General features: G+C 43.6%; 1 protein-coding gene across 1 annotated transcript; it reads right to left on the bottom strand.

Annotated features, from left to right (window-relative positions):
• Positions 1-25,347: 25,347 nt before the first annotated feature.
• On the bottom strand, positions 25,348-63,726 carry LOC132887196 (NLR family CARD domain-containing protein 3-like). The gene is made up of 10 exons (XM_060922668.1): positions 63,611-63,726; positions 51,760-51,876; positions 51,263-51,317; positions 50,904-51,108; positions 48,891-50,661; positions 44,172-44,345; positions 43,867-44,043; positions 32,286-32,459; positions 26,226-26,402; positions 25,348-25,829 (listed from the first exon to the last, which is right to left on the bottom strand). The coding sequence occupies exons 1-10, from the start codon at positions 63,724-63,726 to the stop codon at positions 25,823-25,825; spliced, it is 2,973 nt and encodes a 990-aa protein (XP_060778651.1). The 3' UTR covers positions 25,348-25,822.
• Between the last annotated feature and the right edge of the window lie 8,363 nt (positions 63,727-72,089).

Below are 72,089 nucleotides of genomic sequence, written 5' to 3'. Positions count from 1 at the left end.
TCGCATATACCAGTAAACATTACATTAACTTGTTCCAAAGGCAGTCCACAGTCCATCTCCAACTTTACACACAACACCATCTCCCAATTCAACATGCACTGGCCGAATCAGCCTGCATCTCAACGGAGGTGTCAAAATAAAATACATCTCCCATTCACCACAATAGCACCAAACAAAAATGCAGAACACTGTTCAAAACACATTCTGACTCACAAGCCCATTCCCACAGAAACATCACGCAAGCATGCAACCTCCACAGTGGCAACAGTAACATCCCACCAAATCTCACAGCCTTACCATGGGATTTCTCAATGCTTAATGACTGTTGCAGGTAAGCTTAAACCCTTCCAAACTTTAAACATTACCTTCGTGACCATTACACAGGATGCCACTGTAAACATGAAATGTCTTGCATAAAATGCTGAGAAAAACATTATGAACCATTTGGAATAGAATGTCAAAAACATTAAGCATCTTGATCTGCTTCAAGTAAAGTAACTAGCTTATGCACAGGTGTCTCTAGGAATACCATTTTCGTAGTGGATCTACCCTTATCAAACATGGTGTCACCAACCATCAATCTAACCTTTCTCACCCTATCATCTGACCCAGGGTATACCTCTGTTATTTGGGCCAGCTTCCATTCATTGCATGGGGCTTGGTCATGTAACAACACAATGACCTTCACTTTCAGGTTTCTTCTGTTGTTCTGCCATTTTTGTCTTGGTTGTAAAATCAATAGATATTCCTTTTTCCATCGAATCCAAAACTCATTGGCTAAATACTGCACTCGCCCCCACCTCTTCTGAAGATAAAGGTCCTCTTTGATAAACTGTCCAGGTGGAGGTAAGATTATGGTGGACTTCATTGTAAGAATATGATTCAGAGTCAAAGGTTCAGGTGCGGATGGGTCATTAAGAAGTTCAGCGGTAAGTGGTCTGCTATTGATGATCGCCATCACTTCATAAAGGAAAGTTCTCAGGGATGAGCTATCAAGTCTTTGCGCTGACTGGTCAAGAATAGCAGTGAGAACGCTCCTTATGGTTCTGATTTGTGTCTCCCAGACGCCACCCATATGACTTGCCGCTGGAGGATTCATTAGAAACTTGCATCCTAAGGCCTTCACTCTTTCTCCATTCATTCCTTGCATAAGTTCTGCGAACTCTCTCCTTGCACCAATGAAATTGGTTCCTTGGTCACTTCTAAGTTGATGCACATTCCCTCTTATGGCAATGAATGCTCTTAGGGCATTGATGAACGCATCAGATGTCATGTCATTGAGCATTTCAATGTGTACAGCTCTTGAACACAGACAGGTAAGTAAAAGTCCACATCTTTTGACATCTTTTCTTCCTTCTTTTACATAGATTGGACCAAAGCAGTCTATGCCAGTGTATATGAATGGAGGAGTCGTTTCCATTCTGTCTTCAGGTAAATTGCCCATTTTCTGGCCTTCAGTACGTCTTCTGTACCTCCGACACTTGACACATTTGAATATGTGTGACGATACTGCACTGCTGCATCCCAGAATCCACCATCCATTAGTTCGCAGTTCATTGACCGTTATTCCATGTCCCTGATGATATACTCTCTCGTGTAAGTGCTTAACAAGTAAGCTGGATCTGTGACTACCTTTTGGAAGTATTGCTGGATGTTTCACATGTGGGTGTAACAAGGCTTGACTTGGATGATGTGATCACTTGACATGTGATCCCTTCTTCATCCAAAAACAGACTTACCTTGTACAGCTTACTGTGTGACTTGGTGATGACCTTGTTTGCTTTCAGGTTCCTCATCTCATCTGGAAACGCCCTTTCCTGGACTAAATTGACAATAGCACTTTCTGCTTCTTTTCTTTCTTCCGAGCTTATACTTTCATTGGTTCTTTGCTCCTCACATTTGTGTTCTTTGATTTGTCGTTTCAATCTGGCCACTGCTTGCATGACACTTGACCAGTCAGAGAGCTTCTCAAGGCGGTCCAATAATTATCTGTCCTCTGTTGCCTTAGTGTTGAACATGTGAGCCTTGTGAAGTTCAGGGTCATCCTCCTTAACTTCTCCCACTTTACACTGTCTGTCAGGCAGTTCCTTTTCCCAGAGAAACCTCGGTCCAGTGAACCAACTGGAGGTCTTGAGTTGCTCTGCTGCTAATCCTCGAGAGGCGTAATCTGCTGGATTTTCCTCAGACGCAACATAGGCCCATTGTTCAGGCTTTGTGCTTGACTTGATTCTTTGGATTTGGTTTGCTACAAACACTTGAAAACTTCTGGCATCATTGTTTATGTAGCCGAGAATGACTGTAGAATCCGTCCAAGTATTCTTGCAAGTCTTGAATTTCTAATTCATTGCCGAGCATGTCACTGGTTCAAACTGCAACTACTGCCGCAGTGAGCTCCAGTCTTGGAATTGTTGTCACCTTTGTTGGTGTGACTCTTGATTTTCCCCATCACAAGAGAGCAATGGACTTTTGTGGACTCGCTGACAATTCGCAGGTAAGTGCGTTCACCATATCCGGAGGTGCTTGCATCAGAAAAATGGTGAAGCTCATACCTCCTTAACGTTGTGGAAACTTGAAGGTAAGTAACATCTTTTAATTTCCATTTAGGATGCCTTAGGAAGGTTTCTAATCCAAGACTCCCATTGAGGTCTTAGATTCTCTGGAAGCTCTTTGCCCCAGCCAATTCTTTCTCTACACATTTGCTGAAGAACTTGCTTTCCAAGAAGTACAAAAGGTGCCATGAATCCTAATAGATCATACACAGAGGCAGCTGTAGAGAGCACACCTCTTCTTGTTAGTGGATTGGTCTTCACTTGCACTCTGAACTTGAACGAATCGGAGGTGATGCACCACTCTCCACCAAGTGCTCTCTCCATATGAGGTAAGCTCAAGGCCATGTCTTGATCCTTAATGGTAGCACATTCTTCCTTTGGGATGGATGCCATCACATTCTCATTATTGGGACAAACTTGTGGAGCCTTAGCTTTCCGATGGAGCAAAGTTCCCTTGATTCCTTAATGAGCTGAATGGCTTCCTTCTCAGTGTGAACATTTCCTAGACCATCATCTACTTAGAAATTTCTCTGAGTGAAGCATATGGTGTCTTGCTATACTGACCTTACCCTTGTGCTGCCAGATGTTTCAGGCCAAAGTTGGCACAACCAGGAGACGAAGCTGCTCCAAACAGGTGGACTTTCATTCTGTAAGTTGAGGGTGTGGTTTCCAGATGGCCGTACTCCCACCATAAGAACCGTAAGCAATCCTGATCTTCCCTTTTCACATGAAACTGGTGAAACATCCTTTCGATGTCACAAGTCACAGCGATTAGATCTTTTCAGAACCTGCACAGGACTCCCACCAACGTGTTTGTGAGGTCAGGCCCGGTAAGCAGATGGTCATTGAGAGACATTTCTTGAAACTTGGCAGAACAGTTGAATACTACACATATTTTCCCTGGTTTCTGTGGATGATAAACTCCATGATGTGGCACATACCATGCAGGACTGTTGTCAATTTCTTGCTCAGGGACTTTCTCTGCGTCACCTTGTGAGATTATGTCATCCATGAAGTTCACATAGTCTTTGAAGTATGTTTTGTTCTTCCTTAGTCTTTTTTCAAGACAATTTACATGGCGTATTGCACAAATCTTGTTGTTTGGCAGTTTCGGTCTTTCTTCTTTGAACGGTAATGGCATTTCGTAATGACCGTCATCCTTTTGCTTGATGTTTTCTCTCATCTTTGACAGGAACTTGAGATCGTCTTGAGCCACAGGATCCTCTTCTCCAGCCTTTTCTGAGAAGTCTGATTCAAGGATCTTTAAGATGTCTGAGGGAGTAATTTCTTTGACTTTGGATCTGTTCACATAGTGCACTTCTGTTTTCAGGTTGATGGAGGGCTCAACATGTGGAGTCACTTGCCTCACCACTACACGATGACTGATCCCGAAGGCATCTCCATAGTCTAAACAGAGGTTCCCATGGCCTACTATACTCCACCCCAGGTCTGTGCGTAGGGCTCATTTTCTTTGCCAGGGACAACTTCTCGTGGGAGTAAGGCTTGTGAGCATTTGTACCCAATGAGCAGACTCACTTCACAGTCTTGTAAAGGTGCCACATCTTCTTGGAGGTGCTGTAGATGGGGCCAGGCTTTAGCAGTTTCACCGGTTGGGATGTGAGTTCTGTTGGCTGGGATAAAGTCATGTGTGTAGACCGGTGGTAAAGAGATCTTGCCAGAGTAAAAGCCACAGACGTGTAGGTCTTTTATTCTTTGAGAGCTTACTACTGTGGTTCTCGAGGTCATAGTAGAGAGCTTCAACTTGACTTGTTCTTTGTCAGCTTCTAGAGCATCAGCCACTCCTCCCACACTGTAAAAAATGGCCTTTCAAAAATAAGAAATAAAAGATTAAAACAAAGCATATTTGCTTGACTCAGGTGAAAAAAATCTGCCAATGGAACTAGTCAAATTTGACTTGGTAAGATTTCTTAAAGTAAGATGAAAAATCTAACCTGTTTTTAGATGAAATAATTCCAAAATAAGATTGGGGAACTTATTATGCGAGATCTGATTAACTCAAAATAATCAAAATAGTTCTTATAACAAGAGCATACTTCTTGCATTTAGCCATTCAAGTCATTTTTATTTATTTCATTTTAAGGGTATTACACTTAAATTCATGACAAAGTCTTAGCAGTAAAAACTGAATTTAAGATAAATATAATATTAGGATTGTTAAATTCTGCAACTAAGCATTGCTAGCTTAAAAGATTCTCCTTTTGTGACCTGTAATTAGTAAAATACTCTAGATATGAGACCAGAGACTATCTTGAATCAAGTTGATGACACGTGTAGCATTGCAACATGTTTATTTTTTTTCCCCATTTCAACATTCAAACATTAAAACATCTCTTAAGATTCCACTTCCCCAGGACCTCAGGCACCAAAAAAATAAAAAAATAAAAAGTCTACGCATTTTGACTTACAGTGCTTACACAACGCCAAAGCAACAGTGCAGTGTACGAGGGGTTTACAAGATCAGGCACAAAAAAAAAAAAGTCTACGCATTTTGACCTACAGTTCTTACACGATGCCAAAGCAACAGTGCATTTTGGGGGCACTGACTATTCATGTGTATGAGGGGTTTACAAGATCAGGCACAAAAAAAAAACCAAACAAACACTGAACTTAACTCACAGCATTCCAAAAAGACCTCACTAAAACGCCCTCCACTCACTCATAGCCTTTATGAAGGCACTTGTCTGGTCTAGAGTATGTACAGCATCTAGAAGGACCTCACTCTAAATGACTGAGAAAACAGTCGCAGTAAACTTAGGATATGTAATGTGGAGTTGAATTGTAATGAAAGATTCAAAGATTTCAGTAAAGTTCATTTATTCCCAAAACAAGCATACTTTGTTTTTTTTTTCTTGAAACAAGATGAACCTCATTTGACAAATGTCCAAAATGTACTTGTTTTTTAAAAAAAAATTGTTTTATTTTCAAAGGTGCTCCAAATAAGGCTTTTTCAAGACATTTTGTCTAAAAACTAGCCTTTCTAGCTATATGAGGTTTTGCTTGTTGGACAATTATGTCTTATAATAAGGGTGGCTAGATGTTTTGATTTGAAAATAGACAAATAAACTTCCTAAGATTTTTATTTTTTGCAGTGCAAAACAAAGGTTGTATCACTTTGAGTGTCCAACAGGGCATATACAAGTACCTCTTGTGCTGGCTGCATGACTGATGACAGCCAGACAGGAAGTATTGCAGAGGTCTGTGTGTTGGCTTCTTCAAGGATTACTCTGTTTGAAGTAGCAACTGTGGTTGTGTCTTTGGACTGCATTTCTTGATGCTTTTCTCTATTCTTTTCTTGGCTTGGATTTCATTTAGCTTGTGGTTGTCTTTGTTGTTCCTTGTCTCTGTCTTCATGCAAACAAGTAGGGTGCCACTTGTTGCAGGTGTCGCAAACACTCCTACTGTTGTAGCTCTTTAGATTAGATTAGATAAAACTTTATTGATCCCTTTGGGAGGGTTTCCTCAGGGAAATTAAGATTCCAGCAGCATCATTACAGATAAATAGAGAAAACTTCTAGATAAATTAAAATAAATTAAGTACTTACATATACAAATATAAAAGAATAAGATATGGGGAAGAGAGGGAGGGGAGAAGTGGGGTTAGGGTAAGTGTGTGTGTGGGGGGGGGAGCAGGAAAGATACTGCACTTTATATTGCACATTATATTCCACATTGTCCGGTATTGCTTATTGTTAGGCTAGGCTACTGCTCCTTCCCATCCTCTGTCCTCCTGTTACCCCTCCTCCCCCCCAGAGAGGAGTTGTACAGTCTGATGGCGTGAGGGACAAAGGAGTTTTTGAGTCTGTTCTTCCTGCACTTGGGAAGGAGCATTCTGTCACTGAACAGGCTCCTCTGGTTGCTGATGACGGTGTGCAGAGGGTGACTGGCATCATCCATGATGTTCAGTAGTTTGTCCATAGACCTCTTCTCTGCCACCGTCACCAGAGAGTCCAGCTTCATGCCGACCACAGAGCCGGCCCGCCTGATCAGTTTGTCCAGCCTGGATGTGTCCTTCTTGGATGTGCTGCCCCCCCAGCACACCACGGTGTAAAACAGGACACTGGTGACCACAGACTGATAGAACATCCACAGGAGTTTCCTGCAGATGTTAAAGGACTGCAGCCTCTAAGGAAGTACAGCCTGCTCTGCCACTTCCTGTATAAGTGATTGGTGTTGCAAGTCCAGTCCAGCTTGCTGTCCAGCCACAGCCTGAGGTACTTGTAGGAATCCACAGCCTCCACCTTGACTCCCTCGAATAGAACTGGTCGTGACCTTGGTCTGGACCTCCCAAAGTCAGTGACCAGCTCCTTGGTCTTTGAGGTGTTGAGCTGCAGATGGTTCCTGTCACACCACACAGCAAAGTCCCTCACCAGGCTCCTATATTCCTCCTCTCTGTCGTCACTGATACACCCAACGATGGCTGTGTCATTGGCAAACTTCTGAATGTGACACAGCTCCGAGTTGTAGCAGAAGTCCGCGGTGTACAGGATGAAGAGAAGAGGGGCCAGCACCGTGCCCTGGTGTGCTCTGGTGCTGCTAAATACAGTGTCAGACATGATGTCCTTCAGCCTGACGTACTGTGGCCTGTCAGTGAGGTAGCTGGAGATCCAGGTGACCAGGCAGGGGTCCACTCATATCTTGTTCAGTTTGTCCTGAAGCAGTAGGGGCTGGATGGTGTTGAAGGCACTTGAGAAGTCCAAGAAGAGGATCCTCACTGTGCCATTTCCCTTATCCAGATGGAAGTGGGCTCGGTGTAGCAGGTAAAGGATGGCATCTTCCACACCAACACCTGCCCGGTACGCAAACTGCAGACAGTCCTGGGCATGTTGTACCTGGGGTCTGAGGAGGAAGAGCTGCTCCAATGTCTTCATCAGATGTGAAGTGAGTGCCACTGGTCAGAAGTCGTTCAGCTCGCTAGGCCAATTCTTTTTGGGAACTGGAACAATACATGATGTCTTCCAGAGGGTTGGCACTCTCCCCAGCTGCAGGCTGAGGTTGAAGATGCGTTGGAGTGGTTCACCCAGTTCAGCAGCGCAGGTCTTCAGTAGTCATGGACACACCTTGTCTGGGCCTGCTGCTTTCCTGGGGTGAAGCTTCCTCAGTTCATCTCTGACCTGGTCTGCAGTAATGCGTAGAGGAGTCTGTGTGGGGGAGGAGGGGGCTGTTGCGAAGACTGGGGGGAGGTGTGTTGAGGGAAGAAGGAGAGATGGCTGCAGTGAGGGAGAGGGTGGGGGGGGACGTGGGCTGGTTGAACCGATTGAAGAAGTCATTCAACTCATTCACCCTCTCCACTGTCCCCTCAACGACTCTGGTCTTTGTATTGTGGCCTGTGATGGTTTTCACACTTTCCCAGACCTCCCTCATGCTGTTCTCCTTCAGCTTCTGCTCCACCTTTCTCCTGTAGCTGTCCTTAGCTTCCCTCATGCAGCGTTTCACTTCCTGCTGTGCTGCTTTCATCACCTCCCTATCCCTGCTCCTGAAGGCGGCCTTCTTCCTGTTGAGGACAGCTTTGACTTCCTGTGTTACTCATGGAACACAGGGTAACACCATACAGTCTTAGCGGGGGAGACCACATCTGCACAGAAGTTGAGGTAATCTGTCAGACAGTGTGTCAGCCCCTCTGTGTCCTCACAGTGTGGGCTAAGCAGCACATCCCAGTCTGTGATGTCATAGCAGTCTCTGAGGGCATCTTCCATTTCAGGGGACCACCTCCTGATGGAGCTAGTTGTTGCAGGCAGCCTTTGAACCAGGGGGGTGTACTTCTGCTGTAGAAGAACCAGGCTGTGGTCAGACTTCCCTAGTGGGGGGAGGGGTGTGACACTGTATGCATCCCTCACATTAGCATACAGCAAGTCAATTGTCCTGTTGTTCCTTGTTGGACAATCCACAGCCTGGTAAAAAGCAGCCAAAGTAGAGTCCATAGTAGCATGATTAAAGTCCCCAGAAATGATCATAAATGCCTCAGGGTGCTGTGTCTACAGCCTTGCTGTGACAGAGTGAATCCTCTCACATGCAGCGGCTGCGTCTGCCCTCGGAGGGATGTAAACCCAGATGGTGATCACGTGACCGAACTCCCTTGGCAGATAATATGGCCGCAGGCTAACGGCTAGCAGCTCCAAGTCCGGGCAACATAAAACTGTCTTTACGGAGATATGTCCCGGGTTACGCCAGCGGTTGTTAACATAAATGATGAGTCCCCCACCTTTGCTTTTCCCGCATGTATTAGTGTCTCTGTCATCTCTCACAGCAGTGAATCCCCGCAGGTCCATGTTAGCATCCGGTACAAGGTGTGTTAGCCATGTATCCGTAAAGATAAATAAGCTGCTCTCCCGATAAATCCGCTGGTTGTTCAGAGTGGAAAGCTCGTCGACTTTATTTGGCAGCGAGTTCACATTCCCCATGATAACGGAGAGAATGGATGGTTTGTAGCACCGCTGGTTGTCCGCTAGCCTAGCCTTTACCTTAGCTCCAGCCTTGCAGCCCCTGGGTTTCCTCCTCAGCTCCGCCGGGATGGGGTGTCATATCCCGGCTCGTCCCATTGTTTTCAGGGCCAGCAGCTCCTCTCTCGAATAAGTGAGAAAACTGGCTCCTGGTTGCGTGACCTGGCTTGAGGCATCCGAAGCACAGCTTTTTGGCTTGGACGAACTTTATTCTGTCAGAGATTGCCCTTTCTAGGAACTTTCTGCATTTGTGCAAAGTGTGCCCAGTCTTCTTGCAGAAAGTGCATGTCTTCATAGTCTCTACATTGGAACTTGTTGTTAGTGTTCTTACTTTGGCATTTTGATGTCTTTGTGATTTTGGCTTTTCAGTTTCACCTTGCTTTAGTGATTGCAATGATGTCACTGGGTTACAGGAGGTTTTCACTTCTCTTGTCATAAATTCAACAAACTGGCTAGGAGGGGAACTTGCCACCCTTTTCTTCAACTTCAAGGACTTTCCTATTCCATCTCGCAGTAAGCCAGTCTGGTAACTTTGACAGGATTTTTCTATTTTCATTACAGTCATTTAGAATCTCCAGTGCTTTAATGTGGACCATGGCAGCCTCACAACTGCAGAGAAAATCGACAAACCCTCTGAGCTCAAAGCTATCTTTGGCGCCGATCCTTGGCCATGTTTGGAGTTTGTCTCTGTATGCCTTTGCAACTGTGAATGGATTTCCGTATCTCTCTTCCAAGATCTTCCATGCTGAAGTATAAGCAGATTCAGATCCGAGCAGAAAGTATCCATCAACTGCAGTCTTAGCTTGACCACCCACATATCTATGGAGGTAGTATATTTTCTCTTTGTCTTGAATATTTTTCTGATTGATAAGTGTTTAAAAAGAGAGCTTCCAATCACTGTACCTCAATGGATCCCCACTGAATACTGATGGTTCAGGAACTGGGATTCTGTTGGCACTTAAAGCATCTGCCAAGACTCTGACTAGCTCAGTTGTGCTTTGATTCATGGAGGTTATCACAGCTTGAAGGGCAAGAAACACAGACGTGGTAAATGCTTTGTGGCACTCAACTCATGAGTTAGGATGTCCTTTGAGTTAGGAGGATTTTTATTTCCACCCAGTTCTTGATCATACACTTGCATTCTTGCCCGCACTGCACTTAGCTTCTTCACTGTCTCCAAATGCTGTATCCTTCTCTGTTTTTCCTCCAGAGTCCTTTGTAGAGAGTTGTGCTCTTCCTCAAATCTAACTTTCATTTCAGCTTCGTGGTCTTCTCTCTTTATTCTCCTCTTCACCTCTTCAGCTTCTTGCTCTAGATGACGCTTCATGGCAGGAGCTTCCTTTTAGCTTCTGCCTCCAGACACTGTATTTCCAGTTGTTCTCTTTCTTGTTCTTGTAACACTTTCAGAACAGCTTGGCTTGCAGCAGTGGCAGCTTCTTGACGTTTCACAGAAGACCTGCTTGAGTGCTTTGAAGCGTCCTTCAGGATAGAAGTGACCGTTCCAAATTCACTCTTACTTGAGTTCCAAAGAGAGCTGGCCAGATGCCAGTCTTGCTCTTCTCCCTCTGGAATGTTTCCGTTCAGATGACGTGATGCTCTGGATACAATGAAGCTTGAAATCTCTACACACCGATCTACTTTCTGGCGTGTGTCTTGGTCTGGAGCTGTGATTCTGCGTAGCTCTTCATAAATGTGCTGGATGTCAGCACAAAGGCCTCTGACATTGCCCATGATATCATTCAGAAGATTTTCAGATAACAGTTCTGAAGACTGTGACAATGGCTTCATGGCGAATTTAACTTGTGTTTTCCATTTTTGATGAATGTAGTTGAATCATTGCTGGAGTGCCTTAATTTTGTTGTCTTGCATTTCTTTGCCCTTCTCTGTTAGTGTGCGGATTCGTTCACAATGTCTTGGCTGTGGCACTTCCTCTTGCTGCTCTTCTTGCGGGACATCAGCATCTTCTTCAACTTGATCTTCTGGCGGGTTGTTACTTTCACTGTCCCTAACATTGTCCCTTACCTTGGGTGTAGACTCACTTGGCTCTGCCATTATCAATGAATTGCTCTGAATTAACTAAATATGAATTGTAAATAGATCTTAAGTGTGAATAAATCTCTGGATGAATTACTGTGTTTAAGTGTCTATGTTTAAACATCTCTTATACCGTAAGTCTGAATGTTCACATTGTCATTAGCTGTAATAGGTAAAACTAGTAAAATCAGTTTTACTTCAAAATATCCTTAAAATGTGTTTCTTAAATGTGTATATCAGTGTAAACAAAACTATCGTAAGCTATAATTATCAATAGCCTTAAGCTCAAAATTCACCTTGAAAATGTAAATAAACCTTGGTTCCCATGGAACACTTATTCTTAACCAAAATATCAAATGGCATGTAGCCTTCACTTAGTATTATCAAAACACACACCTTAAATTGGCACTTCAAATGCAATGTGAAAAGTCACCCTTTAACTTAAATCATTAACTTCAAAGCTTACTGTAATACCGTTAATGGCAAGATTCAGTTCACTTTGATTTAGCAAATAAGTTGCGTTCATTACACACATAACAGCTCTTAAGCATCCACATAAACCCTTTTGGCAACTCTCATAAAGCTCTCTTCTTAGCCCACTCTTATCAGTGTCCAATTTCTTACGGGCTTTGACTTGAAAATATTGCTCATACAGTTTGTGTGTGTATGTTTGTGATTTTCATTCATCTTTCCTGGACGAACGTTCGATGCACCGTTGCGAGGCACCACATGGAAAGATTAGCTCGCTAGTCTTCTACTTGCTTCATCGGCCACTGGCGTCAATGGACAGTTCGTGTTTTCACTGTGATTCCCTCCCAAAGCATGATCAGACGCAAGTGGTTTCCTTTAACAGGTTTTACTGAAGTCTTCTCTGTACATCAAACCGTGAAAACTAATAATACACAGTATTAAACATGAGGACACCATGTTAGCTGATAACATGTTAACGTACATGATAGCAAACAGTAGAAAATAGAAATAAAGCACAAACTTAAAAAAAAAAACCTTGTTGGCTGCATGCTAGGAAAGGATCTTAGAGTCTTCTTATATTTGCATATACCAGTAAACATTATGTTAACTTGTTCCAAAGGCAGTCCACAGCCCATCTCTATCTTTACACACAACACCATCTCCCGATTCAACCTGCACTGGCCGAATCAGCCTGCATCTCAACGGAGGTGTCAAAATAAAATACATCTCCCATTCACCACAACAGCACCAAACAAAAATGTAGAACACTGTTCAAAACACATTCTGACTCACAAACCCATTCCTACAGAAACATCACGCAAGCATGCAACCTCCATAAAGGCAACCGTAACAGTCAGTGATGTGTCCGAGGATGAGGGGGACCCTGTTAGCTCATTTGACAGACCTTTGTAACCAGTGTCTCCTTCATTCAACTCTTTAAAGACAAAGAAATACAAAACATATTTGCAGGTTTTGGTTATTTACAGTATATACACTTTTCATTAGAAAATAGTATGCTTTAGTTGTTTCAAAATATGATTACACTGACTGCAAAGGAATCTATGCTATATCATTGTGAATCATTCATAAAAAAAACTAACTTTTTTTTAAAACATCTTCAAACATCTCATTTTTTAGACCTTTTAATGCATCTCTTTAAAGTATTATCTTAACTCTACCACAACTTTATCTAGACAGATGCCTTGTAAAATATAATTTTACATTGCTTTACATGCCCCCCCCCCCCTTTGTTTGAACGTCTGCATGACTCTACAACACTGTATCGGTGTTAAAAGGTCCTCAAAGTCGCCCCTCTCTACATAGGCTAGGTCTTGTTTTTTTGTGACTCCAACCACTGAAGCCAGATGCTCAATAACAATCATCCACCTGTCATAGTCCAGTTCTGGTGGGGCTTTCTGGATTTCTTGAATGCATTCAACATCCATACCTTAAAAGAAGAACACACTGAGTGATGCAAGGAAACAAAGGGAGGTCCATGATGTTGTAAACTGGCAGTGGATAATAGTCCTGCAGACTATCTGCATTAATATACACATATTTATTGTCTGACTTTAACAGGTAGACTCCAAGATCTATTACAAGGACTGAGTGATGTTGCAAAACAACAAAGTGAACCTTGTTATCATCAGTGAGTATGAATGATATTTTTCCAAAGACCAATGTGTCACCAGTGTGCTCTAGAACAACAACAAGGCCTTTTGTGTACTTTGTCCCCTTGTATGTCACTGCAGAAACCTCTGAAGTTTTGTGTCCATTGAAATCTGACGTTTTTAACACTGTATATCTGTGTTGTATGACTAGTCATCAGTTGTATTTGCTTCCCCAACAACCTGGATGGGAAGTGTAAATCACAGCAAGAAGGTCCTGGGTTCGAGCCCCGTGGCCGGCGAGGGCCTTTCTGTGTGGAGTTTGCATGTTCTCCCTGTGTCCATGTGGGTTTCCTCCGGGTGCTCCGGTTTCCCACACAGTCCAAAGACATGCAGGTTAGGTTAACTGGTGATTCTAAATTGACCGTAGGTGTGAATGTGAGTGTGAATGGTTGTCTGTGTCTGTGTGCCAGCCCCGTGATGACCTGGCGACTTGTCCAGGGTGTACCCCCCCTTTCGCCCGTAGTCAGCTGGGATAGGCTCCAGCTTGCCTGCGACCCTGTAGAACAAGATAAAGCGGCTAGAAATAATAAGATGAGATGAGATAATCTATAAAACAGAAGAGCGCCTCCTGCTGTACGATGCTGTTAAAACATTGTGGATGTTGTATATTATAGTTTATACAGCAAGTCTCTATATTTTTAGCTCTTATCTGCAGTTTAAACTTTATCTTTGTGAAACTTTCACATGATTAAAATCCAAGTTATGACAAGATCAGTAGGCCCCAATGGAGTGGGGACGTTTCCAGGCTTGCCGAGGTGTTGAGCGGGAGCGCACGACAGGGGACTGAGCGCGTGTTTTTGGAGCAGCGTCTGTGAGACTGTGCAGTCATGTTTTAAGAAGAAATTTTGATGCAACTGTTGGACGGTGGAAAAGGTGGTTTTGGCATAATCTGGATTGTGACTGAATCAGAATGGCTAGTAGTAGTGGAGGACTTTCTGAGGAGGAAGATATGGACCATGAATGGACAAGAGTAGTAAAAAATAGGAAAGGAGGAGGAAGGAAGGAAAGAAAGAAAAAAAGAACACAATGACTACACAAGGCAAATGAGCACTTGAAGAGAATGAGGAGAAGCATGTAAAAAATAATGAAGGAAGAGTTTAAGATTATTCTTAAGTTTAAAGCAGGAGATGAGGTATCGTCTGTAAGTCCGATTGCCTTGACAAATGGACTGAGAAAAGCAATTGGGGATCTAGAGATGGCTGAGGTGTTAAGAGATGGCAGTTTACTGGTGATTATTAATATGAAATATATCCATTATTGCTATAAGAGTCATCATTTACTTGTGTGGATATCTGTATCTGGTTTTAGGAGATAAAACAACTAAAATGTTCAGTGTTTTCAGTGATGAAGGTTTATGATGATGCTTTTCTGATGTCTCATCTCATTATCTCTAGCTGCTTTGTCCTTGTACAGGGTCACAGGCAAGCTGGAGCCTATCCCAGCTGACTACGGGCGAAAAGCGGGGTACACCCTGGACAAGTCGCCAGGTCATCACAGGGCTGACACACAGACAACCATTCACACTCACACCTACGATCAATTTAGAGTCACCAGTTAACCTAGCCTGCATGTCTTTGGACTGTGGGGGAAACCGGAGCACCCAGGGGAAACCGGAGCACCCAGAGGAAACCTACGCGGACACAGGGAGAACATCCAAACTCCACACAGAAATGCCCATGCCGGCCACGGGGCTTGAACCTGGACTTTCTTGCTGTGAGGTGACAGCGCTAACCACTACACCACCGTGCCGCCCGCATTTCTGATGTATTTACAACCCTGATTCCAAAAAAGTTGGGACAAAGTACAAATTGTAAATAAAAACGGAATGCAATGATGTGGAAGTTTCAAAATTCCATATTTTATTCAGAATAGAACATAGATGACATATCAAATGTTTAAACTGAGAAAATGTATCATTTAAAGAGAAAAATTAGGTGATTTTATATTTCATGACAATACCACATCTCAAAAAAGTTGGGACAAGGCCATGTTTACCACTGTGAGACATCCCCTTTTCTCTTTACAACAGTCTGTAAATGTTTGGGGACTGAGGAGACAATTTGCTCAAGTTTAGGGATAGGAATGTTAACCCATTTTTGTCTAATGTAGGATTCTAGTTGCTCAACTGTCTTAGGTCTTTTTTGTCGTATCTTCCGTTTTATGATGCTCCAAATGTTTTCTATGGGTGAAAGATCTGGACTGCAGGCTGGCCAGTTCAGTACCCAGACCCTTCTTCTACGCAGCCATGATGCTGTAATTGATGCAGTATGTGGTTTGGCATTGTCATGTTGGAAAATGCAAGGTCTTCCCTGAAAGAGACATCGTCTGGATGGGAGCGTATGTTGCTCTAGAACCTGGATATACCTTTCAGCATTGATGGTGTCTTTCCAGATGTGTAAGGTGCCCATGCCACACCCACTAATGCAACCCCATACCATCAGAGATGCAGGCTTCTGAACTGAGCGCTGATAACTTGGGTTGTCCTTCTCCTCTTTAGTCCAAATGACACGGCGTCCCTGAGTTCCATAAAGAACTTCAAATTTTGATTCGTCTGACCACAGAAGAGTTTTCCACTTTGCCACAGTCCATTTTAAATGAGCCTTGGCCCAGAGAGAAGACATCTGCACTTCTGGATCATGTTTAGATACAGCTGCTTCTTTGAACTATAGAGTTTTAGCTGGCAACGGTGGATGGCACGGTGAATTGTGTTCACAGATAATGTTCTCTGGAAATATTCCTGAGCCCATTTTGTGATTTCCAAAGAGGAGTGTTCAGGAGTTATTTGTATGATGTTAGTTTTGAGTTTTCCTTTCTTTCCATTTTAATTCTTCTAACTTCAAATGTGTGTATCATAAAAATTGAATTGTCAGATGAATTTTTTGAATAAATCTGATACAATACTTGGGGTTTGTATTCATTTAAGAAATTGTACATTTGCTAACCTTGAGCCATGTCCCCAAATTTCATTAAGATAACTGTTAGGCTTGGGCGATGTAATCAGATTTTGGCCATGATGATCTGGTACCAATGTTTAACAGATAATAATTGTCTATGCTGCATCAGGGGATAATACTAATAGAGATAGAGCATGTTTTGTGTTGATATAAACACTACAAGTGCTTGTTGTAGGGGGTGTGGCCTCTTAAGTGGTGTTTAATCATTAGTAGGTCACAGGGGCATCTAGAAATGTTGGGAATAAATACCCCCCCCCCAAAAAAAAAAAAACAAAAAAAAACCCTTAGTTTATCCAGCAGAAGTGTTTAGTGTAATTTTCCTAACAAAAAACACGAATTCAAAAGTCTGAATTTGTCAAACACCAGTAATGACCTACTAGATCTGAACACCTCCACTGAATTGGTCACAGAAGACACAGCCCTTGTTTATACCCTAATATTACTTTTCACCACTAGGTGTCAGTATTTAGTTAGAGACCGACCCAGACAACAGCGAGTAGATCAGTATAAACTTAGTGTAGACTGGCCTTGCTGTCACAAACACACTTCCAAATTCATCCTTATGTCTCTTTCATGTACCAACTCATTATCTACTGTTAAATTTCTAGGTTGATGAATTACTCATTTATACAAGATTACATGGTGCACTGCAAGAAATCCACCAAGTTTTTTTTTTTAAATACAGAAGTCAAAGTGTCATTTTATATATATATATATATATATATATATATAAAAAAAAAAAAATCTCCTTCTCACCCCCGGCGGGGGGGTGGTATCCATGTCATCCTCAAGCTCGGGTCCTCTACCAGAGGCCTGGGAGTTTGAGGGTTCTGCGCAGTATCTTCGATGTTCCTAGGACTGCGCTCTTCTGGACTGAGGCTTCAGATGTTGTTCCTGGGATTTGCTGGAGCCACTCTCCCAGTTTGGGGGTTACTGCCCCAAGTGCCCCCACTACCACGGGGACCACGCAACCCTTGACCTTCCACATCCGTTCCAGCTGCTCTTTCAACCCTTGATACTTCTCAAGTTTCTCATGTTCCTTCTTCCTGATGTTGGCGTCAGCTGGGATCGCCACATCTATCACCACCACCCTCTTCTGCTCTTTGTCCACCACCACTATGTCCGGTTGGTTAGCCAGGATCTGTTTGTCAGTCTGGAAGCTGAAGTCCCACAGAATCTTGGCCCTGTTGTTCTCAGCCACCTTCTGTGGTATGGCCCATTGGGACTTGGGTATTTCTATTCCATACTGGTTGCAGATGTTCCTGTATACTATCCCAGCCACTTGGTTGTGCCTCTCCATGTACGCTGATCCAGCTAGCATCTTACACCCTGCTACTATGTGCTGGACTGTTTCAGGGGCTTCTTTGCACAGTCTGCATCTTGGGTCTGATCTACTCTGGTAGATCCTGGCCTCTATGGCTCTTGTGCTTATGGCCTGTTCTTGTGCTGCCATGATTAGTGCCTCTGTGCTGTCTGTCAGTCCTGCATTATCCAGCCACTGGTAGGATTTCTTGATATCAGCCACTTCCTCTATCTGACGGTGGTACATGCCATGTAGGGGTTTGTCTCTCCAGGTTGTCTGTTCCTCCTCCTCCTCTGCGCTCTCATCAGGGTTCTGCTGCCTGAGACATTCACTTAGCAGTTCATCCTTTGGGGCCATCTTTCTGATGTATTCTCGGATTTTCGATGTTTCATCCTGGACCGTGGTCTTGACGCTCACTAGCCCTCGGCCTCCCTCTTTCCGCTTAGTGTATAGTCTCAGGGTGCTGGACTTGGGGTGGAACCCTCCATGCATGGTGAGGAGCTTTCTAGTCTTGATATCTGTGGCTTCTATCTCCTCCTTTGGCCAGTTTATGATACCAGCGGGGTATCTGATGACTGGTAGTGCATACATGTTGATGGCTCGGACCTTGTTTTTACCATTCAGCTGACTTTTCAGGACCTGCCTTACTCTCTGGAGGTATTTGGCTGTGGTTGACTTCCTTGTGGCCTCTTCATGGTTTCCATTAGCCTGTGGGATGCCAAGGTACTTGTAGCTGTCTTGGATATCACCTATGTTGCCCTCTGGTAGGTCAATCCCTTCAGTCCGGATCATCTTGCCTCTCTTTGAGACCATCCGGCCACACTTGTCCAATCCGAATGACATCCCTATGTCATCGCTGTAGATCCGGGTGGTGTGGATCAGCGAGTCTATTTCTCGCTCGTTCCTGGCATACAGCTTGATGTCATCCATGTAGAGCAGGTGGCTGATTGTTGCCCCACTACGGAATCGGTACCCGTAGCCACTCTTCGTGATGATCTGACTGAGGGGGTTCAGGCCTATGCAGAACAGCAGTGGTGATAGCGCATCTCCTTGGTATATGCCGCACTTGATGTTGACTTGGGCAATGGGTTTTGAGTTGGCCTCTAGGGTTGTCTTCCACATTTCCATTGAGTTCTGTATGAAGGTCCTTAGGTTCCTGTTGATCTTATACAGTTCCAGACATTCCAGTATCCATGTGTGTGGCATTGAGTCGTAGGCTTTCTTGTAGTCAATCCAGGCAGTGCACAGGTTGGTCTGTCTCTTCTTACAGTCTCGGGCGACTGTTCTATCGGCCAGTAGCTGGTGCTTGGCTCCTCTGGTGTTACTGCCAATTCCTTTCTGTGCCTCGCTCATGTATTGAGCCACATGCTTACTCATTTTTGCCGCAATGATGCCTGACAGGGCCTTCCATGTTGTGCAGAGACAGGTAATTGGCCGGTAGTTGGATGGGATGGGTCCCTTCTGGGGGTCCTTCATGATTAGGACTGTCCTGCCTTGGGTTAGCCATTCTGGGTGGGTTCCATCCCTCAGCAGCTGGTTCATCTGTGCTGCTAGGCGTCCATGGAGTGCAGTTAGCTTCTTCAGCCAGTACGTATGGATCATATCGGGGCCTGGTGCTGTCCAGCTCTTCATCTTTGACACTCTTTCTTGGACGTCTGCCATTGAGATGGTTACTGGTTCTTGTTCTGGGAGGTTGCTGTGGTCAGCTCTTAGGTCCACTAACCATTGGGCATCGGTGTTGTGTGATGCCTTTCTTTCCCATATGTCTTTCCAGTATTTTTCCACCTCAGCTCTTGGTGGGTCTGACCGGTTGTTGTTCCCCTGCCATTGAGAGTACACCTTGGCTGGTTCAGTGGAGAACAGCTTATTTATTCTCCTGGCCTCTCCTTCCTTGGTGTATCTCCTCAACCGGGTGGCCAGAGCTGTTAGTCGCTGTTTGGCAGTTTCGAGTGCCTCTGGTATGGAGAGTGAGTTGTACTTCCTGGGCGCCCCTTTATTCACCATGTTCCCTTTCTGTAGTTCAGCTAGCTGGCTAACTTCTCTCCGTGCTGCCTTTATCTTGGCCTCTAATCGTCTCTTCCATGGTGGATACTGTTTATGTCCCGAGCCCACCTTGTGTCCAAGCATCTCCATGATTACTGTTGCTGTACTGTGTATCAGCTTGTTGTTGGTTCTTGTGGAGATTGTCTTCAGAGCAGCATTTACATCTACTAGTAGATCTTCTGAAGGTACTTGGCAACTCAGCTTCGGTATTTGTCGGGGGCTCCAGGTTTCCAGTTGGGTCACGATCTTCCTTCTCAGGTCAGCAGCTCTTGTGTTGAGGCTGTTAGCTGTTGGGGCTTGGTACCCAATCTCTGGTTGTGGGGATGATGACATCTCCCCGCTGACCTGTCTTCCTGGCTCCCCCTTGCCGTAGCATCGTTGTTGTATTTCATTAATCTCTAGTTGTGATAGCAGATTTCGATTATGGATGTTGGAACACTGGGCTAATAGCTGTTTCTTTGTTAGCCTTGATTGTGGGTTTCGAAGTATCCAATGGTCCCACATTCTCTGCATGTATCCCCTCTCTCTGGGATTGCTTGTATAGTTCCAGCAAATCCGTATTTTCTGTCCTCGTCTTGTTCCAGTAGCCCATTTCTCATCAGTTTGCCCTGGTTCCCTAGCAACTGACGCAGACCTTGTTGACCCGGGCGACGTCTGAGCCGGTATGACTCTATCAGTTATGTTTTCACTCATTCCTGAGGTAGGCTGATGTATCATGAGGGGTTTTGCCTAAGGACCCTTACTGGATGATGTTTTGCCCCGACCGGGATTCGAACCCCGATCTCCTGCGTCGTAGGAGCATTACCACTGTACTATCCAGCTGATTAGCTGATATATATATAGCTAGCCTTGGGCAGAAAAGCGAGCGTTGACTAAATTGGACCTTAAGCAGAAGAGCTATTACTGACTACGCCACCAGGGGACTTTCACCCCAGGAATATTAACCAGAAAACACTTCACTATGTTGACACGCAAGGTTCGTTTGACTAAAGACACCAGAGACCAAAGTTATGAAAATACAAAAAGGTTATTTTATTTTGTTACAATGTTTACAAAAATAAGTTCCTTCCTTTACTTCACAAACAAACAAAAACTTTCATTCGCACTCACAATTCAAAGATTTGACTGACATGTATGTGGGGCAAGGGAAAAATCAATATTAACAGGGCTGAGGCCTACCAGCAGGGGGCAAGATACCAGGAGACGGAGAAGGGATCCAAGGAGGCACACCATGCAAGCCCACGTGTCACACTCACTACAAACCAAATCAAAATAAATCAAAAACACGGCAAAAGGAGAATTCCACACAGGCACACGTGAACACACACACACGGACAATAGGAAAACACCACCACCTAAGGGATCAGCTGCCACCCCGCCTTGGGCACACAGTACCTGAAAAGTAAATAAGCAGAAAGGAGGTATGAAGAGAGAAAATCAAACAAAGAAAACACAGCTTGATCAAAACAAACTAACCAATTAAAATGCACAACCACACGACGTAAACTAAGGGAGGGGAACTACGTGGACCACTGATGACCCACAGCTTGCAATGGCCTCCCACCAGTACTGGCATACAGCTGGCAACCAAAGGCTGCTTGCCACGGCAGAAAAGGTTGGCAGACGTGGTTGCGAGCCACACACAAATTCACATAAAGTAAGCTCTCGCGAGCATTAAACCAAATAAACAAATAAAAAAAAATAAGACTAACATAAATCAGGCCCAATAAGATAGCCCACTGGCTATCCGCAGCTATAGAAAAAGAGCCTCCTGCCAGCAGGTGAAACCTGAGCAGGACTAAAGCAAATAAACAAAAATACCCAACTTAACAGAAAAAGAAAATATCCCTCATACCACACTCCAAGCACACAGATTATAGATGAATGATGATCAGACACACAAGCAGTCACACACACACACCCTACAAAAGGTTAAAACTAGTGTTAAAGTGCTGTGGTGGTTGGTGGTTTCGCAGCCCTCCTCATGCAGGCAGCTGCACCAATCAGAGAAAGCAGCACTCGGTAGAAACGCGCTGGCAAGAACAGCAGCAAACCCGGACCAAAACCGGCAACACCACACGATCCCAAAACTTCTTGCCTAGTCCCAGCGAGGCTCACAGAATTCCATGGGTCATCTGCACTTAATACAGACGCCAAGAGAACGTTCGGAAGTCACTGCATACAAAATGCACAGCTGGACGAGACGGAGGAAAGCCAAACAGTAGACGCACGGCCACAGGTAAACGGGAAGGGGTGTGACAGGAAACAGTGAGGAGGGGGTCGTCATGCTGCCAGAGTTCTTCTTTCGATTATTGGCGTTTCACAATATTTAATTGTATATCGCCACCTACTGTACAGGAGTGTGTGAGTGGGTCAGGTCAAGTAAGTCATCGGCATGAGGGGGAAAAAAAAGGGGAATAGGAAAGTATACAAACTAAATTCTTCCCATTAGTCCAGTGTCTGTTAGATACATCATAAGGGCTTTAATCCTCTTTCCCTGCATTCCCTCCTTCAGAATGTTATGAATATCTCCTTCTTGTTCTAACCATTTTTCCCTATGATCGTTATACTTCTTACAGCTGAAGAGAATGTGTTCTACGTCTTCCTTGACCTGACACTCAGCACAAAGCCCATCAGTTTTCCCAAGTATTTGAAGTGTGGCGTTGAGACCAGTGTGTCCTAACCTTAACCTTGTGTAGGTCACTTCCTCTTTTCTGCTAAGTCCCATGGATGTTATTCTCCTCCCCCCAACTTGCTGTTGTATATTAAAGTACCGCCTCCAGAGTTCAAAATCACCCTACCATAAATAGGCTGGCGACGCACGCCATTGGTTGAGGCTGCCCCAATTGCCAAGAAGCACTTAACTCAGTGCGTCTCGCCACATATACGTTTCCGTACGTATGTCGGGGAGTGCCTGTTAGAGAGCACACTTGTCTAGGCCATCGGCATGATGAGGTAGGGTGGCCAGTTCCTTTCCTCGCCGCCTTTTAACTTCCCCAGTGTTTCCACCAGGCAGGCCCGTCGCCATGGGCGGGCCTTAGGGGGCCGTGCCCGCCCTGAGACTCATGTGGGCCCGCCCTGCTGGAACCCAGAGCAGAGACTTTTTTTCATAGGAGACAGGTCACTGAAGAAATCGTCCACAGAAATGAATGGGGACAGTTCGTAACGGCAGCAAACATTCTAATCAACCGTCTCTGACGGCAGTACGGGTCTGCAAATATCCCGCCTGTTCCGCTGCCAACAACCAATCATATGTCGACCTGAACCAACAGCTTTCCAATCATCTTGCAGCTTCGTGCTCCGCTGTCCCTCTCCTGCCGTTATAGAAGTACTGCGCCTGCGCAGTGTCAAAATAATCCACGAGAAAAGTGGATTTTAAAGCTTTTTCTGAGTCATGAGAACCAACCTAACACTCAAGTATAATCAACTTTTCATGGCGATTTCAATCATATGCTCTTCGCGACCGTTAGTTTTCACAGAGTCCAGTATTGATATCTCCCCATTCATGTTCAGAGGGTCTGGTCTCACTAATCCGAAAAAGATGCCTGAAAGTGGCCGGCGAGTGACCGCACTTGGCCTGATAGGAGCCCGTCACAGCTTCTTCTTCTTCTTCTTTGCTTTTTTTCCCCCTCAAAAAAACAAAACAAAACAAACGTAAACTACAAGTCAAAGTTTTTCAGTATAACAATAATAAAGAAAAATGTGCTCAATTTAAAATGTATTGAAACTATTCGAAATCGGCTGATCGGTTCATTCATTATTATCCGTGAGTACAGAAACACTAGTAATAATTTCTGGATCATTGCTATAAACGTGGACTAATATTTCTTGGGAACCAATGGGTTAATGTCATGGAATGAACCAACCGACCAATCGCATTTTTCCTTCAGATGGTATCTGGGTAAATCAGCAGCTGTCTCAGCCAATCACATTTTACTGCTGGACGGGATCATATCACGACATCTTCCGGTAGATACCCGAAATCAGCTTTGTGCGTTGTGAGGCCAGCGGAGCAAAAAAAAAAAAAAAACTTTTAATATCCTGAGCAATGTTTGATACATTTTGGAAAGTTGTTTTGGTTGCTTTATAGGTTTCTTAGAATATTTAACTCGTCACGTCTGTGCTGCTCTCCTGGGTTGCTAGAAACAGTTGTGTTGCCCTGGCTTGGCGTATAAAATGTGTGCCCCCCCCAAAGCAATTCAAAGCCTGTCCGTCAGTCCGTGTCTGGCGCCGGGTCTGCCACCAGGTCCCCATTCACTGCTGGGTGGACAGGAGGCGAGCCCCAGATCACCGTCCGAGGTGAGGCTCGAACCGGGGACCGTTTGCTTAGTGGTCAAGCGCTCTAACCACTGAGGCCACCTCGCCTCTTTTTAAATACAGTCAACAGTAAATCAGCAATCCAGTGAGAAAAACCTCAACATTCATCAACTAATTAAAGACTTGACCAATAACAATACATGTGAACAATGGCAAAACACCTAAACATACAAAGAGGTCAAATGGCAGAGAATAAATCCCTCAACCTCAAATATTTAGTATCTCAATCTTCAACAGCCCGAAAATGAGCTTGATACTCACTGTACATGCTCCATACAGTTTTAAAGTTTACTTATGGGCTTTGTTTTGCAACAGAGGGGAAGCTTTTTTTTCTTTTAACACAATAAATGCATTTTACATCAACAAATTGGTCATTCTATGTTGCCTGCAAATGGACGCATCAAAAACAGAAAAGGGTATTTGTTTCACATGCCTGTTCAGCTATTCTAATTTCAACAGGGTGTTATTTTATCTACAGAGATTATGTTTATCACTAAGGATTCAAATGCCAAAAGACAAGTGCCGAACCTTCTTGGTAGCAAAATCATGGCTTGAAGAGGCTCTAAAGTACCCATAATCTTATGGTACATGATTCAGGATCTGTCATATAAAAATCATATGTGTTGTGAGAACTATGTGCACGTGTTACCATGTAGTGGACAGGGATTTGAACCTCCAGCTTCAAACAAACCCACATCATCCCACTGCTGAAAAACCCACCCTAGACCCCTCTGCCATCCAGAACTACCCCTCGGTTTCTCTTCTCCCTTCCTATCAATGACACTTGAGCATGCTGTTGTGAACCATCTCTCCCCAGGTGATGAAGAAAACTGAGTGAATGGTTTTCACAGGTGAGATGTGCTTTCATCCATCAACACACTGAGTTCTGATTGGTGACTCCAGTGTTTAGGAAAAAACGAGACAATGAGAAGTACATAGTGTGTTGTGTGTATAGAAGTTTGCAAAATGAATGCAGTATAACTGCAAACTGTGTTGAACAATAAGAATGTGTTTATTGTTGTGAAGGAATATTGTGTGGTTCAGAGATTTGAGCAGAATGAATCAGTTATTTGGTGAATTCATTCCGTTACAGTGTGTATCCGAGTGAGAGAAACTGGAAAACACCACAACACAGTGTCATATCAGGAAGAGCCACTAGATGGAGCTGTATAATGTGTCACAGGGTTGATGGGGATCAGTTCCATCTCCAGGATCTGTTCTGTTCCCCTCCTGTGGTCACCTAAAACTATTATGCTGATAACGCAATATTAAATGGTAGTATAATAGTCTACAATGTGAAACAGCGATTTACAGCAAATTATTCATTTCAATGTAATTTTAAACCATCAGTGTCTCAAAGATGCTTCAAAAAAATAACATGCTGATCAATAATCAGTATATCGATGTGTATTGACACACACACAGTACATATACACAGTGAAGTGTCTTCACACAAATATTTCTAACATTCAATACAGAATTGATAATCATCATTTTTATAAACACAGCATTTAAAAATTGATTAAAACATTAGTTATGTACAGAGTCAACCAAATTAAACTTCTCTCATCTGAATTTTATAATTTCAGGAGGAAAATAATTTACTTTACGCAGTTATAAACAGTGTGTAACTTTGTGCAATGATCAAATTACTGCAGTGAACTGATACTATAAGATATTTATGATGTGTTTTAAACATAAATGTGACCTTCTGCTGCATGTAAATGGAAAAACAGAAGCGTACTGTACATACAAAACTATTAAATGATGTTCGATGTGCATTAACAGGTTCTGTTTTGCTGTAAAAGATATTAATAAGAAAATATTTATGAGTGTTGAGTTCATTAAAGTTTATTTATCTCAGCTGGTGTATTTTTACAAACAACTAGAGAAGTGGAAGTGCTGACATGTTGTACACATCTGATTATCACTAAATGATGATGATTTTCAAATCACTTTGTACTGTAAGGGTCTATCCTCATCATCCTCTGTGTGTGAGACTCAGATCAGATCAGGATGAAAACTACAATCTGTAAAGAAGGAGAAAAGGGCAGAATGATCAGATTTGAACATGTTTTTATCAGAATCAGTCATCAGGTTCATGACAAGAAAAATGTGTCGCAGAACACACAAAGCACAGACTCAAGTTTACAAAATACAAAACCATAAATTATCTCAAAATGTGTGTAAATGAAAGGGGAGGGGATCCATTCTTTCTCAGTGAAACACTGTTGTCTGATACAGCCACCAGGGGCAGGCTCTCTTCCACTCTTTTCAGAGAGAGAACACCAACCACACAACAGTGTTTTTATTTATTACTGTACCAACACATTCAGATACAGAATCTCCTCTGGAGTGGATAAAGAGACATCAAACCACCAAATCACTCTTACTGTGTGTGTGTGTGTAGACAGTCAGTAACTCACTCTAGTTTCTCCAGTGTACAGTGTGGATCCTTCAGTAGATCAGAGAGCAGCTTCACTCCTGATTCTCCTGGTCTATTGCAGTTCAGATCCAGTTCTCTCAGGTGTGATGAGGGATTTGACCTCAGAGCTGAAACCAGAGCAGCACAACCTTCACCTGTAATACTGCAGACAGACAACCTGTAGAGAGAAACATCTCACAGTTACAGCATAAATCACTCAGGTGGTGTTTACATTAGACCGTATGAGCGGATCATCAGATTCACGTTTTTAAAACGATTCGCGTGCACACAGCAACGCCAATACACGATTCGCGTGCACACAGCAACGGCAATACACGGATACGCTAATCACATGACTAATTAGACGGCACGTCACATGATCCCAGTGCATATCGGGCATGCGCAAGTCACTCACCACTTGCAAGTGGAAGGATGGCAAGCGAACACCTTCTCCAGCAGATAAACACACCTGGCTGTGATGCTCATGTTCTCACTGAGTTTAAGCGCCTGAAGGAGGTAAATAAGTTGAAATGTGTAAATAAACCTCAGTGCGGCTCAGCGCTTCCTCCTGAGCTCCAAATCACTCCGCCCTGAACAGCGAGTGCCCTCTGGAGGGTGCGCACTCCGGCCCTGCGCAGCTCACAGAGCGCGCGAGTGAAGCGCACGAGCAGTGATTCGGGACTGAGCCGCTGTGTGTGTGATCCCAACGCCAGCGAATCAGGAAGGTGGATGTCACAGTGACGTTGTCCAATGATGACGTCAGCTAGAGCTCAGCACAGCGTTTCCTCGTTCCTCAATGTTTACACAGCACCGGATCAGATACGAACTGGGTTGAATACGCGGGCCCTGGCGGATTCAAGTTGTTCCGCCTGTGGAGTCGTTTCCCGGCATTTTAATGTGCACGGACAGTGCATCCGCGACGAAAACGAGACGGATATGGTCTAATGTAAACACCACCTCAGCTTTACTACACAACACGCACAATCTTTATATACAGGACACTTAGTGTGTGTGTGTGTGTGTGTGTGTGTGTACCTCAGTATCTCCAGTGTACAGTGTGGATTCTCCAGTCCAGGTTTAAACTTTTAAACTTTAGCATGGAACAGAAATGTGAGTGTGTTTCTCTCACAGACAGAAACCAGAGGACAGGACGCCACATCAGCACATTTACAGGAGCAGCGACGTCTTTCTGCACTCCACAATCTCTCAGCGACAATTTATTATCACACCATTAGCTCATGGACAGAACACACACGTGTGAGAGCGAAAAGCCGACAAACACTCCACTCTGACCTGTGTTCAAGTTTCTACAAACTAAACATACACAGTACTCTCTCTCTCACACACACACACATACACACACACACAGAGAGTACTCTCTCACACACACACAATACTCTCTCTCTCACACACAATACTCTCTCTCTCACACACACACACACACACAGTGTTACTGTCATTTGGTTTGGTTAATTTCACATTGAACTGATTTTCCAGAGCACCAAACTGTTTGTACAGTGTCTTGCAAAAGTATTCATCCCCCTTAGTGTTTGTCCTGTTTTGTCGCATTACAAGCTAGAATTAAAATGGATTTTTGGAGGGTTAGCACCATTTGATTTACACAACATGCCAAACACTTTAAAGGTGCATTTTTTTTTTATTTGACACAAACAAGAATTAAAATGAAAAAATAGAAATCTGGAATGTGCATAAGTATTCACCCCCTTTCGTATGAAACCCCTAAATAAGAGCTGCTCCAACCAATTCACTTCATAAGTCACATAATTAGTTGATTAAGATCCACCTGTGTGCAATCAAAGTGTCACATGATCTGTCACATGCCACTGGTTCAGATATGTGGATGACACCTGGGTTAAAATCAAAACCCATGAGGTGGAAGCCTTCTCTAAGCACATCAATGCAGTGGATATCAACATCAATTTCACTCGGGAGGACATCAGTGGGAATAATCTAGCCTTCTTGGATTGTGATGTACACATTAGACAAGACAGAAGCCTTAGCATCGAGGTCTCCCGGAAACCCACACACACAGACCAGTACCTACTCTTCAACTCTCACCACCCACTGGAACACAAATTGGGGATCATTAGGACCTTGCAACACAGGGCTCAGAACATCCCTACAACGGTAGAGGGAAAAGAGAAGGAGCAGAATCACATCAATAAAGCACTTCAGGACTGTGGGTATCCCAACTGGTCTTTCTTCAAGAGCAGAAAAAGGAACATAATGGACAAGGAGGATAACAGGAACAAATGCAAGAACATTGTCATTCCCTACATTTCTGGTCTATCTGAGAAACTCGGGAGGATCTTCTACAAACGCAACATTCCGGTACATTTCAGACCCAGTAACACCCTGAAGCAGAAACTGGTCCACCCTAAGGACAGAATAGCCAGACACAAACAGGACAACGTAGTGTATGCCATTCAGTGCAGTGAGGAATGCATGGACTCGTATATTGGAGAAACAAAACAACCGCTTCATAGGCGCATGGCTCAACACCGGAAAGCTAGTTCCTCAGGCCAGGACTCTGCTGTCTATCTTCATCTTAACAACAAAGGACACTCATTTCAGGATTGTAATGTACGCATTTTAGCCAGAGAGGATCGTTGGTATGAGTGAGGAGTTAAAGAAGCCATTTTTGTCAACCTGGAATGGCCATCACTGAACAGAGGTGGGGGTCTAAGACATCATTTATCAGCCACCTACAATGCAGTCCTTGGCACACTTCCCAGACAACTGAATGCACAACAAAACCCAGCTGTTTTCAGTGACTCACAGGAGGACAGAGAGAATCAGCATTCCACTGATCACCCTAACGACTCTCGAGGCCATCCACACCCAGCCTCCAGTGACCCACACCAACAGGATGACTCAACGACACCTTAGATGAGCTTTTCATCCATGAGAGGATAAATACCTGATACTCCCTATTAGTCAGACAGAACTGAAGAAGCCTTTCGGATGAGAGGTGAAACGTCTTCAAGAATCTTCAAGCAAGTCCAGTTGCTCTCTTTTACCACCCACAGTTTACTATGACCTGGATGACTGAGAATCTTCACAGACTACTAAGCAAGCAACATGAAAACCAAGGAGCCTCCAAACAGGTCAGAGACAAAGTTGTGGAGAAGTATAGATCAGTGTTGGGTTATAAACAATATCCCAAACTTTGAATATCCCACGGAGCTCCATTAAATCCATTATAGCCAAATGGAAAGAATATGGCACCACTACAACCCTGACAAGAGAAGGACCCACCCACCAAAATTCACAGACCGAGCAAGGAGGGCATTAATCAGAGATGCAACAAAGACACCAAAGATAACACTGAAGGACCTGCAAAGATCCACAGTGGAGATGGGAGTATCTGTCCATTGGACCACTTTAAAATGTACACCCCACAGAGTGGGCAGGGCTTTATGGAAGAGTGGCCAGAAAAAAAGCCACTGCTGAAAAAAACGTTTGGAGTTTTCCCAACAGCATGTGGCAGACTCCCCAAACACATGGAAGATTCTGTAGTCAAATGAGACTAAAACAGAACTTTGTGGCCATCATGGGAAATGCCATGTGTGACGCAGACCCATCACCCTGAGAACAACATTCCGACAGTGAAGCATGGTGGTGGCAGCATCATGCTGTGGGGATGTTTTTCATCCGCAGGGACAGGAAAGCTGGTCAGGACTGAAGGAAAGATGGATGGCACTAAATACAGGGCAATTCTGGAGGAAAACCTGTTTGAGTCGGCCAGAGGTTTGAGACTGGGACGAAGGGTCACATTCCAGCAGGACAATGATCCTAAAGATACTGCTAAAGCTACACTGGAATAGTTTAAAGGGAAACATTTAAATGTCTTGGAATGATCTAATCAAAGCCCAGACCTCAATCCAATTGAGAATCTGTGGCATAACTTGATTGCTGTACACCAACACAACCTATCTAACTTGAAGGAGTTGGAGCAGTTTTGCCTTGAGGAATGGGCAAAAATCCCAGTGGCTAGATGTGCTAAGCCAGTGTTTCTCAACCACTGGGCTGCAGCCCATGAGTGGACTGTGAAGCGCCAGCTAGTGGGCTGCAAATATTTTTCCCAAGTTGAAAGCCAAATACTAAATAGTTCAGGATGTTGTAGTGTCCCAAATTCAGTAGCTGGTTTGCCGTACACCTTTCAAGTAGAATAAATACATTTGTGGGTAAATTAAGAAGCCTTTATTTTTGTCACATTACTATTTTATATTTAACTCATGTGCACACACACACAGAGAGAGAGAGCAGAATAAATATGTTTGTGGGTAAATTATATGGATCTGTGATGCCTGCTGGAAGAGAAGAGCAAGGAGGTTTGAGAATCGAGTAGCTGTCATTTGTTTACAGTCGATACTAAAACTTGTAGCATCCTAGCAACCATCGCAAAGACGCGAACAAAAAGCCCAGAAATTTCTCCTTACCCGGGCAAAAACGAGACAGGATTGATCTTGTAGTGTCCTGATCCCCAGATCTTTAACTCAGCCACATATAAAAAGTTGTTCTCCTCCATCCTCTTCCAGGTTTTCATCTGTGTGTCTGTGTAGAACAATGTCTGCAGCACCAGGGAGTCTGAAATGTTGGGGAACTCAACGGATGGATAATTTTCCAACTCATAATGAATGAATGAATGAATTACTTTATTTAAAGACGATAAGTTGATCAGCAGAGCTGGTGGGGTTGTGTACAGATACAAATCATTACAAATACAAAAGACTAAAAATATACACAATCTTTAAAAAAAAATCCTTAAAATCTGTTGATTATCTTCACATTAAGTTCATTAATATTATGCTTAACTATTGCCTTTGTATTTAGTTATGGCTACAAGAGGATCAAAATTTATTCTCCTAATATCAAATTTAGCGAGTAAACTTTTATTTCACAAGAAAAATCCTTCTTTGTTAGTGTGTAAGGATCGAATCCCACTGAGTGGTTTCTATATCCACTTCTTGGGTTTAATAACTTGCTTGTTTGCTGAACACAAACATGGCAATAAGTTCCTGTTTTAATGGACCAGACTTCACTTTTGGATCATTAATCCCTTTTGGCTGAGATTGCCCTGCATGCATGGTTTGGCTTCTGGCACATCCATACAGTTTTAAATACAACACCTACAATTAAAAACAGTTTTTATCGGATTTATTTAATTCCTGGGCTCCGATCTGTAACAGGGAGTAATGTTGCACCCCATGAATACAATTTACAATAGATTATTAGATTCTAATAGAATAGATGAGCCAAAATAATTGGGGATCTTTTTTAATGAGCCCCGACTGGGTACAAGTATGAACAGGTTGGCCTTGAAGCAGAAAAGGTTGAGAACCCCTGTGCTAAGCTAATCGAGATATTCCCAAGGAGACTTGCAGCTGGAATTGCAGCAAAAGGTGGCTCTACAAGGTACTGGCTTTGGGGGTTGAATACCTATGCCCACTCCAGATTTCTGTTTTTTTTTTTTTTTTTTGGGGGGGGGGGGGGGGGGGGGGAGGAATCATCATATTTTTTGTTTGTGTCACAATAAAACTATTTTCAGCTTTAAAGTGGTCGGCATGTTGTGGAAATCAAATGGTGCTAACCCTCCAAACATCCATTTTAATTCCAGCTTGTAATGCGACAAAACAGGACAAACTCCAAGGGGGATGAATACTTTTGCAAGACACTGTCCATGAGGGAGTTCTCTGATTGGTCAGGAGTTTGTCAGGGTGGGGTTTGATGGACACTTCTTATTGGGGTCGTTTTACTGCTGGAGGTCAAGATTTTGGGAAAAATATGATGTAATTATTTGAACTGAACACAAAGTTGTGTGTTGAGTTTCAAACAGACAGTAAAACAGTTGGGGTGTATCATTCTCTGCTCACACACACACCTCTGATTTCTGGGGGTTTGGAGTGGACCTGAGTACAGGTGGTGTGTTCATGTGTGTCAAAAGGTTGGTTTAATAGCCTGTTAGTGTAAAAAGTGAAACCATCTCCTGTAAAAGTACCAGAGGTTTGTTTCTGTATGTGTGCGCGCGTGTGTGTACCTCAGAATCTCCAGTATACAGTGTGGATTCTCCAGTCCAGCAGAGAGCAGCTTCACTCCTGAATCCCGCAGTTTATTGAGACTCAGGTTCAGTTCTCTCAGTCTGGAGGAGTTTGAACTGAGAACTGAGGACAGAACTCTACAGCTTTCCTCTGTCAGATTACACTCACACAGACTGGAAGAGAAATGATGAAATCTGTGAGTATCTGATGGATAAATGCAGTGTGTTCCATCAGTTGTGGAATAAAGTGTCTCCCTGAACACAAGGTTCTGATGTCAGAATAAAAATATAAAATAAAGAGACTGTGTGTTTGTACTTGGACAGATCCACGTGTCTCAGCTCATATGAGACAATGGATTTAACTACAAGAAAGGGAAAGGGACGGATAGAGGTGGAGACACAAGATCTAAACAGCTAGAATTACAATTCACAAGTTTAATTTTTATTGATTGATGATACGGAATTAATGTAGAAAGTAAATCTGATCCTGGCGACTTGTCCAGGGTGTACACCGCCTTTCGCCCATAGTCAGCTGGGATAGGCTCCAGCTTGCCTGCGACCCTGTAGAACAGGATAAAGTGGCTAGAGATAATGAGATGAGATGAGTAAATCTGATTCTCATGGACACATTTCAGTTTCTTATCGAATAATACATTACACTTTAAACAACATACATCAGTTTAGTTCAGTGTTTTTCAAACTTTTTCAGACCAAGGACCACTTTATTAATAAAAAAATTTTGCGGACCACCGAACCCCCTAATTATCCCGAACAAAAAACAATGAGCCGACTACAACAGTATATTACAAATTACACACTAATGAAATGACAGTTTTACAAATAGTATCGTCATCTCACTCATTGTTGTCCTTATCTTAATGGGAAGAATGGTGCTGCTTATTCTGATCCATCAGTGAAGCAATGTCTGGCTCCAACCTGGACAGTTTTAATCTCATATTGGGGGCCACATTGATCCAGTTGCGCTGCTTTCTTTTCAGTCCAACCAGAGTGGAAAATCCAACTTCCCAGTTGTATGTGGTTGAAAATGGCATTAACAGTTTCAGAACAGAGTCAGCCAGCTCAGGATGTTCAGGTTGGATGTGGAACCAAAAGTCTCTCAAGCATTTCTCTTTAAATGTCATCTTCAGTGTCCCATCTGACGGTCCACAAGACCGTCAACCTCTCTTGGTGATAGCTTGGAACTGACATGCTCAATGTGTTTTCTGTCTCCAAATGGATTTCTGATCCACTGAAACCCCACATCTAATTCTGGGAAAGATCTCCAAAGTTCAGAGGTGGACAAAGAACCCAAGTTTATTATTCAAGTCAAAGTACAGATGCCACTGTTCAAATGTTACTCCAATACAAGTGAAAGTTGTACAGAAAAATACTTAAGTATTTAAAGTACATTTTCTGTCAACATGTTGTATTATTGCCATAACGCTTTGTGGCAGTGGAGGTGTGGTCAAGCGTCGGTCTGTGACCGGAGGGCGGAGTCAGGGAAGGTAAGTGGCAGAATCACTACACCTGAGGTGAATTAACCTGTTTTTGTGTCTTCCCCAGTGACCGCGCCTTATTTAAGGAAGAGAGGGAGAGCAGAGCGGGCTCTCTCCCCAACCAGACTACAGGAGTGTGTGTGTGTGTATATATATATATATATATATATATATGTGTGTGTGTGCATAGTTAAGGCTGAAAAGCTAAAAATAAACGGGTTTTGTGAACGCAGTTCTGGCCTGCCGTCCTTCTGTGCTCCACCCACCCATCCGAACTGCTACAGTGGTGCCGAAACCCGGGAATTGGAGCGCCGAAGCAGAACAGCCCCATGGAGTCCTCCCCTTTCGCCGAGCTGGTCCACGCCCTCGCCACGGCCCAGCAAAGCCAGCACCAGGCACTAGTCACCCTCCGGAAGGAACAGGAACAGTGGTTCAAGGCCCTGGTGCTGGCTCAGCAGGAAGAGTGACAGGTGTTCCGGCACGTCCTCGCGTCGGCGGGGTCGTCCCCCCTCACCCTGACGAAGATGGCCCCGCAGGATGACCCTGAGGCCTTCCTCACCTTCTTTGAGCAGGTGGCAGAGACCTCGGGGTAACTGATGGAACAACGCGCAGCGCGCCTCCTCCCCCTGCTAACGGGAGAGGCGCAGCTGGCCGCGCTACAGCTCCCCGCCGACCGCCCTACGCGGACCTTCGCCGGGCCGTCCTCCAGCGTGTGGGGCGCACCCCTGAGCAACAACGGCAGCGCTTCCGCGCTTTGCGCTTGGAGGAAGTCGGCCGGCCGTTCGCGTTTGGCCAGCAACTCCGGGACGCCTGCTGGCAGTGGTTGAGGGCCGATAACCGCGACGCCGAGGGGATTATCGACCAGGTGGCGCTGGAGCAGTTTATCACGCATCTACCAGCCGGAGCTGCAGAGTGGGTCCAGTGCCACCGCCCGGCGTCGCTGGATCAGGCAATCGAGCTGGCGGAGGACCATTTGGCGGCTGTCTCAACGGCAGGACAGCAGACAAGCTCTTCTCCCCTCTCCTCTCTCTCTCCCTCTCCTCCTGTGTCTCATCCTCGCCCCATTCCCCCACCGCGGAGGCGGGGGCCGGCCCCACCCCAGCCGGCCCGCCGCACCCGCGGTGCCCTCCCGTTTCTCCCTTTTGTGTCTGTCTGTCCCCCCCCCCCTCAGGTGAGTGAGCCCCAGAGCACCAGTGCAGAGAGGAAGCCCGGGACGGTTTGCTGGCGCTGCGGGGAGCTGGGCCACCTCCAACAGCAGTGCTCGGTAATGGAGGTGGGCGCGGTGGTTCGGATCCCCGACGCGCCAGGAGCCGCCCTCGATCGGGCCGGAGCATATTGCATACTGGTGAGTATCCAAGGGGATACACATCAGGCGTTGGTGGATTCTGGTTGTAATCAGACCTCAATCCACCAAAACCTGGTGCAAGACGAGGCATTGGGGGGAGCACAGCTGGTGAAGGTGTTGTGTGTGCATGGAGATGTTCACAGCTACCCTTTAGTGTCGGTTCACATTTTTTTTCGAGGGGAAAAATTTATAGTGAAGGTAGCAGTTAATCCTCGCCTTACCCACTCAATAATTTTGGGGACTGATTGGCCAGGATTTGGGGAATTAATGAATCACCTAGTGAAGAGTGGGTCCTGCCGTAGTTTAATAAGGGGAGGTCCCGGTGTCGCGTTGGTGGGAGCAGCTGTCACAGAGCCGTCTACGTCAGCTCCGCGTCAGAGTGAAGAGCCGCCGGCTCCTCCTCTCTCTCTCGGGGAATCCCTTACGGATTTTCCATTAGAGCAGTCGCGAGACGAGACTCTGCGGCATGCGTTTGACCAAATGAGAATAATCGATGGTCAAATGCTCCAGCCAAACGCCACCCCATCCTTCCCCTACTTCGCAATTATGAAGGATAGATTATACCGCGTGACGCAGGACACTCAAACTAAAGAGCAAGTCACGCAGCTTTTGATTCCAAAGAGCCGCCGGGAATTGGTATTCCAGGCAGCTCACTTTAATCCCATGGCTGGACACTTAGGGCAGAATAAAACACTAGCCCGAATAATGGCCCGGTTCTATTGGCCAAGGATTCGCGGCGATGTCCGCAGGTGGTGTACGGTGTGCCGCGAATGCCAGTTAGTAAATCCAGCGGCCATCCCAAAAGTGCCTTTGCGCCCTCTACCATTAATCGAGACCCCGTTCGAAAGAATTGGGATGGATCTCGTCGGGCAATTAGATTGGTCAACATGAGGGTACCGCTTTATATTAGTTCTGGTGGACTATGCAACGCGATACCCGGAAGCGGTGCCTCTTCGCAATATCTCAGCACGCAGTATTGCGGAGGCACTCTTCCGCGTTATCTCCCAAGTTGGAATCCCGAAAGAGATTCTGACTGACCAAGGCACCGTGTTTATGTCACGAACACTGAACAAACTTTATGGGTTATTAGGTATTAAGCCAATCCGCACCAGCGTTTATCACCCACAAATGGACAGTTTAGTCGAACGATTCAATCGCACCCTCAAAAATATAATTAGGAAATTCGTAAGCGAGGACGCACATAATTGGGATAAATGGCTCGGACCCTTGTTGTTTTCAGTGCGAGAGGTAGAGCTCTGCACTCCCGCGGGAGTCCCGCGGGACCCGCCGCAAAGCAGTGCGGCACGGGACAAATTTTGAAAGCTCATTGCGGGCGGGAGCGGGAGTGCACAATGCAGGCGCGGGCGGGAGCGGTGATAAGCTGCAGTCCCGCTAACTAAAAACATGTTTAAAATAAAATTTATAAATTATTAATTTATGTCTATCATATATAATTTGTGCTGGATATTTTATTTGGCATTAATAAAAACATTTTAAGATGCATAAATTTGCAGAGAGAGTCAGATTGCCATTGATCACCCTAACGGGCAATCCTTTGATCACTCTAATGACTCGCCGTTCACACCCAGCCTCCAGTGACCCACACTAACATGATGCCTCAATGACACCTTAGGCCAAGTTTACATTAGACCGTATCTGTCTCGTTTTCTTCGCGGATGCACTGTCCGTTTACATTAAACCGCCTGGAAACGCCGGGAAACGGGAATCCGCCAGGGTCCACGTATTCAATCCAGATCGTGTCAGCTCCGGTGCTGTGTAAACATTGAGATACGCGGATACGCTGTGCTGAGCTCTAGCTGGCGTCGTCATTGGACAACGTCACTGTGACATCCACCTTCCTGATTCGCTGGCATTGGTCATGTGACGCGACTGCTGAAAAACGGCGCGGACTTCCGCCTTGTATCACCTTTCATTAAAGAGTATAAAAGTATGAAAATACTGCAAATACTGATGCAAATACTGCCCACTGTGTAGTTATGATTGTCTTTAGGCTTGCCATCCTTCCACTTGCAAGTGGTAAGTGATATGCGCTGGGATCACACACACAGCGGCTCAGTCCCGAATCACAGCTTGTGCGCTTCACTCGCGTGCTCTGTGAGCTGCGCAAGGCCGGAGTGCGCACCCTCCAGAGGGTACTCGCTGTTCAGGGCGGAGTGATTTGGAGCGCAGGATGCCTGCGAAGCCGAGCATATCTGTGTATTGGTGTTGCTGTGTGCACGCAAATCGTGTATTGGTGTTGCTGTGTGCACACTAATCGTTTTAAAAACGTTAATCTGATGATCCGCTGATACGGTCTAATGTAAACATGGGCTTAGATGAGCTGGTCATCAGAATTCTGATTCTGATCCAGGAGAGGATAAATATTTCTCGTACATTTCCGATTCCTTTCCTCTTCCGTGTTTGAGATCTCCGATCATGGCAGAAGAGCAGAGCTCCTCTACTGAAGCTCACAGTGCTTCAAAAGTAAGTGCTGTTTTAAAAAGAGGTACATTTACCGTTAAAAAGTCAAGAGTCCTGAAATCGGACATTTGGAAATCATTCTCACTCGTGTACGACGTGGAGGGAAATCAGCTGCCCTTTCCTTGCTGTGATAAGTGCCAAAAGGTTCTGACATACTAGGATATTCTAGTTAGAAATGCTTTACAAATGTAAACTGGGTTAGCCTAATGTTTTGTATGGCTGAACAATAAATATACCAAATTTCCACTTGGAATTACGTGCTCGCCTGTCTTTTTTTATTGTTTATTATTATTATTATTATTATTATTATTATTAGAGACACTGACGAAGGCAACAGCCGAAATGTTTGTCTCCTTCTGCTGCTAAAAACAACTGAAAAGAAATGTAACTAAAAGAATAAGTTCAAGAGTGCGATCCATCTCTCGTTTCACACTAATTATTCATAGGAGACGCACCACGGGAGAGCGCATACTTAAATGATTAGCCTACTTAAATAATTATTATTATTAGGTCTACATGTTGCCATTTCAACATTCCGAATTCAGAAACAAGGTAAATAATAACAAACGTGAACGTGAGCTGTAGATATTTATGCTCAAATCCACTCAAAGTAGGGGGCGGGGCACCATCACGCTGTGTCAAGACAAGAACTTTCCTGAGAAATAACGCGAACGTCTGCATCATGCGGGATTTGCGGGCGGGAGTGGGACAAAATATGGCAGGCGCGGGCGGGAGCGGGACTGAAAATCATAATTCTTTGCGGGAGCGGGACTGCACAATGCGGGCGTGGGCAGGACTGAAAAATCCGACCCGCGCAGACCTCTAGCGAGAGGTCCCACAAGCCTCCACGGGGTTCTCCCCGTTCGAACTGTTATATGGGCGTAAGCCGCGCGGCATTTTAGACGTGCTGCGAGAAAATTGGGAGGAGGGACCTTCACCAAGTAAAAATGAAATTCAATACGTTATGGACCTGCGCGCAAAACTCCACACACACACCTAACCCAGGAGAATTTGCGGCAGGCCCAAGAACGGCAAACCCGCCTGTACGACAAGGGTACGCGCCTTAGGGAGTTCACACCGGGAGATAAAGCACTCGTACTGTTGCCCACATCGAGCTCCAAATTGGTCGCCAAGTGGCAAGGACCATTTTGAGGTCACACGGCGAGTCGGGGACGTCGACTACGAGGTGAGGCGAACGGACAGGGGTGGGGCGCTATAGATTTACCACCTCAATCTGCTCAAACTCTGGAACCAGGAGGTCCCCGTGGCATTGGTGTCAGTGGTTCCGGAGAAGGCGGAGCTGGGGCCGGAGGTTCAAAAGGGAGCATTGGCATCGCGTACCTCTCCAGTCCCTTGTGGAGACCACCTCTCCCCAACCCAACTCGTGGAGGTTGCCCAGTTGCAGACCGAATTTTCGGACGTGTTCTCGCCCCTGCCCGGCCGCACCGACCTCATAGAGCACCATATTGAGATGCCCCCGGGGGTGGTACTGCATAGCCGCCCTTACAGGCTACCCGAACACAAGAAAAAAGTGGTTCAGGAAGAACTTACACCAGTTTGTCACACTTTCTTTTGGGCTCTTTGGGGCGCCCGCTACATTTCAGCGGCTGATGGATAGGGTCCTCCGCCCCCACGCCACCTATGCGGCCGCGTACCTTGACGACATCATTATTTATAGTAATGACTGGCCGCGGCACCTACAACACCTGAGGGCCGTCCTTAGGTCGCTGAGGCGGGCGGGTCTCACAGCCAACCCGAAGAAGTGTGCGATTGGGCGGGTGGAAGTATGGTATCTGGGCTTCCACTTGGGCAATGGGCAGGTGCGTCCCCAAATTAACAAGACGGCAGCGATTGCGGCCTGCCCGAGGCCCAAGACCAAAAAGGGAGTGAGACAGTTCCTGGGGCTGGCTGGCTATTATCGTAGGTTTATACCTAATTATTCGGACGTCACCAGCCCGCTGACTGATCTCACTAAAAAGGGGGCACCAGATCCGGTCCAGTGGACGGAGCAACACCAGCGGGCTTTTTCTGAGGTAAAGGCTGCACTGTGTGGGGGGCCACTGTTACACTCCCCTGACTTTTCTCTCCCTTTTATATTGCAGATGGACGCGTCAGACAGAGGGCTGGGGGCTGTTTTGTCCCAGGAGGTGGAGGATCGCCCAGTGCTGTACATAAGTCGTAAGCTGTCAGTGCGTGAGGGGCACGACAGCACCATAGAGAAGGCGTGCCTGGCCATCAAGTGGGCGGTCCTCGCCCTCCGTTACTACCTGCTGGGACGCCCTTTCACCCTCTGTTCGGACCATGCGCCCCTCCAGTGGCTCCACCGCATGAAGGATGCCAACGCGCGGATCACCCGTTGGTATCTGGCACTCCAACCCTTTAACTTCAAGGTGGTCCACAGGCCGGGTGCGCAGATGGTCGTGGCGGACTTCCTCTCCCGTCAAGGGGACAGCTGCCTGGCCTGAGTCGGGCGGTGGGGGTATGTGGCAGTGGGGGCGTGGTCAAGCGTCGGTCTGTGACCAGAGGGTGGAGTCAGGGAAGGTAAGTGGCAGAATCACTACACCTGAGGTGAATTAACCTGTTTGTGTGTCTTCCCCAGTGACCGCGCCCTTTTTAAGGAAAAGAGGGAGAGCAGAGCGGGCTCTCTCCCCAACCAGACGACAGGAGTGTGTGTGTGTGTGCATAGTTAAGGCTGAAAAGCTAAAAATAAACAGGTTTTGTGAACTCAGTTCTGGCCTGCCGTCCTTCTGTGCTCCACCCACCCATCCAAACTGCTACACGCTTATAAAACCTAATGCCTCTGAAACAACTGACTGGATTTACTGACTGACTTGTAGAACCTGTGGAATAAACACCTGGTAGAATGTAACAAAATGAAACACAACTGAACTCAAAAAGAGCCTTATTTATTTATTTATTTATTTATTTAATCGTAACACTCCTCCCCACCTCACAAAGCAGCATGGTAGTGTTCTGACCCAACTCTGGCAGTGTGCACACATGTATGTGTACGTTAATCAGGAAGACAGCGGAATAGCTGTAAACGCAGCTTCCTCAGAAAATAAAAATGACAATCCAACCTGATTAAAACCCAGATCCACACCTCGAGCTTAATAACTGTCCAACAGCAACACTGCTTTTTCCAAGACAAAAAAAAAAAAAAGGAAGACCATCACCTGACATCATAACAAAAAATTTCAACAATTTGTTGTGGCTGACTAGTAAAATACTGTCCATCTCGTATGTCGTGTGTGTGCGTGCGTGTGTATACACACGAGTAAGTGTATGTATTCATGGACATAATCTGCCTGTGGAATCATGGTGATTTAACAATAAGCTAGCTAGTCAGTGAAGCTGCACCTGATGCTAGCAAACTCTTTTCAAACTCAAAATCGTTTTGGGTCGCTAAAATGACTAGAAAAGAAAGATTTGTACATTCTGTTTATTTGTACAAGATTATGCGAAAACATTTCTGAAAGGACTTCAGATAAGTTAACGTTATTCATGTTAGCGTAACTCTATTTTTACATGCTAACTAACAGTGTCCAAGTTAACTAGCTATGTGTTAATGTTAGCTGTGGGCAAGACTATGGCAACTTGGTGGGAAAATCCATAGAAAGTCATTTGAATAAGCAGACTGCATAGATTTTGCAACGTTATCGCTAACTCTAAAGCACAGACAACTTTATGATAAGCTTTTTCTTGGAATAAAACGTTTACATACCTTAATATCAACAAGTTTTTGTAGGCTATGACGTGCTTCGTTTTAGGCAAATGGAGCAAACATTTAAAACGAAACCAATCGTTATTCCTTTCAGAAAACTGAAACATGGGTGTGTGCATTCCCCAGAAGAAACGCCTCCTTCCATTTTACCATCAACTGATCGTGTTAAATAATGCTGCGGAGAAATCACTGAACTTGATTTTATAGTTTATGGACGTGACGTGACCCTAGTGATGACTGATCGGTTATCTCAGTGTCACCTGTGAAAAAAAACACATTTTAGAAAAGAAAAAACATCCACTTTCAAAGCTGCTTCAGAGTAACGATTAACGAGGACCTTGATAGAAATATAGTGGAGTAAAAAGTACGATATTTGTCTTTGAAATGGAGTGAAGTTAAAGTCATAAGTTGCCAAAAAAAAAATAAGACTCAAGTAAAGTACAGATACTCAAAAAGTGTACTTAAGTACAGAACTCAAGTAAATGTACTTCGTTACTGTCCACCTCTGCCCAATTGTGAGTGAAGGCCTTGCAGATGTTCCTTAAAGGCTGCAACTGTGTCGCCATCCGGGACCTCCTCGGCAGTGAGAAGAAAATCTGCCAGCGTAGGGAAACTATCGAATTCTTGGCGATCGAGATGGGCACACCACAATTCCATCTTGAGGCGTGCGGCTTCAATTTTGTCCTGGACAGTAAAGACTGTGATCGCTTTTCCTTGCAGCGCTAAATTCATGGTATTGAGAGTGCTGAACAGATCAGCAAGATAAACCAATTTTGCGAGCCATTGGAAATCATGCATTCTGTCATACAGTTCATCACTTTGATGCAGGAATAACTTGACCTCATCACACAGTTCACATAGACGGGTGAGAACTTTCCCATGTGATAACCAGCGAACTTCAGTCTGAAAAAGAAGTTTCGTGTGCTCGCTTCCCATTTCTTCACACTGAGCTTTAAAAAGACGTGTGTTCAGTGCTTTGCTTTTACTCATATTAACTATTTTCACAGACTCGTCCAGGACTGGTTTAAGACACTGGGGCATTTTTTCACTGCCAGTTGCTCTCTGTGAATGCAGCAGTGTGTTGCTGTGGCAGATGGTGCTACTGTGCAGACACGCGCAGCGAGGCCCTTGTATTTTGCCATCATCGCAGTCGCACCGTCTGTGCAAATGCCAACGCATCTTGTCCAGTCAGTGTTATTCTGCACAATGAAATCATTAAGTGAGTTAAAAATCACTTCTTCTGTGGTGTTGGTCAGCAGGGAGTGACAAAAAAAGAAAATCATCATGCACAGCACCGTCATATATATATATATATATATATATATATATATACACACCTTACAAAAACACAGGAGATTTGCCTCGTTCTCAATATCAGTGGATTCGTCCATTTGCAGAGAGAAAAAGTGACTTTGACATAAACGTGTCACCAGCTGCTCTTGGACATTTTCAGCCATGGATGTTCTGCGCTGCTGGACAGTGTCATTGGACAGAGGTACCCTGTTCATTTCATCACTTGCTTTCCCCCCAAGCATTATGTTAGCCATAACTTTGCAGCTGGCTGAACTAAAGTCTCGCCTATTGAATGAGGTTTGCCTGCTTTTGCGATCAGCAGGGAGACCCTGTATGAAGCTGCTGGAGCTTTCGCATTTTCCACAGGCACAAAAAACTGTGAGGCTCCCTTTCTCGTGTGATGCTGAAGCTCTTCACATTTTCTCTCAAAAATGCAGTCGGTTTGTTGATGTAATCCTTGTGTTTAGTTTCGAAGTGCCGCTTGAGCTTAGCAGGTTTCATTGACTCGTTGGCCAATGTTTCATAGCACAGAACATAATGTGGTTTCAGATCCTCCGTATTCCCAGTCCAAAAAAATCCAAACTTGATGTAGTCACTGTGGTATTTTCCTTTCGCTTTAGCACTCGATTTTCCATGGTCATGTTGAGCTTCACGACTACTCTGAGGGAGCTCCTGCAGCAAACTACCCTGGGACTCCATATCAGTGCTCACTGAATCATCATGTCTTTGCACTTTGTCCTTGTTCGTGTCAGACAGTTCTTGTGCTTTTCTTTAGACTGACCCGCTCTTCAGCAACCGATCCGTTATCTTTTTGACGGTTTGATGCTAAGTCTAACTTGGTAACTCGTAGTTTCTCCGCATTCCACATTCCCATCACATTTAGAGGTGACGTTGATTATGAAAGTGTAACCGAAACTGACGGAGCTATAGGCAGTGTCACAAAACTGTTGCCTTGCTTAATGTCAGACAAATTCAAATAATAGGGGACTATTTGAATTTACAGAGGACTTTATTCAATATAGAAAACGACTCATCTGTAAGACTCAGAACTTTGCTTTTGGAGTCACATCGGCGATTTGAGAAACACTGATAAAACGTGATATTTTACAACATCAACTCGTGGAGCAGCAGGGGGGTCGCTCATGGAGCACACTTTGAGAAACAGTAGTTGAGTTCACAGCGGAGAAGATGGAACATGAAATGTGTGTGTGTGTATTTATATCGAGACAGTCAGTAACTCACTGTAGTTTCTCCAGTGTACAGTGTGGATCCTTCAGTAGATCAGAGAGCAGCTTCACTCCTGATTCTCCTGGATTATTGTAGTTCAGATTCAGTTCTCTCAGGTGTGATGAGGGATTTGACCTCAGAGCTGAAACCAGAGCAGCACAACCTTCACCTGTAATCCTGCAGCCAGACAACCTGTAGAGAGAAACATCTCACAGTTACAGCATAAATCACTCAGCTTTACTACACAACACACAATTATTATACACAGTACACTTACTCTGTGTGTGTGTGTGTGTGTGTGTGTGTGTGTGTGTGTGTACCTCAGTATCTCCAGTTTACAGTGTGGATTCTCCAGTCCAGCAGAGAGCAGCTTCACTCCTGAATCCTGCAGGTTATTGTGTCTCAGGTTCAGTTCTCTCAGTCTGGAGGAGTTTGAGCTGAGAACTGAGGACAGAACTCTACAGCTTTCCTCTGTCAGATTACACCAACACAGACTGGAAGAGAAATGATGAAATATCAGAACACTGATCTCAAACACACAAACACAGCCATAATCCAGCTAAACTTTAGCATGGAACAGAAATGTGAGTGTGTTTCTCTCACACACAGAAATCAGAGGACAGGACGCCACATCAGCACATTTACAGGAGCAGCGACGTCTTTCTGCACTCCACAATCTCTCAGCTACAATTTATCATCACACCATTAGCTCATGGACAGAACACACACGTGTGAGAGCGAGCAGCCGACAAACACTCCACTCTGACCTGTGTTCAAGTTTCTACAAACTAAACACACTCAGTACTCTCTCTCTCTCTCTCTCTCTCTCTCTCTCCCTCTCACACACACACACACACACACACACACACACACACGTGTGTGCCAATAAACGTGTCAAATAAATGTTGGTGTGGCTATGAATATGTTGGTGCAAGTGTCAGTAAAATGCGGGCTCATGTCAATGTTAAAGGAGAACTGAAGTCATTTTTAAACTTGTTTTATTTCTGAATTAACGTGTTTTTCAATTACGTTTTCGGTTTTAGTAACCTTATATCGTGAATCATATTGGCAGCTAATTGCAATTAAATATTATACTTATCGGCCTGTTCGGTTTTTAGCCGTGTTGAGTTTAGTTCGTTTGGTCCACGGCAGGCGTCGCTTATCCGCGTGATCTTCACGAGACTTGTGCGAGACTTCGAAACGTGAAGTGTCAGCCAGGTGTGAGTGCCGCCATTTTGAAAACTGTTTTCCAAACGAAATATCGCACAAAAACGAGTTTAAATGACGATTACTGCCTACTTTTTTCAAACTTTCCTGATCGCTATCAAAACAAACAAAACTTCCGGCTTGATTACATCAGCATTTGAAAGAGAGCGCGCATCTTTTTTTGCAGTCGCACAGAAAGAAATCAAATTAAAAGTCTGCAAAGAAGAAAGTATTCAGCCTTGATTTTAAAAAAAAAGAACTGAAAGCTGCAGGTACTTGTATTGATTACATGTGGGAAATGCGCTCAGCATGATATGGATTTATTACAAAAACACATGCATGCATTTATTATTTTGAAACCCACCAGCCAACTGATCTGGTACGTTTTAATTGTGCGACAGTAATGACGTAAATACCAGCATGACGGACTAGTGTCCGAAAGCGTTTTTTCAATTTAACAATGAGCTCACTACATAGTCCTCTTTATAGTAATTCCCTATATAGGCAGTAGGCAGTTGTGAACGAGTGAGCGATTTTGGACACAGGGAACGTTGCAGATGTTGGTCACTTTGATTTCCACTGTACGTTTTACTTCCGTCCTACAATGTCTCGCACAGGTCTTAGCGAATCTCGTTTACAGCCATTGCTTTGACATATGGACTGCTATATTACAGAGCAAACACTCATAACTTGCTATAGCAGTGACAAAATAGCGATCAAAAATGCATTCCTATATTTAATAAAATGACATAAATAGAATTTTGATGATTAAAAAAATTTGCCTTCAGTTCTCCTTTAAAGCTACAGCGCACAACTTCTGTTGACCCCTAGAGGAATTCTACATAATTACAAAAACCCTACCAGCGCTTCCACGTCGTGTCTGGCAGTATAGGCTGCGGTCACACACACACGTAGACGAATTAACTTAAAGGTAGAATAAATGGTTCTCAAGAACAATTGTGCAATAAACTTTTTGTCAAACTCAGTAAATATCTCCTCATGGTCCACCAGCTGTCTGATCTGTGTGTGCACTGAAAAAGAATCCAGTGTTCATACACAACCATGGTTCTGTAACTGGGCAACAAAGTGGCTCGGACCGAGCCTCACAACATTATTTCAGCCAATCAGCAGGTGCGTTCACAGTGTGTTCTCATGGAACAGATAATGCTTCCATTTTATTAAATGTTTATATAATGTTCTGCTGTAGTTACTTGTTCTTGTCTTTAAATTTACCTTCATTCTAACTTTCACCTTACCTAGATCTACAGTGTCGCTATTTTATGTTTATCCTTTTCTTGATAGGGCTTGGTGAAAAGGTTTGATTTGCCTAACTTTGGTTTACCTACCTTTTGTCTGTTTTGGACAGAGCATGGATCAAAACACCATCAGTGAGGCCATTGAAGACACCACCATTGGGATTTATGTTCTTAAAGAACATGCTTCAAGTGATGAAGCAGAGGACATTGGCATTGTTCTTGAAGGCATCAAGGTGTTACAAGATCTTGATAATGTAGCATTAGCTGTTGCTATGCTGTTTGGACTGATGTATGCACTGAACCTCAGCTACCCTGCTGACCTCCGCTACACTTTTGAGGTCATCCAAAAGATTTGGATGGAACTGGATGGAGGTAAACTTTCCAACAAAGCACTTGCTCTGAAAAACAGGCTCTCAGTCAACGGCTCAGACTGATTTCTGTTGTGTATCCACTTTTGTGTGTGTGTGTTTATTTCTCAGTGATGAGTTTATGCAGGGTTGATTACTTTTTGTTTGTAAATCCACTTTGATTTGTCAAAGTTGTCAGCTGTGTAAAATGGTGTTCACAGGGTTAACCCTCATGGTAAATGTTTTATTTTTTATGAAGCACTAGAGCTTATTTGCCTTCTTCAGTCTGTGGCATGTTTGGTTTAAGTCAATAAAATACTGTTATTGTTTTGTATTCACTCTTGAGGATGCACTGTTGTGCTGTACTAACAGTTCACAGTATTTTTTTAACGTACTATGATAAGTTTATACTGTATCTGCTGTTTGTTTTTATGCTGAATTTACTGTATGGCAACTGCACTGAGTCCTTCTGTTCAGGTAAAATGTGTGATCTGTAAAGTTTAAGGATCAGTACAGTCAACGTTTAATACAGACCCCTGAATCTTTGGTTTTGTCAATGCAATTTTTTTTTTATATTTGATTTTTGTATTTGCACAAACTTTAAATACAAAACTGATGTCTACAATTTGGCTGGCTTTAACAAATCAAGTTAAATTTAGAGACCTAAATTGAGTTGTAAGGACATTATAAAATTGCTTTTAAGTTCCATCTCATCTCATTACCTCTAGCCGCTTTATCCTGTCCTACAGGGTCGCAGGCAAGCTGGAGCCTATCCCAGCTGACTACGGGCGAAAGGCAGGGTACACCCTGGACAAGTCGCCAGGTCATCACAGGGCTGACACATAGACACAGACAACCATTCACACTCACACCTACGGTCAATTTAGAGTCACCAGCTAACCTAACCTGCATGTCTTTGGACTGTGGGGGAAACCGGAGCACCTGGAGGAAACCCACGTGGACACAGGGAGAACATGCAAACTCCACACAGAAAGGCCCTTGCCGGCCACGGGGCTCGAACCCGAACCTTCTTGCTGTGAGGCGACAGCACTAACCACTACACCACCGTGCCATCCTTTTAAGTTCCATAATACCTTTAAATAATATTAGCGTTAACAAATCAAGTTAGTTACATTTAAAAATCTGGTATCCTGAACATGATATCACTTTCACATGACTCAATTAATTGGCATTGCAATAGATTAAAAAAAAGTTAAATCAACTTGATTCTTTTAAGTAGTCTAACATGATTGAAATATTTTGGTTTAACAAGTAATAATTTCATCCATCCATTATCTGTAGCCGCTTATCCTGTCCTACAGGGTCACAGGCGAGCTGGTGCCTATCCCAGTTAACTATGGGCGAGAGGCGGGGTTCACCCTGGACAAGTCGCCAGGTCATCGCAGGGCTGACACACAGACAACCATTCACACTCACATTCACACCTACGGTCAATTTAGAGTCACCAGTTAACCTAACCTGCATGTCTTTGGACTGTGGGGGAAACCGGAGCACCCGGAGGAAACCCACGAGGACACTGGGAGAACATGCAAACTCCGCACAGAAAGGCCCTTGTCGGCCACTGGGCTCGAACCGAGAACCTTCTTGCTGTGAGGCGACAGCGCTAACCACTACACCACCATGCCTCCCCACAAGTAATAATTCATTGAGAAAAAGAAGGAAATTATGTCAGTCATACACATTCTGATCACGTGGGACCGACGTACACATTAAAATCAAGTAAATCCAAAGGATTTTTTTTCAGTGCACAGTGTGTTACTGTCATTTGGTTTGGTTAGTTTCACACTGCACTGATTTTCCAGAGCACCAAACTGTTTGTCCATGAGGGAGTTCTCTGATTGGTCAGGAGTTTGTCAGGGTGGGGTTTGATGGACACTTCTTATTGGGCTTGTTTTACTGCTGGAGGTCAAGATTTTGGGAAAAATATGATGTAATTATTTGAACTGAACACAAGGTTGTGTGTTGCATTTTAAACAGTGTGTATCATTCTCTGCTCACACACACACCTCTGATTTCTGGGGGTTTGGAGTGGTTTAATAACCTGTTAGTGTAAAAAGTGAAACCATCTCCTGTAAAAGTACCAGAGGTTTGTTTGAAGAAGATTAGAGTCACTATTAACAAGCATTAATCAAAACACTGCAGTTCAGCGTTACATTAAAATAACAAACCATGCAGTAATACATTTATAAATAAAAATAAAAACACTCACTCAGCTTTTCTGGAGGCTTTGACCACCGGCAGCAGCTTCAGAAGACATTCCTCTGATGGGTAATATTTCCTCAAATCAAACTCATCCAGCTCCTGTTCTGAGTTCAGTAACACAAACGCCAGAGCTGACCACTGAGCAGGAGAGAGTCTGACTCCACTGAGACGACTGAAATCATCTCTGTTCAGGTAACGTTGTACTTCCTGCACTAGAGAATGATCATTCAATTCATTCAGACAGTGGAACAGATTGATGGATTTCTCTGGAGATGGATTCTCCCTGATCTTCTCCTTGATGTACTCGACTGTTTCCTGTTTGCTGTGAGCGCTACTTCCTGTCTGGGGCAGTAGGTCTCGTAAGAGAGTCTGATTGGACTCCAGTGAGAGACCCAGAAGGAAGCGGAGGAACAGGTCCAGGTGTCCATTCTCACTCTGTAAGGCCTTGTCCACTGCACTCCTGAGGAAATCAGACATGTTTGATTTGGTGAAAAGATCAGACAGATCAGTGGTTTGTCGTTCTGTTACTTTTCTGCTGATGAAGGAGATAAACGTGTATAAAGCAGCCAGAAACTCCTGAACACTCAGATGTACGAAGCTGAACACCTTCCCCAGGTGAAGCCCAAACTCCTCTCGGAAGATTTGGGTACACACTCCTGAGTACACTGACACTTCTCTCACATCAATGCCACACTCTCTCAGGTCTTCCTCATAGAAGATCAGGTTTCCTTTCTCCAGCTGTTGGAAAGCCAGTTTTCCCAGTGCCAGGATACTCGCTCTGGTCTGCTGAGGATCAGGCTCACATTTCTGATGGTACTTTTGGTCCTTGTGTTTGATCTGAAAGATCAGGAAGTGTGTGAACATTTGAGTCAGAGTCTTGGGGATCTCTCCACTCTCTGCTTCACCCAACATTCTCTCGAGAACAGTGGCTGAGATCCAGCAGAAGACTGGGATGTGGCACATGATGTAGAGGCTTCTTGAAGACTTCATGTGTGTGATGATTTTATTGGCCAGGCTCTGATCACTGATCCTCTTCCTGAAGTACTCCTCTTTCTGAGGATCACTGAACCCTCGTACCTCTGTTACTTGGTCTACACATTCAGGAGGGATCTGATTGGCTGCTCCTGGTCGAGAGGTTATCCAGAGGAGAGTAGAGGGAAGCAGATTCCCCTTGATGAGGTTTGTCAGCAGCACATCCACTGAGGCCGACTCTGTCACATCACACAATCTCTCATTGTTCTGGAAATTTAGAGGAAGTCGACACTCATCCAGACCATCAAAGATCAACAGGACTTTGTTCATATCACAGTCTATTAATCGAAATTCTTTCATTTCTGGGAAAAAGTGATGAAGGAGATTCATCAGACTGAGATTTCTCTCCTTCATCAGATTCAGCTCTCTAAAGGGAAGTGGGAACATGAAGGTGACGTCCTGATTCGCTTCTCCTTCAGTCCAGTCCAGAATGAACTTCTGCACAGAGACAGTTTTTCCAATTCCAGCAACTCCTTTAGTCAGCACGCTTCTGATGGACGTGCCTTTAAAGAAATCGTTACATTTGATGGGTGTCTCCTGTGTTGCTGGTCTCCTGGACGCCGTCTCAATCTGTCTCATCTCATGTTCTTTATTGACGTCTCCATTCCAACCCTCTGTGATGTAGAGCTCTGTGTAGATCTCGTTCAGAAAAGCTGAGTTTCCATGCTGTGAGATTCCTTCATTAACTCTTTTGCACTTCTCTCTCAGGTTGGATTTCAGCTTTTGCTGATACACAGAGACGTGTTCTGAGAAACAAAGTAATAACATCTTTTAATGCAAAATCACTGAGAACAATATAAATTAAATATTGATGTGCGTTCCTGATTAATGTAAAGAATTTAGAAGGAAAATATATACATTGTAAAATAAAACTAATTTCAGAGTTCTAATCTCACTGACTTATTCAACTTATTAAATTTAATATGATGTATTTAAATATGAACCAAACTGAAGTAGATAAAATAAAGTGATGACTCAGAGCTCTTACTGTTGCGCAGTGTGTGAGCGAGATCTGTGTGGTTCATGTTCTTCAGGAAGTGCAGTGTGATCTTCAGCACTCCCTCTCTGACACTGCTCTGATCCTCCTCATCCTCCACCTCCCTCTCAGAGCATGCTGGGGAATCTGGACTCAGGAGCTTCTTAAACCTCTTCAGCTCCTTCTGGATCACACTGATGACTTTGTGTTCCAGCTCCTGGTGAGAAACACACAGGAACAGATCCCAATATTATAATGTTACACAGTGAGAGAGGATTTATTTCAGGAAAAGAAGAAAAGTCAGTTAGAACTGAAATTGTGTCTGATTACCCATAATGCTGCTGTATGGGGATAAAACTGTACACACACACCTTGAATATGGACTCCAGATGATTTCTGCTGATGTTTGATTTCTTCTTTTGTGGTCTGTGAACAAACAAAACACATGCTGGAATATGGACTATATGTATCATAGCTGTACAACACACACTCATAAATACAGAGACAGATATTTAACACTCTCCTCTTAACACAATACACTGAGTTCAGGATTTCCTCACTGACACACACACATTTAGAAACAAATGTTTGAATGAATGAATGAATGAATGAATGAAATAGTGATAGAGTGATTAATGTCCCAGGTGTAAATGTTCTTGTGTCGCACCACAGACCCTCCAGCTCAGGGACTGCAGGCTGAACTGAACTCTTCCAGCAGTCTTCCTCACTGCCAGTCCGAGAGCTGCAGCACTGCACAGTTTAGTTTTTTACTGCTTCAACACCTGATAAAGCTCATGAAGGACTTCACAATGACACCAGTGAGTTTGATCAGGTGGAACAGTGCTGTAAAACACCTCACTATACTGACCTCAGATCAGCAGGACTGTCTCTGTCTCTGAAGCGAATTGGGTGTTTCATTGACCGGTCACTCTTCATGGACACACAGCTGGGTTCTGGTGAGTCTGATCTCTTTCTCTTCATCATTCTACAACACAAATATTATTACAGACACAAATTAAGGGAAGTGTACATGCTAATATAATATGGAGTGGATATGGATGACTGTATATTGAGTTTGAATTAACAGAACCTCTTCGTCTTAATTAAATTTGAGTAATAAGCAACAAATTAAATCATATAGACAAATAAAAGGCAAGGCTGAGCATTTCAACCAAACATATTATAAAATGCTTAAAATACTCAGACATTCGTCATTAAAAACAGACATTAAAAATAGCCCGAATGAGGCTGGAGCTCAGACTGGCCAAGACACCCAGAAAATCCTAAGTATGACAGGTGGCACCACCATCTTGACAACTTTTATGCACACCCACCTGGGGAATACTGTATGAGAGTTTGATTGAAATCCGATCGATCCTGTAGGAGGAGTAACAATTTTTGTAAATTGTGGACGGATGACGACAGATGGATGACGCGTGATTGCACGTCATCCGGCCTGGCCTGAGGCCCGAGGAGCTAAAAACAGGTTAAAACTTGCACGCAAAAAACTTGATACACACAACAATTTCTTGTACTGTTTACAAACACATTTCCAGGGTTCTTTTGTGTCTCAACTCCTGCTTCAAACTGAATCAGTGTTTGGCGGCTGTCCAATCATTTCATGGAGAAACACAAGAGTCATTCTATCATTCAGGACACATTCCATGTACTTTGATGATGATTATACAGTGGCAGCCATTGAATTTGTTCCACGTTTCCGTGACTGGCTCTCTGCAGGCCCTTGGCCGTCCCCTGACTGGTTCGTGACTGTCTGCCGATTGGTCCGTGCAGATAATTTATCCCCCACAATGACGTAGTCAATGCAGTCCTGACTGGTGACGCCCCTAAGCAGCTTGTGTGACAACCAGCTGCTGTCCCTCATTTTTCCACGGGGAGGAGCAGTGATTGTCCGTTTCACAAAGCAGGTTTATCAAACGCTGAGAACAGCTGAGTTCAGTTAGTTAATTAAACCCGGAGGACTTTCACCGCGAGTTAAAAAGCCATAAGATTTTAATGCGCTCATACAGCGAGTTTGAATATGTTTATATATAATTGAAATAAAAGATAGATTGATTGATTGAAGTGCGCATGCTCTCTACATAAACACTGTCTAGTGCAGCATGGATAGGCATAAATAAATAAATAAATAAATAAATAAATACAGCCTCCGCTACTGTCTAGTCCCAGGGAGGCTCGGCGTAGACCACTGATGAAACTATTTGGCTGTCCTACCAGGGGCATCAGAAGCATTTTTAATGTGGGGGGGACACACTGGCGGGGGGTGTGGGGGGTCTGGTCCCCCAGAATATTTATTAATTAATTAGATGCCATTTCCTGCATTCTGGTGTATTTTTAACAGGTTGTTAAACACCTAATTTTACCTACAAAAGTCACTTAATTCAATGACTATTTTAGAGACTCAACAATAAGTCCTCATTCAACTAGTCCATATATTCATCAGCCTGTTTTTAAACCCACCGCTACGCCTAAGATAATGAGATGAATGTGACACAGTTTATCACCAACAATGACTTTATGGGTGCATTTTACTTTTTATTTTGTGTTTCCTTTTTTATTTAGTTTTAGATGTAACACAACATGCCACTGTGCCAAGCAATAGTGACACTCAGCTGTATGTTTAAAAATAAGAATATTCATAATTTCACACAGCGGCACGGTGGTGTAGTGGTTAGCGCTGTCGCCTCACAGCAAGAAGGTCCTGGGTTCGAGCCCCAGGGCCGGCGAGGGCCTTTCTGTGTGGAGTTTGCATGTTCTCCCCGTGTCCGCGTGGGTTTCCTCCGGGTGCTCCGGTTTCCCCCACAGTCCAAAGACATGCAGGTTAGGTTAACTGGTGACTCTAAATTGACCGTAGGTGTGAATGTGAGTGTGAATGGTTGTCTGTGTCTATGTGTCAGCCCTGTGATGACCTGGCGACTTGTCCAGGGTGTACCCCGCCTTTCGCCTGTAGTCAGCTGGGATAGGCTCCAGCTTGCCTGCGACCCTGTAGAAGGATAAAGCGGCTAGAGATGATGAGATGAGATGAGATAATTTCACACAATGAACAGGCATGATATGGCATCATGCAAACTTCATAACACAAAATCACACTGTGTCAAGCAACGGTGACACACAAAAAACAACTTCACACAATGAACAGGTGCAATTTTGTTCACCACCAACAGTGACTTTAGTGGGTGCATTTTACTTTTTTCCGATTTAGTGATACTCATAACAAAAATGACATGGCATCATGCAGTCTTCATAACACAAGCACACCGTGTCAAGCAACGACACATAAAAGATAACTTCACACAATAGGCAAGTGCAGTTTTGTCAACCTACATGCAATGGTGGTACTACAGTAACATTTACAGATTAGTATAACAAATAGATTTATAGATATAACTCCTTCTTACATTGGTGCCACCACAATTTCTACCACTTCATAACTTTTATCCCCCTATCCTTCACAATCCACCTGGAATAACATCCGTCTCTCGCCATTGCTTTCCTTTCTACTATTCCTTCCCCATACACTGATTTCCCATCTTACTTTCCAGAAAACTGGCAAAGACTAGACAAAACAAGTTCTTCAAATCACAACAGGGAATCAGTAAATATCATCAGAGCAGACTTGACCTCATTCTTGGCATTACAGTAAGGCAGGCCTACTGGGTTTGAATTAAATGATAGCTAACATTAAGCTAGCTGATACATCTCCTAACATTGACTAGCCAGCTAACTGCACTAACATTTCCATTGGGACAAAAAAAAAAAAACTTGTCCTGTGGGGAAATTCTGACTGACTTTCTGCTGCTTTGTAAAGAATGTCCTTGTGTCTGGGGAGGAGCAAATACTGCAAACAATTCACCATCAACCAAGAATACCCCATTAGGCTAAGCTTATTTCATTGTTTAGTTGAACATTAATTTAACGTAGCCTAGGGTTAATTTTGAGAGCAGATAACAAAAGAATAAGGTTTCAGCAAAAGCTAGCCATTGTGAGGTGGCAATGTGGCTGACGTCACCTCCTCCACTCTCGAGCAGCTGCACCAACATATCTCAGCGCGAGCAGAGACTCGCTTGCACGCGGTGAGTTGTTGCAGGGAACGCCCGGAAAACCCGGAGTGGATTTTCAGTGGTCTGTGTTTTCTCTTATCGATCAAGTGGAATGGATTCTTTCACAAAGCAATAGAAACGGCGCTGGGTGAACTCATATTTTATGTTAAATGTGGGGGGGGGGGGGGGGGGGGGGTCCAAACGAAGAGTTATGAAATGTGAGGGGGACACGTCCCCTTCACATTCAATGGTGGCGACGCCCATGTGTCCTACTACTAGGCAACTACTTGTCTACTACTAATACTAGGCCTTTTGTAGTAGTAGTAATAATGATATTTGCCTACTGAAAGGTGATCAGGTGAAAAGTTGAAGCCGCAGCAAGACCTTTGCTATTAAGCCTTTTGTAGGTTAAACAGGCTTCGGCAGACAACGTTCTGGAAAGGCTGTGTTTTTCTTTGATTTGATTAGCCTACGATTTAATCTTTAAACATTATGGTTTCAGCAGTTCGCTTAAACATTGGAGGCTGTAGAGTCGGGCTGCAAGATTTCCCGACACTTGTTTAAGATGACAAACTTCATAGTAAGGAGAAAATAATTCCACAGTATTTAGTGCCTCGTCAGTCTCAAAAATTAATAGTGAAGGACCAACGCGAATTAAGTCCCAAAAAAACATCTCGTAGGCCTATTTTTTACATTTTCAAAAAAGTCCGGAATTGGAAGTCGGTCAGTGGAGTGTAATGAAGTGTCTCATTCACTAAGCACAAAAGGTCGGAAAACAGTGGAGAAAACAGCGATTGCTTAAATAGGCTACTAATGGTTTACATTAGTAATTTAATGTATGTGACAAATAAGTTCATTGATTAAATAGATAAAGAAGCGAATACTCCGAAGCTCAAAATTCAGGAAAGTGGCTCCGGTGTCGCAAGTGCACAAGAACAGTTATTTGAAAGTTAATCTAATGAATTTGTGCGTGCGCGTGCGATTTCATGAAGAACCGGGACAATTGGCATTCGGTGAAAGATTCACATGACTCATTATATTCGCGCGCGCCCTCTCGCCCACTGTTGCTTCATTTTCCCGATTTACACGCGTGTCTGAAGATGGAGTTTTCAGAAATCTCCACTCTGCCCAGAGTTTGCGAAAGTAGCTGTTTTCAGTGACTGAAACCACCGTATAGGTGTGAATGAGAGGTGCAACCTCTCATCTCATTATCTCTAGCCGCTTTATCCTTCTACAGGGTCACAGGCAGGTCTTTTTTATCCGGCTACATGTAGGCTATCACTGCACAAAGCCTCTAATGTTGAAATGGTAGTAATATTTGTTAAAATAATAGTAGGCTAATTTCCACATTAATCGGTAAAATGGCACAAGGGATGTGATGGGGGGATGGCCGTTTTATAAGGGAAATGATTTGAGATTTTTATTTCAGAAGGGGGATGCCTCCCCCTACACCCCCCCCCCCCCCCAACTCAAGTACTGCGTATAAGGCCACCGGATATAGGCCCTTCGATTTCCATCACTAGAGCGCGGCAAATTACTTTCGGTTTTGCCAGCATGGACGCGCTTCTTTTAAATGAAAGCACAGATGTGTCAGACATCGACAAAACGGTAAAGAATAAGTGGAGATGGGCTTGGCTAAATGAAATGGGTCAAGCCATTTAGTTCATGGTGCAAAAAGATGAAAATGGCAGGTGTGTGCTTTTGTGTAGTTTGCCATAAAAAAAAGTCTGTGGAAGCAATGGCAAAAAACTAGATGCCTTTGGCTTCACTGCGAAGAAGCAGAAAAAGTGAACTTTCACTTTACTTTTCTTGCAAGTTCTTTCTGTTCCACTCTTTTGAAAGCATGGTTCAAGTTCGACTGCACTTGCACTTTTCTCTTAACCACTGTTGTGCATTACTAAAGTATTGTTGAAATAAATTTGCACTTTGCGCTGAAAACTTGATGTTTCATCATTTATAGCCAGTAATGACAATGGTAAAGTCTTACCTTAGCTTTAGTCATTGTTAAAATTATGTAAATGTACTATAAGTAGGGGCCTAGGGGATAATGGACAACACGGCGTTTAAAATTTGACGCATCGCTGATGTGGTAGGGGCCAACGACATGGAGCTTTTTTTTCAGTCAGATGATTTTTTTTTTTGCTTTAATCCATGAGTGCAGACATCCCAAGTCTCCCGGAAGTTCCAGGAGTCTCCCGCATATTGATACTGGCTCCCTGATGCCCGCAAATTGGAGAATATCTCCCAGAATCTAGAGCAAGTGAGCAAGAGCGTGCACGCGAAACATTAATGTCTGCATCGCACATATGACGGAGTGCGCGAGGGAACCTGTGTGTGTGCCTGTTCATGTAGCGCATGCTCGACAAAAAGCATCCTGATTGGTTTACAGACATCCAAACTCATTTAGAACAGTGTAGAAATGAGCAGGAGAAAAACAGGGAGGGCTCGGAAAATGACTGCAGGCCGAAATCTAACCCGGGTCCCTGGATTTATGGTGTGGCACCTTATCCACCTGAGCCACAAAGTCCTGCTGGCATTGCTTTTAAATAGCCTACTTAAATCCTTAAAATGAGTCATGTAACGCATGTCTTGTGTGATCTGATCTCCAATGGTGAAATAAACCGGTTGTGATATGAGTACAGTCTGTTATTTTAGAAGATAAATTTAATATATAATTTAATATATAGCCTAATGAAAAATAATATTTTATAATATAATGACACATTACTGTCTGTAACTGTTCGTCACTAAAGCGTTTTCTAAGATCATAATGTCTGAGATCTCATCTCATTATCTCTAGCCGCTTTTATCCTGTCCTACAGGGTTGCAGGCAAGCTGGAGCCTATCCCAGCTGACTACGGGCGAAAGGCGGGGTACACCCTGGACAAGTCGCCAGGTCATCACAGGGCTGACACATAGACACAGACAACCATTCACACTCACATTCACACCTACGGTCAATTTAGAGTCACCAGTTAACCTAACCTGCATGTCTTTGGAGTGTGGGGGAAACCGGAGCACCCGGAGGAAACCCACGTGGACACAGGGAGAACAGGCAAACTCCACACAGAAAGGCCCTCGTTAGCCGCTGGGCTCGAACCCAGGACCTAACCCAAGACCAAATATTTATTTTCATCAGTCTTGTTGCACCTTTGCCACTGATCGTGACCCATTTTCAGTTAGGCTACTTAAAGCACTAAGATTAGGCCTATACACAGGCATGTTTTCTTGATGTGACCGCCTGTACTGCCTTTTTCCTTTTCTCCTTTTGGGCTACATGTGAATGTGTTATTTATTCATTTGCAGACCTTTGTGACATTGTCAGTTATTAGGCTAATTGAAATTAATTTCATACCAAAGCAGGTTGTTTTATTAGGCTATGTTCTTAAGTAAGCCATTCACATTTTATACCAAACTACATTAGCTTACACAGCCACTTTCTCTCAGAAGTGTTGAAACTGCCTTGACCCTCTGTGTTGTTCACTCAGACATTTATGTTCAGTCTGTTGCATTCTACATATTTCAGGTTACATTCTGAGATTTTCAAATGCTTATTTGAATGAAACCAAGGATAAGTAAAGGTGTGTACTGTAAACTTAATAAAGTACTCAGACATCATTATGTGTTTAGTCGGCCTATAATTCACATCATATCAAGTAGGCTACTACTGCAACAAAAATACAATGTTTTGCACAGTCTAAAAAACATTGTAACTAGTCTAAAAGACACCTTTAATTTCTATCGGCCCTTGGCGGCTCATATTTTTCTTTATGTGGCCCTCAAGCAAAAATGTTTGGCCACCCCTGGTCTAAATACTAAAGAAAATATTATTTAAATTGATTTTCTCATTTAAATAATTTAAATATCTTTATTTATTAATGTCTGTGAAACTGGGCAGCACAGTGGTGTAGTGGTTAGCGCTGTCGCCTCACAGCAAGAAGGTCCGGGTTCGAGCCCCATGGCCGGCAAGGGCCTTTCTGTGCGGAGTTTGCATGTTCTCCCCGTGTCCGCGTGGGTTTCCTCCGGGTGCTCCGGTTTCCCCCACAGTCCAAAGACATGCAGGTTAGGTTAACTGGTGACTCTAAATTGACCATAGGTGTGAATGTGTGTCTATGTGTCAACCCGGCGACTTGTCCAGGGTGTACCCCGCCTTTCGCCCATAGTCAGCTGGGATAGGCTCCAGCTTGCCTGCGACCCTGTAGAACAGGATAAAAGAGGCTAGAGATGATGAGATGAGTCTGTGAAACCTCTGTCAGCTCTGTTACTAACTCTGTTACTCCCCCCTGCAAATCAAACATGGTTTGTCCCAATACCATGTGACCACCATCACATGATGTCATTTCCCTCTGTAGCAGACATGTTGAACACACTGTGGACAGAGTCCTCTCATTTTCCCCACAGTAGTTTCTCTGTAATAGTATGTTGTAAATTATATTAAGTATATTCATTGACCATCATTGTCATTTCAAACCGGTACATTTCCAAGTAATATGAAAATAGCAAAAGTAATTCCATTGTATAAATCTGGGGACAAACACAGCTTCACAAATTACAGACCTGTTTCTTTACTTCCTCAATTCTCCAAAATTCTTGAAAAACTATTCAATAACATTAGATAAATTCACTGAAAAATACAAACTACTGTGTCAGTGCGTTTACATGCGCATAGAGAAAATCGCATTTCTGCCGTTGCTCGACTGAAATCGCAGTTCTAGATGGCATGGAAACACCTTAGCTCGGCTGAAATTGAACAGAACTTGATTTCTCGTAATCGAGCTGCATGACCTAGATTATGCGATTTCTGCCGAGCTACTTAGTGCATGTATACCCTATCGAGCTACGTAGTCCAGCTACTTACTTCAGCACTGTCCCTTCCGGAAGTGACGAGTGACGAGACCACAAGCGGGAAATACAACAGCCGCGGTCGGGGAAAAAAAAAAATAAAACAGCCTTGGTCGGCATGACACTTCACCTTAGCCGCCCACTTTATTAGGAACACTTCTGTTCGTACATACAAACTACAAAGACTCTTCTTGTGAACACGGAACTTTGTTTATACTCTTGAATAGAGATCTTGCAGTCACGTGACCGGAAAGTACACAACCGCCATCTTGTCGGTCAAAAACACCGCTGAATACTGCTGCACTCGTGTACAGAATGGATCAATTTCAACCGACGGACTACACGGCTCATTTTTCTAATGAACAGATAACTAGATATATCTCTAAAATAAACGATCTACAGATTAGTGACCCTTATGGCTTACCGGATGGAGTTTTCACGACCGGATTTTGAACTGCCAGCGGAATACCCGGACGTGTATAATTACCTCATTAACTTTCCCTCGCTGTTCAGTGGTGAAGCACTGCGTGCTTATAAATCTCTGGACAGTTATCTTTACAGAAATTCAGGATTTGTCAGCGACTCAGATGTGGCATCTTGTAAACAAGAATCCTCATTGGATGGGTAAGTCACTTAAGTATTGAGTATAGCACTGACCAGCCGATTATAGAATAAGGTAATTCCAGCTGTAATTCCAAATCGTCCGTCTTGTTTACATGGATCTGGCGTTGGAGAGGTCGAGGCTTAGCAGTGGAGGTTTGAGTGGCTGTTTTCTGAGCTTAGTCAACAGGCCGGCTCTGCCTGCAGCCTCGCTTTTGCTTCCGCTCCCGGCACCGCCTCCTTTGCTTTGCTTCTGATAACAATCCACGGAGACCCCGCTGGTCTCGCTATCTCGTCCGGAATGTTGTGCATGCGATGGAAATCGCTACAAACCGTCATTTTCTGCTGGAAACCAATGTCCAGTAAGTCTATATGCTTGTAGTGGATATTGAAGTCCGGTACAGACGAACAACACGCAAAAATACACACAAAAAACATAAAAAACGTGCACAGGTAGGGAGAGCTTGTAGCCGCAGCCGTTGTAGTAGAATTGTATATAGTAGGGTTTTCCAGAAGAAAAGGTAGAAGTAAAAGCAGAAGTAGAACCAGAAGTAGAAGGCGGAATATGGCGTTTGACCGACAAGATGGCGTCTATCACAATCTGGATCAGCTGTGACGTCACATGCAAGTGCTCCATAGCTCTTCTTCATGATGACAACCGGAAGTGTACCAACACAATGGGGCGTGTAGCGCCACCTGTGGCTCGGGTGCACAATGTACCTCACACAATCGCTCGATTAACTTGTGTGCATGTAGGATTGGATTTCTCTGGCACCCCTGCTGGGACCCTCTGCTCGATTACCGACAGCAGTTCGATTTGGATGTGCATGTAAACGCACTGAGTGATAGTCAATATGGATTTAGAGCAAATAGATCAACAGAGATGGCACTAATGGAGTCAATTGAAGAAATCAGTAACTCTATAGATGATAAATATGTCGCTGGGAAATTTATTGATCTTCAAAAAGCTTTTGATACCATTAATCATGATTTATTAATTAATAAGATGGAACAATATGGGATAAGGGGAGTTGTATTAAATTGGATAAGAAGTTATTTGAGCAACAGGACACAATTTGTGAAGTTGGGTGACTCTGTCTCAGCTCGTTTGAATATTGATTGTGGTGTCCCTCAGGGGTCAGTATTGGGTCCTAAACTGTTTATTCTTTATATAAATAATATGTGCAATGTATCAAAGATATTTAAGATGGTATTATTTGCAGATGACACAAATATGTTTTGTTCTGGAACAAATTTACATGAGTTAGAAAACATAATCTCTTCAGAATTGTGCAGGTTAAAAAGTTGGTTTGATCGAAATAAATGATCATTAAATCTGTCTAAAACAAAAATCATGTTATTTAATAATTATAAAATAAATAGGGCAATAAATGTAAAGGTAGATGGTGTTGATATTGAAAGAGTTTCTAATAATAAATTTCTTGGGGTAATAATAGATGATAGAATTAATTGGAAGTCACATATAAAATACATACTAATGAAACTATCAAGAAGCATATCTGTGTTGAGTAAAGCTAAGCACGTCCTGGACTATAATTCACTCCGCATTCTTTACCGTTCCCTGGTTTTACTGTACTTAACTTACTGCTCAGTGGTGTGGGGAAATACATATAAATGTTCACTTCATGCAATAACTATACTTCACAAAAGAGCTATAAGAATAATTCATAGTGCTGGTTACCGAGATCATACTAATTCACTATTCTTAAATTCAAAATGTTTAAAATTCAGGGATATTAATATAGAATATAAAACTGCCTTAGTAATGTACAAAGTAAGGAATTATAAAGTACCAAGGAATATCCAAACAATGTTCTCGGATGGGGGGGGGGGCTATAATTTTAGGGGGAAATTGAAATTTAAAATTCGCAGTGCTAGGACAACGTTAAAAATGTTCAGTATTTCTATTTGTGGAGTAAAGCTATGGAACAGTTTGAATATGGAGCTCATGAAATGTACAACTATAAACCCGTTCAAAAAAAGGTATAAGGAACAGATCTTTATGAGGTATAGGGAGGAGGAATTACAATAACATTCTATTGATAATATAAGTGTATATATGTGGGTATGGGTACATACACACACATATATATATATATATATATATATATATATATATATATATATATATATATATATATTAGTATAAAATGTGGGTATTTTTGTGTAATATATATATGCATAATTGTATATAATAAGCATAATATGCATAATTATGATATGGGTGTCTGTGTACATATGGATGTGTATAGTTATAGGTATGTGTATATGTATGTACTGTATATATGTATTGTATGTGTATATATGCATAACATAAGTATCTGTATATATGATTTGGTCGATATTATACCATGTTGGTATGTCTTGGTACGTTTTCTTTTTTTGTTGATTTTGTTTTCTTTTGTATATATAGTTTATTGTGGTGGAAAGTGATGTTTGATTAGCGGTGGTATAGAGGGTTAGGATTTGATAAGTTATTTACTTATTCTACTACTAATCCTTTCCGAACATTATGTTACTGCCTTGTGGCTACACTATTCTGTTTGTTTATGATGATGTATTGATGATTGCATTTTTTTATTTTGTTTTTTTTGTTTGTTTTTTATATCTTCTTTACTGCTCAGAATAAAGCAACCAATCGATCAATCAATCAATCAATCAATCTGGTCACCATACGGCAGATGGATGTTTAGGTGAAGAAAGGATTTTATTCAGGTAAACAGGCAGAGGTCAGGTGATAATTAGAGAAGTCTAGGCAAGAATAAATAAACCCAGAATATCAGAAGAACTAAATACAAGGCTTGGTAAGGTCAGGAATGACACACTGAGCGTTTCCTTTGCACTGATCTGCTGAAATGGTGCACTGTGGTAATCGTGAACAGGAGAATGAAATCAGTAATCTGGTGACTGAGCAGTGAGGTGTGTGCTGGGTGCTGTAGTCCATGGCGGCCATGTTTGAAGACCACTGTGAATCATGGGAAGTGGAGTTTTGAGTGCTGGCAGGTGCAGACGTGACTAAAGCTCAATAATGCACAATATCTATTGGTGTTTATTTAACAGTGAGATCCAGTCCACTAATTGGACAAGCGGTGTTGGACTGAACAGCAGCAGGACTATGAAAACTAAATTGAGGGAAAATGTGTACATTCTGAATTTTGTTGGTGAGAAAAGAACAAGAAACCTCCTCACTATACTGACCTCAGATCAGCAGGACTATCTCTGTCTCTGAAGTTATCTGGGGGGCTCATTGACCTGTCACTCTTCATGGACACACAGCTGGGTTCTGGTGAGTCTGATCTCTTTCCCTCCATCATTCTACAACACAGATATTATTACAGACACAAATTAAGGGAAGTGTACATGCCATAGGTCGCGTTAACCGACAATTGTCCGTCATTGACGGATTTTTTTTTAGCTATGACGGAAAAATCTGAAGGCCGTCGGTCATTTTGACGGATGTTTACCGTTACCATTACCAATAATAATAATAGCCTAATAATAACAATAATAAAACATAATGAAACACACAGTTGAAATTATTGGCAAGTTGTGGCAGAGTTTTCTTACATACAGTATACATAGTCTTCACTGCCGTCACTTTCAATCTGAGCCGACGTTGCGGCAGTCTTGATGTTCAGTGCATCGGCTGCTCATGTATACACTGCAGCCACTGCGCAAGGCTGTTCCCCCCATCGCGCTCCTCACCGCGCTCTCACTTTTCTAACCACTAGCACAGTGAGATGGATTAATGTTTCCCTTCTCTGCAGAAGACACGTCATTTTTGCTATTAAAAAAAAGAGCTGCATTGGGTTGTTTGTGTCGTTTCTCTGCCTGTACGTCTTAATGCAATAGCGCTCATTGAGGCTAGTTGTTTTCTTGTTTTTAAAATGAAACAAATGTCGATTTATTGTATTCTTCCCCAGTAAGCTTACGAACATCACTGCTCGAATATCTGCTAAACTATCATTTTAATGAGAGCACGGGTAGACAAACTAACATTTAAACATAACTTCGTTTTATTTAAGACCTTCCGTGTCAGGTTCCAGGCTCCGCGGGGTGCAGCTGCACCACTGGTGCAGAAAGACCGCATGCTGCAGGATTTCCTCCCTATGAAGAGAGTACTAGCAGGGTCGGGAAATCCAACTTTCAGAGGCTCTTGCCGGCTTCTGATCACTTCCCTGGGAGAAATGTTTCCCGACTTCAGAACTTTGGCTGAAGTGGCGCTGGTTATTCCAGTCTCCAGTGTCGCAGCAGAGCGCGGGTTCAGCCTTCAGAATAAAATTAAAACGTCAATGAGAAGTCGTCTGTCCGAGGCAAAGACGCAAAATTTAATGACAATTGCCTCGGCAGCAGTCTCCGTTGACGACATTGATTATGCACAAGCGAGCTCCCAATTTAAATCCATGCAGGCCAGAAGGAAAGTTTGAGCTCACGCAAACAGGTCAAATTAGATTGTCACCAGGCCCGGCGCCAGGAACAGTTTACTAAGGGGGCAATTAGAAATCGCAAGGGGGCAAATATTTTTTCATATAGTGTGTAGTAGTGATGGCGGTCTGACAACGTGTTTCAAACAATTAACTGCGCCAACCACAAAACCACGGCCCCGAAGGTTGCTTTAGTCCGGGAAAATCATGTGGCATATTACCAGGGCAGTTGCGCTTTATCAGCCCCCGTGCCCACCTGTTACCCCTCCCCTCCAATTTTCTCACAGACACGCGTTACAACCGGAAAGATGCCAAACATAAAACAACACACACAAACCTACAGGCAAGTCCTTTACATTTAAAATACATACAAATAGCTCCGCGGCATGAAAACAAAACGTCAATGCAAGCCTAAGGTACTTGGCTCGGCGGCCAAAATCATAATTTAAAAAAAATCAACAGATCCCGCGGCTGCACCAGTAATAGCCTTCCTGACTCGCACCGAGTCAACGCTAACCACTTAATCCGCGATCCCAGTTTAGGCGTGTAGGGGACAAAACACTCTGAATTTCACCCCCGCTGCATGGGGGGTGACGTCAACAACACATATTCTTACGCTATTTACGCACAAAGCGGACCATATATGAACACATACACCAACATAAACGGAGATAAACTTAGCCTACAAAGAAAGAAAATGGATTCACAATATTGTGATTGAATTCGTTTAATTTGGAAGGGGAAAGACTACTCCCGTAAACTGACTGCATATTGCAGGATATTGCACGACCCTTGTCCTTATCACAGGTCTGTGTGCGCGCGGCTGTGTCAGCATTTCACACATACACCCACAATAACTAGTCCCCAGTAGTTAGGATTGATACATATGTCTAAAACAGGGTTAATATTAAATTCAGGCTTTTTGAAATAATCCTACCTTAATACAGTTGAATTCTACGATTGCAACGTAAGAATCATAACAACAAATCAGATTTGTTCTACCGTGCCAGTTTTAGTAGTGATTTATGTGAAATGTATTTTTGTGCAATGCGCAACCACTTAATATTTCGTATTTGAAAATGCAAATTATTAATACGTCTGTAATACATTATATTTTCATAAGAAAACAATTAAGTGATCTGAGTCTCCGTTGAGGGGGCGGGGCTGTAGCCACGAGGGGGCGACGCCCCCTTTCGCCCCCCCATGGCGCCGGGCCTGATTGTCACTTAAATCGTTGTAGTGGACTGTTCATATTTTAACTGCAATTGTCTTGCTACGTTGTAAAATAACATTGTTCATATGCCCGTTAAGGCACAACAGCCGCAATGTTTTTAGCGGAGGGAAAATGGGTTCACAAGTGACCGAACGTCAGAATCTCTGTTCATCTTTTTGCATCATAAATACATAAATAAATGATTAAATAATACAAGCTTGTTCTGTGAATTAATTTTTAAATGAAAATGAGTCCATGAAAACGCAAGTTATTAAATATATAGCATTTATAGCCTATATACATTGTCATTTAAAAGTTAAAATAAAATGACAGATAATAATGGACAATGACGGAATTTTTACGACCCTGTCCGTCAAAATGACGGACAATGAAAAAGTCTAACGCAACCACTACATGCTAATATAATATGGCATGGATATGGATGACTGTATATCCAGCTTGAATTAACACAGAACCTCTTCAACAATCTTAATCTAATAAGCAGAAAGTAACACAATATTTCTGTATAAAAATAAAACAAAGCCTGATAAAGGCCAGCAATTCAAAACTGAGGAACATTTATGAAAAGTGACATTAAATGCCTTGTTATTTGGTGTCAGATGATCAACCTGCCTCCATTGTGATTAGTTTTAATCTCATGTCTCATGTGTTTATACAGACCCCTCTGAAAGCGCTGGAACAGCAAGGGCAATTCTTCTGTTTTTCTCATTTACTTAAGACTATCTGTCCCAATACTTTTGCTCACTTGACCATTGGGTGGTCTGCCTCCAAAGGTGTCATGTTCTGTTGTTGTTTACTTGATGTAAAGATCAGGAGATGAAGTTGAAATTCTGATCTATCGGCTCATATTCATCTTTTGATCTCAAACCTAAAATGTGTTCAGTGTAAAGCAGAAACAAAAGAATTGTTCTTGCTGTTCCAATCGACCCCTTGGGCTGTTCCTAGGACCCCTTGGGCTGTTCCTAGGACCCCTTGGGCCCTCCACAAGATTTTCTGTTTCTCATGTGGCCCCATGGAAAAAATAATTGCCCACCCCTGCTCTAGGGACTATATTCACTGCTTCTGAGTAACTAATCCCTTGGGTAGCTCTGACTTTCTGAACTTCTTTGGCTCGTTTACTAAACTCGCAGCTCTGATAAGCCGTGCTGTGCTCACCTCCACAGTTACAACACCGTCTGTAATCCTTATCACAATCGCCATACTCGTGCTCTTCACCACATTTACTACATCTCAACTTAGCTTTGCATACAGCTGCTGTGTGACCAAATCTTTGGCACTTGTAACAACGGAGTGGTGGCGGGATGTAAAATTTAAGCTCATAGCACATGTACCCAACACACACCTTATCCGGCAACTTCATCTCATCTCATTATCTCTAGCCGCTTTATCCTTCTACAGGGTCGCAGGCAAGCTGGAGCCTATCCCAGCTGACTACGGGCGAAAGGCGGGGTACACCCTGGACAAGTCGCCAGGTCATCACAGGGCTGACACATAGACACAGACAACCATTCACACTCACATTCACACCTACGGTCAATTTAGAGTCACCAGTTAACCTAACCTGCATGTCTTTGGACTGTGGGGGAAACCGGAGCACCCGGAGGAAACCCACGCGGACACGGGGAGAACATGCAAACTCCACACAGAAAGGCCCTCGCCGGCCCCGGGGCTCGAACCCAGGACCTTCTTGCTGTGAGGCGACAGCGCTAACCACTACACCACCGTGCCGCCCATCCGGCAACTTCTCCTCATCAAATGCAATCATTACAGAGAGGCTGTCACAAAGTTCACCGTTCCTCTTTGTCCTAAGTCGTTTAATTTCACTCACTTTTACATTCTTAACACTTCCTTTTAGTGCATCTGTAGTCACATTAGCTGGGATTCCAGTGATTACACCTCTAGTGAGTTTCCTATTATTTAGCTTTAGTGCAGGGCTTTTCAAAGTGTGGGGCGTGCCTCCCCTAGGGGGCGCCAGAGTTCTTCCGCGGGGGGGGCGCAACGTGAGGAAAAATAAACCAGAATAAGTTACTATTGCGGACATTTAGCGAACTTCAGCTAGCCTTTGCCAGAGACAAAATGGATCGATTTTTAGTACCTAAAGCTACAGTGAGTGAGGAGACAGAGTCTGGGCCAAGCAAAAAAAGAAGGAAGTATGACCAGTTTAACAAACATTTTATACTGTTCCCCTTCATACCTTCTTATTGAATCAGGTCTAGAATCCTCACGCTCAGATTTTTTCCTCTTTTTATTCTGATAATAATAATAATAATAATAATAATAATAATTTCTCGCTCTGTTGAATCCTGTGCCGTCACTACCATCCTCCATCTCCTGGCCAGTCACAGCCCAGCCGGGTGGCACTCAGGAGCCAATACTTTCAGAGTAATACTGAAATTTTTTAATACTATTAAAGCTTTAGATGGAGAAACTCACCGGGTTTTAGTCCTGAAAAGGTTCGTTTTCTCCTCGGCACTAAATGGAACTGCAGACTTTCACTTCCTGCTCTGGGAGAACACACACACACCCATAGATTTACATAGAAGACTAGATTCCTCACCATAGATTTACATAGAAGACTATCCTCACCGCATATTCCAGAACATCCGCACAGGGCGGCCATCTTACCACAGACAAGCTTTTCCACAGAATTTGCGGTACACTGAGGTAAACTGAGGTAAGACCATTGAGGTGCTTAAATATTTATACTCTTATCTAGCTGAAATTTTGACGTATATACAAATGGTTTGATTTCTTAAAACATTATTAATGTGGTTGTAATTCTGAGTTCTTGAACATGCTAAAATCGTACCTTTTCTGCGACACGCAGTATGGTATTGACAGCCACCACCACACTCTGCTAACACTGGTTGTGTCCCTATTTTTTAAGCTTAGACTCCACCACATTGCCAAGATGACAACCCTTTCCTTACAGAACAACAGCATGAGACAGAAGCACAACAAAGCAGTACTGTTTAAAGGGCATTAGCCAAATATACAGTGTAAAAATTTTCAAGGGGTATGAAGACTTACGCAAGCACAGCACAGCCCAGCACTCACATTATAATTTACAGGAAATCAAAGTACTGACTTTGATGACAAGATGATGTGTGTGTCTGTGTGTGTTCTAATTGTATATGTTTATATCAGTATCTCATCTCATTATCTCTAGCCGCTTTATCCTTCTACAGGGTCGCAGGCAAGCTGGAGCCTATCCCAGCTGACTATGGGCGAAAGGCGGGGTACACCCTGGACAAGTCGCCAGGTCATCACAGGGCTGACACATAGACACAGACAACCATTCACACTCACATTCACACCTACGGTCAATTTAGAGTCACCAGTTAACCTAACCTGCATGTCTTTGGACTGTGGGGGAAACCGGAGCACCCGGAGGAAACCCACGCGGACACGGGGAGAACATGCAAACTCCACACAGAAAGGCCCTCGCCGGCCCCGGGGCTCGAACCCAGGACCTTCTTGCTGTGAGGCGACAGCGCTAACCACTACACCACCGTGCCGCCGTTTATATCAGTATGTTTAGTTTTATTTTAACTGCACACTGGAGCCTAGTCAAATGAAATTTCAATCTTCTGTGCTAACATATATTGACTTTGACATGATAATCAGCTTTGAATGTTCTTTTTGTAAATGTAAAGATATCTTTTTATCCTTGGAAGTATAACCACATGTGATTAATTAAATGCTTTTTTTGTCACAAACTACCGTGAGTTGCTGTCACTGTTTTATACCATTACTTACTCGGGCAGTGCATTTGTTATTATGCTATGATGTGAGTTTACATTTGTTATTATGCTATGATGTGAGTGCATTAGGTTTTTGAGGTGGAAGAAGTATTTCTGAAGTTTCAGAAGTGAGTAAGCTGTTTATTTAACTTTAGCTTCCCCTACGGCCCTATCACATGTAAAAATATTTTCACGAAAAATTGGAAATAAATTGTATGGTTATTTGTCCTAAGGCCGCAGTTATCCATAAGTATGCAGTGTTAGGCTTCTCACAGCAGAGGAATTTCAGCATGCATCCTGTCTTACAGTCTGTAGTATACTGAAATATTTTCGCCAAGCTATGCGTATTTCTTTAAAACATAAAATGATTATTCATCATTAATATCATAAATACATACTTCCATTTGTTTTTTTTATATAACAAACCAAACCGTTTGAATATCGATTGAAATTTGAGGAAGTTACGGTCATCTGAAAAGTACATATCGCTACCAACACAATGTAATGGGTAAGCCAGCTGTCTGAGGTAAGATGGCCGCCATCTGCGGACGTTCGACTTCGTTGATGGGCAACGGGGACGAGGCATCTAGTCTTCTATGTAAATTTATGGACGAGGCATCTGGTCTTCTATGTAAATCTATGGACGAGGCATCTAGTCTCATCTCATCTCATTATCTCTAGCCGCTTTATCCTTCTACAGGGTCGCAGGCAAGCTGGAGCCTATCCCAGCTGACTACGGGCGAAAGGCGGGGTACACCCTGGACAAGTCGCCAGGTCATCACAGGGCTGACACATAGACACAGACAACCATTCACACTCACATTCACACCTACGGTCAATTTAGAGTCACCAGTTAACCTAACCTGCATGTCTTTGGACTGTGGGGGAAACCAGAGCACCCGGAGGAAACCCACATGGACAACATGCAAAATCCACACAGAAAGGCTCTCGCCGGCCCCGGGGCTTGAACCCAGCACCTTCTTGCTGTGAGGCGATAGCACTAACCACTACACTACCGTACCACCCAAGGCATCTAGTCTTTTATGTAAATCTATGGACGAGATATCTAGTCTTCTATGTAAATCTACGCACACACCCTCAGTGTTGCCAGATACTGCTGATCATCTTCTTCAGGATATAATGGCGGATTAGACACCATCCGGTGTATTACCGCCACCTACAGGATAATTAAATCCACTACTACTCCATCAGTCTCAGATTCTGGCGTAAAGGCCAGAGGATTTTAAAAATCTAACTAGACTGGATGCAACTTTAGAATCCTTCAGTTGAAGCAGAACAGGGAGGGAAACAAACAGTAGTAACACCCAAGCCGGACAAGTCGTTAAAAAACATACGTCTAGACTCACAATATTGCACACACTCTAATAAAACATGAGAAACTGTCTCAGGAACTCTGCACACTTCGCATAATCCGTCTCTGTGTTTATGAATCAGATGTAACGTAGAGTTTAGGGCACAATGCCCCAATCTGAGACGGGTCAGCACCACTTGTTGAGACCTAACTCCTGATAGAGCTGTGCATTTACTGAAGGCTGGATTGAATACAAGTGTCTCCCCTTTAAATCCTTGTCCCATTGAGCTTGCCATGTCTGGAACACTTTTTCCATAAGCTGGCTCCTCAACTCAGTCCTTCCTGGAATAACTGGCAACATAACCACACCATTATTTAAATATTCTTTTGCCAGTTGGTCAACTACCTCGTTCCCCTTTATACCTATTGAGGTATTTCACTCACGTGACCAAGTCACGTGATGCCGCCATTTTGGACGGCACGCTTAAATCCTTCAGTGCAAGGGGGTATGAGATGGTGGAGACCTTTGCGCGTTTTAACAAGAAAGTAAGCAGTGATTCGTGTTAAATTGGATGTCTTTTATCATAAACACTACCCAGCCTTGGTATGGAGCCAAGGTTGTCGACAGAAGTCAACAATTTGATGAAGGATGACCCCAGCAGTTTGAAACGGTACAAGGTAGGCTATGTTCACAACACTTTCTTGTTACTCAGGGGATCCGAGATCCCCTGAAACAGACATGAGATCCCTTGAAAACATGATTTGGGAAATGTTGGGGGGTCTCTAAAATATTGGCAAAATGATGTTTATTGACATAGCAATCGTGTGTAACGGGAAGCATTTGCATATCCGAAGTGTTGTTTACATGACAACGACTGCTGCTGCCAGGTTGGTTGTTGAGTAGCCTGACTGTTTTTTTTTTTTTCTTTGCGTGTGGTATCATTGTTGACACGAGGTTGTTTTT

Source organism: Neoarius graeffei, chromosome 5 (assembly GCF_027579695.1).
Source record: "Neoarius graeffei isolate fNeoGra1 chromosome 5, fNeoGra1.pri, whole genome shotgun sequence".
NCBI classification, from domain to species: Eukaryota; Metazoa; Chordata; class Actinopteri; order Siluriformes; family Ariidae; genus Neoarius; species Neoarius graeffei.
The sequence above is the reverse complement of the archived record's forward strand: the minus strand, read 5'-3'. Positions and strand labels throughout refer to the sequence as shown.

Excerpts from the sequence above, each read along its gene's own strand:
- LOC132887196 (XM_060922668.1), bottom strand. The coding sequence starts at position 63,726 with ATGATGGAGGGAAAGAGATCAGACTCACCAGAACCCAGCTGTGTGTCC. Across the intron at positions 51,318-51,759 it reads GACAGTCCTGCTGATCTGAG|ACCACAAAAGAAGAAATCAA; the intron begins GTCAGTATAGTG and ends GTTTGTTCACAG. Across the intron at positions 50,662-50,903 it reads CGCTCACACACTGCGCAACA|AACACGTCTCTGTGTATCAG; the intron begins GTAAGAGCTCTG and ends TTTGTTTCTCAG.